This window comes from Ostrinia nubilalis, chromosome 10 (genome assembly GCF_963855985.1).
Source record: "Ostrinia nubilalis chromosome 10, ilOstNubi1.1, whole genome shotgun sequence".
Taxonomy (NCBI): domain Eukaryota; kingdom Metazoa; phylum Arthropoda; class Insecta; order Lepidoptera; family Crambidae; genus Ostrinia; species Ostrinia nubilalis.
This window is the reverse complement of record NC_087097.1, coordinates 4,791,388-4,863,476: the sequence shown is the minus strand read 5'-3', so window position 1 is coordinate 4,863,476 and position 72,089 is coordinate 4,791,388. Positions and strand designations below refer to the sequence as shown.

At 36.8% G+C, this 72,089-nt stretch overlaps 1 long non-coding RNA gene across 1 annotated transcript; it reads left to right on the top strand.

The window, feature by feature from the left end:
* The first annotated feature begins 15,859 nt into the window (after positions 1 to 15,859).
* On the top strand, positions 15,860 to 52,555 carry LOC135075716 (uncharacterized). The gene is made up of 3 exons (XR_010258098.1): positions 15,860 to 16,182; positions 25,912 to 26,003; positions 52,481 to 52,555. It is a non-coding gene; the product is annotated as an uncharacterized LOC135075716 (long non-coding RNA).
* Positions 52,556 to 72,089: the final 19,534 nt, after the last annotated feature.

The following is a 72,089-nucleotide window of genomic DNA, read 5'->3' as shown; positions in this document are numbered from 1 at the left end:
ACATTACAAACAGTGTCGGCACCAGTGGACCGCGCGCAGTTTGTCCAAGCGCACGAATTATACATGGTGTATTAATACGGTGTTCAACTCTACTATTGCTTGTGAAGTTTTAATTCGATAACCCGGCCCCGTCTGCCGCAATAATGTATTTATGGCCGATACCGCGGGCCTAATGAGCCCTCATACAGACCTCTTTATAACCTGCCATACTTTACAGGTTAGTTTTCGGCCGGAAGCCGTAATAGGGTTAAGAAGTAACTGGCTGCAGTGAAGATAGAGTTTGCTCTTTGGGTTTGTGATAAGTAGTGTTTTGCTTTTTTTAACCGACTTCAAAAAAGGAGGAGGTTATATGTTCGGCTGTATGTATGTTTTTTTTTCTATATATGTTCACCGATTACTCCGTGAATTGTGGACCGATTTTCAAAAATCTTTTTTGTTCGATAGGGCCTACACTTCTGAGGTGGTCCCATTGTCACCAAGTCAGGATCTGATGATGGGATCCTAGGGAAATCGAGGGCAACCCTCAAATTTTATAGGCACGTATATCGTTTTTTATTATTGTAATCACAGAGGTATGGGTTTAGAAGACCTTGGCGCGTTTGCTCTAGTTTTTGGTGAGTTTAGGGTTAATAAAGGGCTGTATAGAAATTAGAATTGATTGATAATATCGCCTTATTTGCTGTGGGGTGTCGCGTGTGTTTTTGTAAGTGTATGTATGAAATGCCATTGATTGGTTTTTATCGTGTATGTGTGTTAATTCTTGGTTCGAGACATTGCTAGTCGCAGACACGCCTTTGACATGTTTTAGTAATTATAACTGTATCTTAAAAGTGTCAATATAATATGCCAACTGTTAAAGTATGATAGTTTTATTGTAGGAGTGACATTCATTAGAAAATATTGGTGATTAAATATTAAGAGCTTAACGCTTGCTAATAAAGTACCTTACAGATTTTAAAGAACTTATCTGTCAGATAAAATACAACTTTTGTTTGTTTTTGACATGTGTATGTAATGATTATTAATAATATTGTTATGTTTTAATTTGGAATGATGTATTTTGTTATTATTTAATTTTAATTTTTTGAATGATTAATTTTTGGTTTTATTATTATTATTTTTTCTTCTAATTTCTTTATTTTTTTGTATAGCGCTGCAAAAGGCACCCACTGAAAATCAGTGTCTTGGCAGTCACACTGTCAAGATATTACTGAGTGGGTGACCTTTTTTGGCAACTTAGTTATTATTTTTTTTGTGTATGTCTATGTTGCCTGAATTTGTTGTTGCCAAAATAAAGTTATTTTCTTTCTTCTTTCTTCTAACTTTTGGTTTCACAGCTCTCGTAGAGTTATCTGATGAAGTCACCCGGTAACCAGAACTTTCAGATAGCTATCTAAAACTTTATCAGGAACCGGTCAGCTTTAAATCATCAATGATCGTGTGAAGCCAGATGCAATATAGTGTCCTAGATTGTAGATGCATCTACAAATTAATATACGAGTAACATTACATTAACTTGAACCATTCAAAATTAATGACAAAGCCGTCTTCCAGCCAAACTACCCAATCCGCAGTTCGTCTCGAACTCCTATAATTAATTACATTCATTATCATTATTGTTCCGAAGGCAGTTTTGCTTCGATAATGAATTGTTAGCCCCCATCATTAATTAGTTTATTATAATAAGAAGCGGAACTCCTTTGGTAGATTAATCAAGTTTATCTGCCCGTTGTGTTTAGCGTTTCTCAAGGAATCGCAAAAGTTCCCCGTCTGTCGGGAGTTTGATAGATTGTTTGGGACGATATGATTTCTTTTTAATTTGGGACACTGACCTTTTTAGGCGTTGATGGCCAAATTGTTTTGTTTTGTTTTAAACATTTAGAACATTATTATTTGTCTTTTGTTTCAACGACACTATATTAACCTTATCCAAATCTGCCATTTTTCTGTGGCCCTTGCCAAGTCTATCCTTATACATTCGTTGGTAACCAAGGATTTAAAAACTAGTTAGTGTCTCTTAGATGCATAGTTACCGCAGCTGGTACTGAAAGAAGCCTAAGGCTGGATTGCACCACATTATTTTAACTTTGACAAACGTCAAAAGTCTGTCAAACTGTTAAAGTTAGGTGGAGTTGGTGCAACTCAGCCTTAGTAACGTGTCTTTAACCTTCTCTGTGTGTAAATAATCTACGGTTTTCATCAATATTTTGTAAATATTAGTGTGTAAACGCCCTAATAGCGTGACGCGTCGAGGCGTGAGTCTAATTTTCAAACTTAGCGGTCATGCTACTGAAACTTAATGCCTGCTATATGTCAGATGCTTACAGAAAAGGTAAAAATCAGCCATTAAATTGATATTTAAATGCTTATTAAGCCTTTGTGATTTAGTTGACCCACAAGCATTTTCCTGGGTTTCACCATCTTACTTTAACTTTAACAAACGTCAAAAACTGTTAAACTCCATACAAAAAACACCGGTTATCGTTAAAGTCACGGTCAAAGTTAAGTGGTACCACAAAGTATTACCTTTAAGCAACCCAATTGATCAAATCGCAAATAGCTTGAGCGCCTTATCCAATAAACAGAGTTGTCGATTCCGAAAATAAGCTGTTGGCCTTTTAAAATCCGTTTCCGTCAAGTAAGTTAGACAAAATGGCGATCCATTACACGGGCTGCAGGTTTGTTAATTTTTAGAACGGCTCCAGATATACGGCAGACGATCTAATACGGGGCCCTATTACGTGTCGGGTAAATTAAATTGACCGATACGGGACTATTCCCACCACTCGTTTCCACCACTGCAACTCCTGTGTAGCCAGGATCTACAGCTTGACCGCCAATAAAAACCCAACCAGTGAAGGTCAAGTTTGTCCCGGGGGAAAGTTAAACTGTCATTAGACCCGAGAAGGATTTCGAAGTTAAGATTTAAATTGACCGATAGTTAGTATTGCACCATCTTACTTTAACTTTAGCAAGCGTCAAAAGACTGTCAAACTCCATAAAAACACACCGGTCGTGGTTATAGTTACGGTTAAAGTAGGTGCATGCCTTAAGCTGAGTTGCACCACCTAAATTTAACTGTGACTATAACGATAACCGGTGTATTTTGTATGGAGTTTGACAGATTTCTGACGTTTGTCAAAGTCAAAGTAAGATGGTGCAACTCAGCCTTAGTATTGCTATCATCACTGCTATATCATGTAGTTCACTGCTGATCTTCAGTCTCTTCCAAAGAACGATACTGAACAAGATCTTGGGTAAACAATTTTCTCTGGACCCGATGGTCGTCTGTCTGCTAACAGGGAATCTGCTACTAGTCTCCACTAAATCCATTTAAAAACAATTGGACAAACGCCTGTATTCACAAACATTATTACACATGAACCAATCACAGAGCTATATTCAACGCTGTGCGTTCGATTTGCACTTAAGCAAGCCTCATTTGTGAATACGCGCGTGAAACTCCCATGTTCTATTGTACAGGTTATATTTCAACTCGACAACAAACACGATCTTCTTTTCAGCAGCTTTCTTTTTCAGGTCGTCCGTCCATCAAGCAGATGTATGCTTCGTAGCATAAGAGGCCGGTCTTATTGGTATCACTTATTTTAATACTTTATTTCATCAAAGTTATTATTGTGTTCGATTGGAAGTGGCAAATGTATAATTATTTCTTATTTAATTAACGGTATCACCTACAGTCTAGACCACCTACGACTGTTACACCTTGTTATTTCAAAAACTCATTAGTCATTAGACAGCCAGCTAAACAGCCAGCTAATTAAAATGTTCAATTAAATACTGAAAATAATTACACACTTACTACGACATTGCTATAAAATTAAATGCAATTCTTATTGTCTTGCATGTTTGTACAAATAATGATGGATTGCATCCAATAGGAACCCTTTAGATAATACACGTGTGCAGAATGCAGATGCAATATGAGTTGCAGAATTCAACTAAGACTACAATCGATTTTTAGTTGTCCGATAGTTGTGCCCGATTTTAAATGGTACTTTCATACATGCCCATACTGATCAACTGCCCGACTAAACTATCGGCCGACGAAAAATCGATGGTCTGCGCCTAGGCTAAGGGCTGATTTTTCAATCGTCGGAAAACATAACTGAAGAATAACCTTGTCAGTTTGATATATTTCCCATACAACTGTCAATGTGTCAAACTTATTCTTATGTTAAAAGTTATCCGACGATAGAAAAATCAGCCCTAAGAGGACTTTTTAAGGCCACAAAAGTTTTAAGCTCTAGCATGATTTAAAATATAAGAAAGAAAGAAAAAGAATTTATTCAATGCAAGTAAAAATAAAATAACAAACAGATAATAATATAATAAAACCAAACAACACGGTAAATGCACCAAAATGGCATCTGCTCAATGTAACATTTTCACAAACAGTCTGATGCTGTGAACTCTACTTCGTCAATAATACTACACATTGTAACAGTTGACATGTTAAATTGAAATAAGAAGATAACTAGAATAGAAACACTTTGCTATCGCCTTGATCTCCAGAAAGAGATTACTTTCAGAAGGAGACTAGTCTCTATGACCCAAACCGAAGCCCTTGGGCGTCCGTAATGCACACCCATCAATTATTTACCGGCCGGCAACTTTCGGCCGGTACAAGGCGCCGGATTTAAAGTTGTGACGTCATTTAGCTATTTACGTATAAGTTGTTGCGATTGTAGGAAACTAGATCTGGGAGATTGTCTTGACTATTTTTGTGTTTGCTTCACGTAAGTGGTTTTGCTGTTTGAGACAGATAAAGAATTTTTATTTTTCAACAAATGTTATTATTGGAAACATTCTGATGATCTCACACCTACGTTATGGTTCAGGTGATCATAATATCATCCTTCATATGGTCATTAATGCCCGTTTTCACCATCAATCACTAATTTAAGTAACCCCTTTGATAACAAAATTCCTGTTATGTGTTACCATAGGTAGGGGTCAATTAAAATTAAGAAATTTCTGTTATTTGTCACATAGGGGTCACTTAAAAATAGAAATAGATGGTGAATACGGGCATAAGTTTCCGTTGCAGGAAGACAACTTTTCTAATTCACTGGAGGCAATTGAAGGATTTGGCCTACACTATATACACTGGTGTAAGCATATTTGTATCTTAGGGCCTTTTGCGACATCCATTGAAAGAGTGAGGACCACCCTCTCTATAATCTACTCTACTGGAAATGTTTTTAAGTTACAGGAACGGGACTATTCCCACCTCTCGTTCCCATCACTCCAACTCCTGTCGAGTTAGGATCTACAGCTTGAGTTAGTAACAGTTAAGTCAGAGGAAGCAAAAAAATATTCGCGGATTTTACTCACCAAACCAATTAGGCAATGTGTTTTTATGAGAAAATGTTAAATAATACACATATTGCTACCCTGTTAGTATAAGTAACCGTGTCTACGGAAATTTATGTCAAATGTATAAAAGTCGATTTGGTGATTGCCTCAAGTGGGAATGGAACCTACGAGTCTAAGTTACGGGACTATTCCCACCTCTCGTCCCCACCGCTGTAACTCCTGTGTAGCCAGGATCTACAGCTTGACCGCCATAAAAACCCAACCAATGAAGGTCAAGTTTGTCCCGGGGGAAAGTTAAACTGTCATTGGAAAATTAATCAGAAGAACATAGGAGGAGTTCGAAGTTGAGTTTCGAGTTTTAAGTTAGTTTTCTTCTAGAAAATTTATACTTTGGAATATTTATAAACAACATCAAATACTTTATCTATCTCACTTCAAAGTCTCAGATTATCACGGACGTGATGGAAAACAAACACAAGTCCTACTGTCCGGACCGGACACGTCGCATGACGGCCACTCGTGCCAATTGCATCACGGCACATCAAGCTTGACACTGTACCATCTTACTCAGTTGTAATAGGCTCTATTTTGCGACAGTAATCTACAGACTGATGTGCGACTGCACCTTGAACTCGATCGGTGCAATTACTCTAAGAAAATCACTGTGAGTGAATGGGTTGTGGTTCGTAGCGAATCTTACTTGTATGATAAGATAGGGGGCTGTTTGTTTATACTGATAAATTCTAAAGCTTAGTGTCTCTACCTAAGAAATTTAATCTAAATTTGTTGATTACCTACTTTTGCGCTTTCCATGTTAAAATTAATAGGCAGTAAAATAATATTCATCCATATTCGCTCCGGTTAGCTTGATTTTGAGCAAGCTTTTTGTGTGAATTATTTATTTAAAATATTTTTTTTTACAAAATAGGCATTTACCTATTTATTCGATGGTTGGATAGAAAATAAATACTTCATATTTGAAATAAAAATACGAGACTGCTGGTACTCTACCTGGACTTTAATACTTGTTCTTATCGTGTCGACAACAAACCTACACAGTGTCAGCCCAAAACTCCGCTACAAGAGTGGCGCTGTCAGCAGCATTCATTAAATCCTCCTGCCTGCAGTTGCTCGGGCACTCAGGGCACGACATCATGTGCTTCATACTTTATACTTTAGACTTAAGTCTTTGTGAAACTCAAAAGTTAAATAGATCTTCACAATTTCCTCTAATTTACGAATTTCATTTCTTTCCAATGTAGAGTCATTTCAAAGAATTCAAAATAAACTTCCAGACTATTATTTTTAACTTTAAATCCATTTCCTCATCCACCATAACCCTCACACACGTCTCTACGTCATCACGTTAAAATCTGGCTGATTAATAGAGTTACAGTGGCCACCCTACTGACGAGAGGACACGCGTCATCGGTGATGCGATCTCGCCCTTCGATAACTGATAGCACTTACCTTCACTCGATAAGGAATCGATGCTGGCCGGATATTGTGGAATTCTGAATGTGTTCAGAAGTAGGGTTTGTACCCGGGTAATCCCGGAACCGAAAGAACCGGGAAACCCCGGGTTTTTTCGACAGCTTAAGAACCGGGTTTTAAAAATTCAAAACCCGGTTCTTTCGGTACTTTCGGGTTTTGCATATTTATCTAAAAATCTGTTATAGGTATTAGGCATGAGCAGGCCTGGCTCACTCCGCGCGGTACATCCGATAATTACCTACAGCGAAGCGCCCCGCCGGCGGGTATTATATCAGTCGAGTGTCACTCGCGCGCCCGTCAGGACGCTGGTGCGTTGTAGTATGATTATAATTCTATGATCGAAGTATTATTTAAAAATGGACATAAAGAGAAAGAAATATTGTGCGGCGTTCGGATGTTTAAATTCGAAAAGAAATCTACCGGATTTATATTATTTTTTTTCGCTTCCCAAAGATGCTGAAAGGTATGTTGGCCATGTAGTTAATCAATAATTCTTAGGATAGTATAGGAACCTAACCTACTATGACTACTGCTCAGAATGCGTTCGTTCGTTTCAGCCAAATGACGTCCACTGCTGGACAAAGGCCTCTCCCAAGGTTTTCCATAATGAATGCATACTTACCTACATATACGTACCTCATTACAAATAAGTAGATTAATTATTTTTTCACTAGACAGTAACCCTAACAGCGTAAGAAGAGTTCAGAGGCACGCGATAGAAAGAGACAAAACTTGTAGGTGAATAAAATTGTAGGTACGTAGTGCTGTGCGAGCTGAATTCCACTGTATCGCGTCGTAGCAAGACTCCCATTTATTTAAATCGTCTTGCGGAGTAATCCTTCTGTACCTGTACTATTACCTATTCTGTGGCATGAGTCGTAACAAGAACATTGCGAACGTATAGAGAACCTAAATATATCAGATTAGCTACTAATAAAGATTACCTACTTACTTATTGGTTTTGTATTTTGTTTTTTTTTTATGAGATATGTAAATATTTGAAGCATTTTTCTTACACTTTTTTTAAATCACTGGCATATTTTTGTTTGCGCTTACGCTGCGACAGGTTATAAAGAAGATTGACGAGTATAACTTGCCACTATGCTTGGCGTTCGTAGACTATGAGAAGGTCTTCGATTCGTTCGGGTCTTGGGCAGTGCTTACAGTCTCTTCAGCGGTGCCGTATTGACTATCGGTATATCGAGGTGCTGAAGTGCTTGTACAAAAACGCCACCATGTCGGTCCGAGTACAGGAGCAGAGCACGAGGACGATTCCACTGCAGTGAGGCGTTAGGCAGGGAGATGTTATATCTCCTAAACTGTTCACCACTGCATTGGAAGACGCTTTCAAACTCCTTGAATGGAAAGGATTCGGCATAAACATTAATGGCGAGTACATCACTCACCTTCGGTTTGCCCACGATACTGATTGTGGTCATGGCAGAATCGTTATAAGATCTTGGCACAATGCTCAAAGACCTTAATCGAGTTTCCTAACAGGTAGGCCTGAGGATGAATATGGACAAAACAAAGCTTATGTCCAATGTCCAATGTCCATGTTGCGCCCTACCCAGTTTCGGTTGGGAGCTCAATCCTCGAGATTGTTGACGATCCAGCTAGGTAGGTCCAATTTCGAAAAGGGAGTCAATCGTCGAATCCAACTCGGCTAGGCAGCGTTCGGGAAACTACGCAACATCTTTTCATCCAAAATACCTCAGTGCCTGAGGACGAAAGTCTGGTAACACACATTGGTTGTACCAATGTGTGTTACCAGTGATGATTTATGGCTCGGAAACGTGGCCTCTCACTATAGGCCTTATACAGAAGCTCAAAGTTGCACAGCGTGCTATGGAGAGGGCTATGCTCGGTGTTTCTTTACGAGATCGAATCAGAAATGAGGAGATCCGTAAATGAACTAAAGTAGCGACTTTAGTTCATTTACGGATCTCCTCATTTCTATGTCAGCGGATTCAGCGGACATAGCCCGACGCGGACGCAGAACTGACGGCCGATGGGGCAGGAAGGTCCTGGAATGGAGGCCGCGTACCGGAAAACGCAGCGTGGAACGTCCACCCACAAGGTGGACTGACGACATCATAAAGGTAGCAGGGAAGCGCTGGACGCAGGCCGCTACCAATCGATCAACATGGAAAGCATTGGGGGAGGTTTATGTTCAGCAGTGGACGTCCTATCCTATGGTTTAAAATTAAATGATGATGATGATGATGATATTTTTGTGTGAGAGTTGGCAACACTCCTTCTCCTTTATTTGCTTTGCATCTGACAGTCAATATATAAATAGTCAAATATATCGATAAGTTGGATGAAAAAGACTCGATTGTGGTACCTCAATTGAAAACTAATTATTTTACTTTTTTTTTATTTTTGGGAGTAGAATTTAGTAAAAATAGAAAAATATTGTAAATCATGTTTGTTGATTATTCCTAGTCTATTCAAAGAAGTGTTATTTCAATAAAAAAAACATAATCAAAATATTGTTTTTTTGGAACCGAAAGAACCGAAAAAACCGGGGCTCCCGGTTCTTATGACCGCCAGACCCGAAAAACCCGGTTCCTCAAACCAGAACCGATTCTGCATTCCCTATTCAGAAGGCATAAATCGGTTGAAGTTTTTTCTTAAAAATGGCTTGAAATGCCTGTCTGGAAACAGGTATTCAGTGCGTCTTATTGTGGGTCAATTTTTTTAGACTTTTTAAATCTGAGTTGCACCAACTTACCTTCCTACTTTAACTGTGACTATTAAAATAACCGGTGTTTTTTGTATGGAGTTTGACAGATTTTTGAAGTTAAAGTAAGATGGTGCAACTCTGCCTCAAAGTGTCTCCTGTCTGCAAATTAATTTAAAAAAATGTCCATATTTTGCAAATATTTGTAAACGGACTACTCACTTTTGATTTATCTCTACACCATTGTCAATACTATTAAACATTTTTTAGCTTTTGTAGCGTCACTTGTCTTGGTGTTTCTCCATAATATGTAGTCACGTTGATTTTCCGAAGTTGATTTTCTATTTTTATCCACAACAAGGAAGCTCTTGGCCTGAATTTCACCTGATGGATAGTAGTTTAATTATTATGTTATTATAATGAGTATGATTAAGTATGTATGTATGTAAATCATATTATTAAATGTAGCCTAATCCTTGGATATAATGTTAAATCACTGTGTGCATTTGCTTCCAGTTCGGTTACGATCTAACGGATAGTCTTGAACTTGTTTTGCTGAAAAGAATCATGTTTTACTTGTTTATGCTAGTTTTCAGTTGTGATTAAGGTGCATGTATACACATTTGCGTCCCATCAAGGTAAGCGCATAAGAGCTCCGTAATTAATGGAGTTACACCACGAACGTCATCGAATGCGATTAGAGCGCCTCTGATCTCACTACCTAATAATCGATCTAGACCTTTATGGCTATTATTCTATTTGGTGTCTAATCGATGCTGCCCTGGATACATTACTAAATTAGTTTTGCTTAAGTTTTAAATTAAATGTCATCCTTTCCAATGCATCGTAAAAATAAATGTACTTTTGACGAATTCTGAAGTAGACTTAACCTTTTGAGTTAAGTAAGGAAAAAGTATGATTAAATTGCTAAGGTAAAGTCAATCACTACTAAGTAAACTTATTTAGAAGTTAACTAAGTAGAATTTATCTATTTGCTCTTTGGTTCGTCACAGAAAATCTCCATCGTGCTGGCGATGGAGATTTCACGAATTCCCTGAAAATGATTGAAGAACGATAGCACAGAAATGTAAACAATTTGGTCCGGATGGTTGTAATCTACACTAATAATAGAAAAAGAAAAGATGTTTGATTGTTGGTATTGAATAGGCTTCAAAACTACCGACCCAATTTGAAAAAATCTTTTACCATTGGAATCCTACATTATTTTTGATGAGCATAGGCGATACGAAGTTCGCCGGGTTAGCTAGTAAGGTGATATTTTGCCATAAAAATGTATAATCTGTTAGGCTTTTGGCTGTACTAAAGTATTTTCAAAGCACTTGTGCAAATCTTAAGACCCTTTATGAATACATTTCAGAGGCTTAAAGTATCTTATAATCGAAAGATCTCACTAATATTAATCGGTATATTTAAGATTTGTAATGCTTATTAATTAGTTGTGTAAATTGGTAAAATATCTATTGTCAAAAATAAACCTTTTCGATGACACCCTTTTGCGAGTTTAAAAAATAAACATACCTAATTTCAAATTCAAAATCTTTATTAGTTTGTAGGCTATTTTCAGGATAATTAAACACATCCTAAATACCTATAACTAACCTATTTTTATTTAGTGGTGTTCCTAATGACTTTTTATTTTATCGATAGGGTAGACCGGGGACAATAGTACCATTTTTTGGAAATTGTTCAATATTGAGAAATCTAATGAAATATAACTTATTCTGTTAGTATGCTGTAAAAACTAGACTCCTAAGCTACAAATTTAAGCATGCAGAGTTGAACTATTCTTTCGAATACTTAATGAAAAACGAGTTTGAACTGTACGATGTCTCATGTTACAATTGACCCCTACAACGGGTCAATTGTACCAATAATATATGAGGCTATAAAAGTCGTTATGTTTATCTAATCATCACCTTTATTGGTATTCTGTACTCTTAATCTCCTACAATCATCATTCTTTATTAATTGAGATCGAAAATATTTAGGAACAAGGATGAAAAATCAACACTAAAGTTTAAAAACAAAACAATAACTTTTCTTCCATAAAAACGAAAAAGCTAACTGTTTCTACATAATATGTCATTTATTTGGTTCGGATATTGCTCCTGAAACAACAATAAGCATAATAACAATGATAGAATAATCAAAACTTAAAAATCTATTTTTGTATGAGGGTACAATTGACCCCTGGTACAATTGACCCTGATTTATTTATACCTACTAATGCTTCGCCCTTTTAAAATTTTTTCATAAGCCTGTTCATAAAGGAATAGATCCGTTGATCCGTGATCAGTACTTTTGACTCTACGTCGAGGCATCTAAAACAAAACGTTCAAATACTTAGTTACTTACTGAATTAAGCTAAAATGTATATATTCAGAAGGGTTTTAGAAACCTATATTAAAATATTTTAAGTAGGCATTTAGGTGCTTAGATCACCTTTTTATCGACATCTACCTACTTATTTAATAAAACACATTAACTATTTTTTCAGTAGGTAGGTATGCCTATAATTATAAAAATATAATTGTAAAAATGTAAAATAACCACGTGAATGTTTTATAATAACTTATTTTATTATAAGTATAGGTACTTTAAAACCAATTTAAAATATTAAGTATAAAATAAGGTTCCGGGGGTTAATTGTACCACGGGGTTGATTCTACCGCTACAATTGACCCCATGGAGACTGGTACATTTGTTCCAAGTAGGTAGTCAAGAGAACTTCACCTAAAATTCAGTCATTTTCACAGTGAATGCCAATAATTCGCTGTCGATACAAAGTTTAGAGCCTGGATAAACTATTGACAACAATACTTTGGTAACAAATAGCATATTAGGCAACTTATGGGCTCATATATTTGACATAAAAACTTACTGCGGCTAGGCAAAAAACAAAAATCCTTCCTGTACACCTTCATTTTTCAGCGCAAGCGCCGCCGACTGGTGAGCGGATGGAAACACAAAAAGCGCATATTCTGACGCTATGCACACAATCTAACGTCGCTTGTATGAAGAAATATCGCCGATGGTACTATTGACCCGTGGTACTATTGTACCCGGTCTACCCTACGAAAAATTACACTTAAATGATTACACGTTGCATTTATGATCCTGAATCAATGATCGAGTTCCCATGACTAATAAAATCAAATCGATTTGACTTGATTCGATTTACTCAGATGTTCACTTACGGTTTGTGCGTTAATTTCTAGAATGGCCTAGCCAGTGGGCAAATCAAATCATTGAGTTCAATTTACGATTTCAAGGGCCTAACTAAGAATATTGTCTAAATCAAAGCTTAAGTGTATCTTTTGCAATAGGTACAAAATATCATTATTTAAGTGGAGTGATATTATAATTTCAGGGTTTATAGTTTATTTCTAACTTCTAAAAAGTTACTTATTTCAGGCACGAAGTTCAGTCCTTTTCAACGGTTGATACTTTTGTAAGAAAAGACAATGCCGGAAATTGGCGTCTTTTTTTTTTCGCGCGGCCATCGACCAATCTTTGTTTTTTGATTACAAAATAGTGTAATAAACCAAACTTATCTAGTATGAAAATCATCAAACTTCTAATGCTCGTAACTCAGTTCAGACTGAGTTTAGAGGTATACATGCCATAGTAAGTTTGGTTTATTACACTATTTTGTAATCAAAAAACAAAGTTTGGTCGATGGCCGCGCGAAAAAAAAAAAGACGCCACTTTCCATACAAAATCTGGCATTGCCATTTCGATAATGTGAATCAGGTAACTGAATTTTCATAATTTTATGGTTCAATTTGACGATCTTACCGATTTCTTTGAAGCTGATAAATCTTTCGTTACTATCAATATTTGTACAGCGTATATTAATTTCGTTGAGTATAAAGCAAATGAAACAAAATACTTACGATGAAACATCAGTCAAAGTCAGCGTGAGGTTTCAGCAAAGAGATACATCTTTACGAAAATAAATGAAAAGCTGTGGAAATACTCGTGCCTGTAATGCATCAAATATGATTCAGTTCTACTAGTTTTTGCTCAGTTCTACAAAGTTAAAGAAAACTATTTTTCCAGCAAAGATGGTACATTTTTCCTTGCTGTACGTTATTGGAAGATTTTTTGGAAGTTCTCACAGTGAAGTGTAAGTTTCTATTGTTTTTAGACGAAAATACATTATCTGTTTCTAAATGACAAGCATGCAACTGTGAATGCAAGATTAAGTTGATGCTAGCTCTTGAAAAAAAAAAAGCTGAAGCCCCATGGCTTTTATTCAAAACCTTCGCCTATTGGTGGAAGAATAAATAAATTCCTTATGCCATAAGTGAAGAGTGCAGTTTTAACAGCTAAGATAAAAATGACGGGATCTAGCATTCAAGTTTCTTTGTGTAAAAGTGTACTTTTTACGTTTTCAATGGACATTGGGAACTTTAATATGAGAAAATGCCCCACGGCGGACAAAGATGAAACATATTTTATTTCAAGGCTTTATACTTGTAGGTATATTCACTTAAAGCGCTATGTTGTGATATATGGGAATTCTGAGATATGACGAGTCTAAGTTGAAAATATATTTGTCTAAAATGATTTGATATTTTTATACGTTATGTTGTTTGGCATTGCAGAGTAACCAATAAAAGTAAATAAAATAATATAAATAAATAAAAAATATAAATAAAATAATATAAATAAATAAAATATTATAAATACTTAAATTAATATTAGACAACATCTCATATATTACTCCAACCCAAAATAAGTAGCTAAGGCATTTGTGTTATGGAAATCGGGAACGACGAACCACAACATACCCAAACCAGAGACAATGTGAAAAGATCGTTTTCTATATTGTCCCGGCCGGGAATCGAACCCGGGACCTCAGGATTGGCCCGGCACACCTTGAAAACCGGTGTGTGCGCCTCTCCACCACCGAGGTCGTCAAAAATGTTACCTAAATGTAAAATAAAATAAAATATTAAAACTTCATTTTCTCAATATTCCCATATAAGAGAGAAAAAAAAATGCACGGAAATTCATTGGATATTAGTATGTATCATCTGTGATAGGTTTCGTTTGTGTCCGCTACTTTTCGAAAAGTGGGGCAAAAAGTTCCCAATGTCATTTAAAGCTAACCATCTGAGTCGAGAATAAAAGTCGATGAAAGACACACATAATAATTATCTTTTTACTGGAATAAAATTAAATAATTTTTTTACTTCTAAATAAAAAAAATCCAGTTTTGTTACTAACTATACCCGAAAATGTAACTGAATTACATATTCACGGAACTGAAAATTGTATTTCAGGATTGCGTATTAGAAAATTTCGAGTTTTGGGATGTTTCGTGGAACTTTGGATATCGATAGAACTTTAAAAATTACATTGAGTTCTCCGGAAAAACTTTCAGAAGTTGCATAAAATCAATAAAGTAGTTAAAAAGTTCTCAAAGTATTTTTAAAATACTTTTACAGTAAAATATTCGCTTTCGTATAACTTCTTTTCTAACGTTTCAGCAATATATTCCTGAAGATTCGACTCGATATTCGTGCCTGCAACAATTTACGTGAAAAACTGCGACACGTCAGTCAAATGTAATGGTTTTTGAGTTCAAATGGCCCACTAAGGTGATGCGTCGGAACTGCCGGAACTGCCCGATAATGCATTGTCCAGTTGCACGGACCCCCGAAAATACAGCATGCGAAAAAAGCCATCCTCACTACCTCCCGCTAGCATTAATGTGCCCCCACCGCGCACTAAGCTTCTTTTTTTAATACATAACTTTTTTTCAAGATGCATTTTTACATGTTTCGGCCTAAAACTTTACACACCCAGCAGTACGAACCGACAGACGCGGTAACGCCTCTCGGCGCTCGGACCTCTCGCTCGCACCCGCCGCCAGCCTGCGCCGGACGATAGTGGCGCGAGAGAAACACACGTATCCGTGGCCACTGCTGCGTCTTAAACCAAGATTAAGGCTCTATTCCGCTTTTCCGAACGCAGATTCTTGATTTAAATGCACGGAACGTCAACGCTCGCTCATCTAACATTATTTGGGCCGAGAAATAGTTTCACAAGTTATCACAGGACCGGTAAGTTGCATTAGGAAAAATGTACGGTACCTGAAATGAGGCAAACGCTATACGTCTCACTCTAGCGTCCAGTGCGAAGGCATTCGCGCCACGACAATTGAGTTGAGTTGAATTGAATTGAGTCGGTTAAACCGTAAAAATGGTGCGGGCGGGCATTGCCGCGCGAGAGCGAGACGAACGAAAGGCGGGTTGCCAGAGACCGCTGCCTTCTTCTCCTCGACTTACGCCGAGTCGCGACTAGTGAACGTCAGCGTTCTGACGTGGCCGGCCGCATTTGTGTTCGTTTGCGCTCCGTTTGACAGCTACTGAAAAAAAAAACTCGCGCGTCTTCTGTCAAGCTTGAAACTTTTTGAGTGCGTTCGAAATTTAAACTGTATAAAATAGTGTTGTTTGTTGGATTATTTGTTTGGATAAACTGGATAAGATAATTGCAGTGTAATTGTATCGGCTCGAACTGGCCGTTGAGACGCTATAAAGTGATGAATCAGCGAGCGCCGGCTAATTAACAACGTCACTGCTACGAAAACAAATCTAAACCTCTATCTGCTATTCAGCTTCGGGGATATTGTAAGTATCTTATCAATTAAGTTTAAAAAAAAGTTTTTTGGAAGTTACTTTGTTACTTGTTATACTCTTTTAGTTGCAACATCTGTTATGATTTCGTGGTTCGAATAATTTTGCGTATTTTTTTATTTTAATTTGTTGATTGCTTACTTCTTTTTTTAAATTACGGAAAAAATAAGCTCATGAAGTTATTATTTTGAAATTAATTTCGTAATAATTAAACATAATTTTGTAATTAATTACGTACTTTATTTACGTTAATCTGAACCGGCGAAGTTTCGTTGCCGAAGAATGAGACGGACAATTTCCCGAAGAATTGCCGGTAAAACGTGTTTTACGTGTGCGTTGGAAAAACGTTGAAATAGCTTATTATGTTTTTGATGTGTCGAAGAGGAAAAGTGGCAGTGGGGCGGGGCATACGAGACAACAAACTGCCGATTGGTTCAGACCGAGAGTTGCACTTTTGTAGGTATTTTTTTACTTTTTAACTTGGACGCGCAGAAAAATTTATTTGCCAACTTTTTTTCTTCGTATCGATACATTTCGGCAGCACTATTTTGCTTAATGAAACGCGCGCTATTAATCTGTGTTCAGTTTTTTTAATGGATGGAGTCTTTTTTCGTAGAAAATGAACGAAACAAATTTTAATTAATGGAATATTATTTGTTCGCCTTTGCACGTCATCTATAACTTTTTTACGGATTGTAGAAATGTTTTGGAATTATAAATACGATGAAAGGAAGTTAGTAACTGAAAATTTAAACAAAGGCTAATAAAGTCACCACTAATATCATCATCTAATGTCTAACAAATTAACCGATTCTATAAATGCAAATATGTATAAGGATGTGTTATTATTATTTGATATGTTTTTAATTGTCACAATAATGTGTGTGAATGACTCTCTTCGAATATAAATTATTAAGACAGTAATTATTTGAATTGTAATTAATTTCATATTATAATCGGTAGGTAAAAACGCCGGTGTCATCAATTACTTACATTTCAAAATAAAAATTATTTTATTCTAAGACTATATCGGATACCCTAAATACGGATGTTATTCAATATTCAATCCAATTTCAATTTTCAAGATTATTGAAATATTAAGGAAGTGGTTTCAAACTTCAACGGTTCGTCATATTAGAAGTTTTTTACTCCAACAGTAAAAAATAAATTGTTTTAAATGTATTTAGAAAATAATGTATTAAAAAAATAATACCCTATAAAACTATCATACATTTTACAAGAGTTTAGACTGAATTAGAAATACAAATAATTATGACAAAACCCCTGAAATAAAAATGAAAGTTCGACACCGTCACTAGAGGGCGCTACTTGTCCAACTGTAAACTTCAACCCTACTTGGGGAAGCTTAAATAAAAGTTACTTATCCATCAAAATAAAACGGGAACTATGTAGAATAAAAAAATAGTTTTTCTCAAAAATATTTTTCTTTTTTATAAAAAATTAAAATTCTTTAGGTTAAGAAAATCTCCTTGAGCAACATTTCACGATTTGTTACTACTAATTTTATTAATTTAGTCGGAATAAATAAATAAATAATATAGATTTTAATTTTGAAGCACAATATCAAAATCCTAAACAAGATGTTTTGAAAGCGTCTTGACTACTTAGGCTGGGTTGCACCATCTTACTTTAACTTTGACAAACGTGAAAAATCTGTCAAACTCCATAGAAAAAACACCGGTTATCGTTTTACTTACGGTCAAAGTTAGGTGCTGCAACTCAGCCACATTATCATCCTTAGGGTGGATTCGACCAAACAAGAGTAAATATTAATCTCAGAATAAATCGTCAGTTTTGACATCATACTGAAACTGTCAATGTGCCAGTTATACCAGGAGTTATTCTCGGATAAAAGCTTGGTCGAATTGGGCCTTACAGATATAAAATTATATAGGTAAGTATCAGTTCAGCCCTGATGGTCACTTTGCCCGCTGTATTAAAAATAATAAAACTTTTTAATCATGAAACTAATAATAATCAAACATATAAACTTGTATATTGAAATGGACTATTATCTGGAAAATAATTGCCGTTACGGATTTTAATTTTATTGTTACTTTCTTACTGACGTCATACAAGAAGAATTGACGTAAACATAATTTGATTTGCTATGTGTATGAATCGTGCAAGATTTCACTAAATAACTTTTGATACTTCACTTTTGACTCTAGAAATAATTACAATATCAATCTTATTTCTATGGACTTTGAATACTTTTTCTTTGAAAAAGTTTAAATTTCGAAGTAATTTACAGTCGCCGGCGCATTCGGCTATACTTAGTTCGTTCTTGCAACTCACAAAGGCGAGTAAGCTTTACTTGTGTGTGTACGTGTACACGCACATAACGATAGTGGAATGTCTATCAAAACTTTTGAAAATCGAACAGTTGCGAGCCACCACACATGTAAAGCTCACTTGCCTTCGTGAATTGAAACAACTATACCTATACACATTTATGTTGCAAATTAGAATCTATTACACTACTGTTTATGTTACAATGTGTCTCGTTTTGTTGCCCTTAAGGCACCCATGACCTTTTTTAGGGAGACAACTTGCCACCCTTATGAAACCTTATGGGTTGGGAATAGGAACTATTTTTCCTAGTGGCTGTCAAATCATTCTTCCACAGGTATCTGTTAAACAAAATTATTTTACTGGCTAGACTAAGATTATGAATAGTTGACAGATTTATTTAACGCCATTTCAACCGTCAACCATTTTAAAAACTGCCAAAAGTTTAAAAAAAATATCTTAAATTTCCAATAAATCAATGAAAACCACATCCAAATTGGTTAAGATATATTATTATCAAGACTAGAGAGTAAAAATATTCACCAAATCACGATTCTAATAAACTCATCGATTGCACAATCAATCGCAAGTTTTAATTTATACTACATCATATTTGCTAATGTTTTAATGTCATTAGCAATTAAAGATTAGTTCCTTTCTTCTTTCGGCTTTTTATTCGTTCTGTCGTTTCAGCTGAAAGACGTCCACTGCTGGACAAAGGCCTCCGCCAAGGATTTCCACAAAGACCGGTCCTTTCGGCTTTTACTATAATATTTTAAGGACAGGTGTCATCATACTGAAAATAATTAAAATAAGTTATTTAAGGAGCTTACTGTTAATTATTTCGGTTTACTCTCACAATTATGCTAAAACACAACATGAATATTAGTGAACATTAAACTTAATCATGCAAAGGTTACATTCAATAAGAAAATTTACTCCTGCGCAACGCGCGGATCAAAAAACTTACGAAACTGAGGTATTTTATTTCTACTTTTAGTACGAACGGCATTCTCTACTAGTTAACGACATTATTAAAATGTTTAACTCCATACAAAAACACCTGTTATGGTTATAGTCACGGTTAAAATAAGATGGTACAACTCAGCCTTAAAAATTTCAGACGTTGACACTAAAATCATTTTAAACAATATTTTTCTAATAACAATCACGTAATTTATCAAGGAATTCCATTTAAGAAAGAAACTAAATTAAAAATACTTTGCGAAAATAATTCTAAAGAGTTATCGTTTAGCTTTCCAATAATTAAGTTGCTATCAAATTTTGAAGTCAATTTTCATCCTTCCTGCAAAGTCAACCAACAAACGGGGTCTCCCCTTCACAATTGGTATCCCGCTGATTCGTATGAGGTACTTATACTTATGTATGATTTGCTTGTACAGTCAGTGTCAAACAGGCTCAGTTGCACCACCTAACTTTGACCATAACTATAACGATAACCGGTGGTTTTTGTTTGGAGTTTGACAGATTTTGACGTTTGTCAAAGTTAAATTAAGATGGTGAACCCAGCCTAAGTGGGCAAAAAATTGACAAAACAACCTTATTCCAAATTGTAACAAGACGTGTAGCGAACTTTTTGGCAACTTTGGATGTTTTTAGACGAACTATTTGACGCTGACTGTACAGGCGACGACGCATCTTATGTGATTGTAATAGGAGCTACCTTGCAAAAAAGGGTAATTTGATATGTGAACTGTACGTTTCCATACGCGGTGCAAAGAGGGGGATTCTCTTCCGGTGTATGACTTTTCTATCTAACGATAAAAATTTATACGTTTTGTTGCTAAGCAGAAAATGGAAAATACATTTGGACCAAATAAGTATGTATTATAAATTGAAGAAGACAAGAAAAGTAAAATTTAAAACGGTTCTTAGAAACGTTAGGAATAGGGATGTTTCCTGGGTCAAAAAGCAAGAGTTTTAATTAGTCCGTCAGTTAACTTATCAAAAAATACTCTACACGTATTTTTCACTTTTTCAAACTAATGAAAATTTAAAGAGATAAAGCGCGCCAAAGTTCATAAGAAGAGGCCCGTGACGTCAATGCTTGCATAAAAGTGCCGCACGTTGTGACGTCGTGCGGAACTTCAACGCACCATAACTATGTAATTATTTGTTAGATTGACAAATAAAAATATATGTGTCCAATATTTTTTGATATTAAACATGACGGACCAAATAATTTTTTTTAGGAAACTAGCCTATTCGGGAAAACAACCTCCTTTTTTACAGGAAATTGATATCTATGAATAGCTATAGATAAAGTAGGTAGAGACACTGTGTAGGGTCAGCTAGTTAAAAATAGAGATGCTTGGGTTAAAAACTGTGTGTTATGATATTAAAGTGCAATTCAAATATTTTGAATTTTAGACAAATCACAGACTTCAAACTATCAAAAGATTAGCTTCAGACTTTTATGAAAAGAACCTTAGTCTCATCTAAAGATAAAAATATCAACAGTTATCCTTCACGCTAAAGGACGGGTCAATCGAGTCCCGAACAAAAATTACAAACAGAAGTTCGAATGGTCAATTTATTAATTAAAGCGCATCACGGGTTTGGGGGAGCGTCGCATCTGTCAGTTAATAGAACAGCTGTTTTAGGACAGGAATTTGGATAGGATGGACTGATGACAGCACGTTTATGGCAACATTAGTTGATAAGGGATAAAAGTGGGATAACATTGTAAAAATGGGTGTTTTTAAAATAATTTTGGCAGTGACAGTAATGGAAAATAATGAAAACAGACCTGCAAATATGGTATGTAAAAAATTACAATAGGGAGAAAAATCATAGGATTAACTTTGGGATAGATACAAATTAATATTTTTCATAACTTAACTAGTAATAACTAGGTACACTAATGTTATAAAGAGGAAAGATTAGATAGTTTGTATTAGATAGGTTCCAAAATCCATTAGAATCCAAATTTTTTTCTGATGAACATAGGCGGAACGAAATTCATCGGGTCAGCTAGTATTATCTAACTTCAGACATAAATCAAAATCATAAAATATAGCACTATGTCATAGTCAAAATTTAATCTTTTAAATATTGTAGGTACGAACTATGTCATAGTCAAATCTTCTTAAATAATTCCATCACCACTTATTGTCATGATCATTCTCAATTGCGAATTTGTTCTCATTCGCAAAGTAGTTGTGCTAATGAAGATGTTAGGTATCTTATTCGGCGCAGACGGTGAGTCAACGGCCATTTCTCAAATTGCTAACACGTGGAGCTGAGGTGATGCCACTTTGAGTGGGTGGGTTAGAATTTTTCACTTATAGCTTTGGGTGATACAAGATTTTTAAATATTTATGTTTTTGGGTTAACGTAATTACGACAAAATAATATTCTGGTCGTCTCAAAGAGATGAGTAAAAAGAATGACACATGTAAAGGCTCTATTAGAGCAAATCTTCAAAACTATTTAATTACACTATCATGTACTTAGATAGACGAAATTTTCTGGCAACAGGAACTGAATAATCTTACACCTATTATCTTCAAATTTTTTTTAAAAGCACCCTTTTTCATTTTCAAGCGCATCGTCACCGTTGCTTGTGAGTTTGTGACATCTTACTATGAGTGACAGGGAGGAAAAATTCCGAAAATATCTATAATTAGTATTGCCAGAAGTAGGAAATCTGATCTCCTGCAAGTTTCATTGTGCTAGTTTATTGAGGATCATACACTTCCTGCCTTGCTGTACATTATGTAATTTACTTTCTTATAGGAGCTTTACAAGAACAATGGTCTTCTGGGCTATTTCTATCCGATCACATCACTCCACTAGTCCGTTCATTGCGCTAATTAGAAATGTTCAAGTGAGTCATTTGTATCCCAACTCCTGCGCCTATGAATCAGTCATTTTAATTGTACCATAGTCGTTAACATTCTGTGGGCTGGATTAATTCAGATTGTTCGTACCAAAATGTAATCAAGTATTTGGTAATTATGTTTCAGTATCATTGAGATCACTAAGAGCACTTATTGATATTACCATTTGCCTCTTAAATTTTACAGTCCATTTTACAGTATCGGTAAATTAACTAACAGTTGTTCTTGGTATTTTAAAGTAATTATTTCCCTTTAAGATATTGTTTAAATTTGGAGGTTAATAATATCTTTAACTTGTAATTTAATCTGTAGGAAACCACGGGAAAGAAAGCCAACAATTTCTCGATTTCAAAGCTGAAATCATGTTAAAGTCAGTTATATCTACTTAATCAATTGAATTATTTAAATTTTAGAAGATTAACTTTCATTTATATTAAGAAAGTAATTTTAATTATTTTTTTTCGATTCATAGCGACTGTTTTTAGCTTAAATATCTCCATAAAGCTGTTTTATGTCTCATACCACAATAGAGTTTGGTCCTCAAATTGCGATTAATTTTGTAAGGGCCTTCATTTTCAGTGATCTTATCATTCTTATCATGTAGAACCATTTAGCAGTATCACGTTGCTAGGAAAGCAAAATCTTACTTCCCTTACTTTAGGAAGTAGTTCACCTGTTCCGTTCACTTCGTTCCGTTCCTCAAAGCCAGTGTGAGCGCAGTTTTTTCCTTAGCAAATGTTCGTTCGTTCGTTCGTTTCAGCCAAATGACGTACACTGCTGGACAAAGGCCTCCCCCAAGGTTTTCCACAATAAACGGTCCTGCGCTGCCCGCCTCCAGTTTCTTCCCGCAACCTTTACCAGATCGTCGGTTCACCTAGTAGGAGGCCTGCCAGCAAATGTATTACCGCTTAATTTCTCTCCTCGCACCAAGTGCTTCCTTGTTACTTTTGTTACTTCCATGTTTCATTAGCAATAAAAAATCATCAACAGAAAACCTCGCGGATAGCGACACACCCCCCGTTTTTTATTTTACAGCGTCGTGGAGATGGAAACATTTCGGTTTTACGACAAACAGAACATCGTCTCCGACATCAACTTTTATAACCGTTCAAACAATTAGATCTAATCATATTGTTCTCTTCACACCCAATAGATCCAATACGAGCGAGCGAGACGACGCCACTCGCTCCGCTACGCCCGTCAATGTCTAATTGCTTTTATTATTTTAAGGCATCGTAATCATTATGGCTGCAATAAAAATTGTAATTACTTCTCATTAGTTCAATTAAGAATTTTCTAGATACGGTTTACTTGATATGTTGATTGCAAATCGCTCTGCTCTGAGATGCATTGTGTTAGAAAGCGGCATTTTTATTACTATTACGTTATTAATAATTCCCTTGTCTATGGGTGAAATCCGTTGTCGATAGCCTATAAATTTTATGAGTGTTAGGCACGGCTCATATCAATCAATATTAATGATCATACCGAAATTTGGAACTAATCGATGTATTTTAATTTTTAATGTCCATAAGTTACGAACGAGTGATGCTTAATGTAAGCACAGCAATAAAGAGTTCGGACAAAAGGTCTAGTCTATGGTCTGGGCAACGGACGAACGGGTTTGAATTTGGAATTCGAAAATAAACGTTAGCTGTGTGGTCTGTTTTTTAGCGGTCATTAGTTGATCAATTCTTAGCATTTATTATACAAAATTATATTAATAGGTAGGTACATTGTATAAAATTACTTCGTAACTTGCTAGAGGAATGCTAGTTGATGAAAGTTAAAAGATTTTATTCAGGTCGATTACTTTTGATAGACTGATGTAAGAGTACCTATCCAAAATAATAATTATTACCTATTATTTTAGTTTTTGATTAATAATTTGATAAGTGTTATCTTTATAAATTTTAATTTCATATGTATTACATTTTATTCTCCGTTCTTATTAATGGTCTCATTCCAATACTCGTTATCAACAAATAATTACACGTTTTACATACCGTCATAGAGGTTTATTTTGCAAATTACACTTTTAAACTACTATCGAAAGTTTACTCAGTGCTTGATTGGTTTTTGCAATAAGTTTATTTAAATTATCAGATTTGCCCTGGACCTACTTCTTCAGAACTCTTAGGCTGGGTTGCACCAAATAACTCTGACAAATGTCAAAAATCTATCAAACTCCACACAAAAAACACCGGTTATCGTTATAGTTACGGTTAAAGTTAGGTGGTGCAACTTAGCCTTAAGATAGCTGAAATTTTGTATACCTCCTTACAGTTCACAATACATGACATCATATTAAAGGAGATAGTAGTTGCATAATACGAGCTATTCTTCAACAAAACTTATAAACTCACGTGCTGTCGACTCTACATTAACAGTTCTTGAAATAAAAAAAAAGTAACCACTGGCACTCAAGAATCTAGAATAAGTACCCATTAAAAACATAAATACCGTACATCAATCCTTCACACAGAAAGAAATAAAACAAGACTGTCCACAAAGAAAACGAAAAAATGACACGAGCGAGTAGAAAAAGAAAACCTTCCATTCACACTGGCCGCAAAACGCGAGAAAAGTTGTCCGCGCGCAGAAAAACTTCTCCAAAAAGTTTCCACGCACGTGCCTAACACGTGGTCTTGGTGAAAAATCGCGCAGCCCGCGCATTCCTTACCCCACCCCTGCAGGACTCCTAAGCGGGAAGATACGGGTCCGTACGCGACGCTTTTTGTGAATGGAGCGAGAATAAGGACCGGTATGTGTGTGTGGGTTCGCGTTTGGTGAATAGAGACGATGTTAAAATGTTGCGAATTTAAGAGTAATTTCTTTGGATTCATTCATAACGTTCTTACTTGATAGTTACGAGCTAAAATAACATAAAAATATTAAAACATCTTTAAAATCAAGTCAAGTTTTAAGAAGTGAATATTTAACCTGTTGACTACAAGGAAATACCTGCTTTTAAATCTTTTAATATTAGCTATTTAACCTGTAAATCTTCAGCTAGCATAATTTCGCATCTAATAAAATCAATATAAAATATGAAACTTACCAATTTACGTAATGCAATAAAATTGCATCTCACGATGAAGTATCTTCCTCTCTAAACAATGTTGTTCAGACATGATGCGAGCTGCGTTTACTTTGACCTGACCGCAGACCGAAGAACGCATCTAGTATGACAAATGCTCAATACTATTTGACGTAGCTGATGAAGAGTTAATTTACCTAAGACACCCCGCAGGCAGGCTACAGATTTTTAGTCGGCCGATAGTTTGGTCGGGCGATTTTATATCGGCCGATTTTTCATACAAATTGGAAGGCAACCTATCTATCTGTAAGAACTAAAAGTCTATAAGACTAGTCTGCAGGGTGTCTCATGCCCTATTTCACCATCAATCCCTAATTAAGTGACCCCTATGAAAACGAAATTCCTGTTGTGCTACCATAGGTCACTTAAAAAATAGGGATTGAAGGTGAAACGGGCATAAATCTACTTCGATGACATTACCTTGCTTAACCCTAGGCTTTGTTCCAGTCTGGTGAGGGTCCGGCCCGCCGGCAAGCTGTTTTACCCCTATCTGAAGACGTCCTCCCTCCACAGGGATTTCCTGTTTGCGAGTGGATCCGGTAGGTACTCTTAGTGATACAGCTAGCAGCACATCAAGGTTTACCCTTCCATCTTAAGCAGTTGTGATAAGAGCGATATTGCAATGGTCTGGCGTGCCGCCGGCTGTACATGCTAATGCTTCTGCTGCATAGTAATGCATGCACGGTGCACGTCCAGTCGCAACCGCAGCTTGAGTTTAAGTGAGTTTTAATCAGGTCGGGATTACTTTAATTTTTCGTAGCAGTATAAAAATGTAATGCTTATTTAAGGTTTTAACAAGCATGTTGATGAAAATATAGAGCATGCTGTTTGGAAAGACATAAAAAAGAGAGATGCTAAGAATATCAACGCTTCAAAAATATTTCGCAAAACCACCAGTGCAATAGCACAGATAGAAAAGAAAAATAAGTATGAAGATAAACGAAAAAATTTAGCATGCCTTCTAGCAAATACGTAAATGGTATTCGTAGAAATATAAGCTTTGAAGTCTTACACCAATTAACAAGTAAACAACGCAAAAATAACTCTTCATTTTGTATATTACTATTGTATATTACTACATACTAGTACATAGCAAAGTCGCTTTCCGCGGCGCTATCTGTCCCTATGTATATTTATATCTTTAAAACTACGCAATAGATTTTGATACGGTTTTTTTAATAGATATAGTGATTCAAGAGGAAGGTTTATATGTATATTTAGCATCCGTGCGAAGCCGGGGCCGGTCGCTAGTTGTCAATAAACAAAACGACGAGACAGCTCAGTTCCGTGGTCAAATGTGTAGACGAGGTCTGAAGCACACTTCTGATAGTTGGGTCAAATGGAATGGATTTGAGCCCAAGGCAGAAGTAACAGAAAGTCTGAAAAAAGAGACCGATTCTATAAAGTGAAATGAAGTAAAGACTAAATGATGTCTTTAAGGTTGGCTTGAATATCCGACTTATGGTTGAAACAAGTAAAGTTATTTTTACTATATGTAATAATCGATGCCCTTAAAATTCAGGAATGCAGCATCATCCAAACTCTTTTACTTCTTTCCTCGTAAATCATACCACATAATTACAAATACTTCTTTCTTGTTCCCCTGAAAGCCAAAATGATACTAATTATCACACAAGATTAAAAAACTCATTCGTCCGTTTTAAGAAAACCAACTAACAGATGCTTTAGGTAATAACAACGTCAATGCATAAATTATGAGTAAGTAATACATAATAACAGCTTTCGTTGAGCGCATCTGTAAAGTACTTTATCTTTGGATCTCCCGTTATAGAGTTGGGCTTAAGGCCCTATAAAAACTATTAAAACTGATGTTTATTTGTTTATGGGCGAGTGATTACGGCGCTATGTTTATTGAAAAAACCCACAATCGATGCGCCACGTGATATCGATTTAGGTTCGACTAAAATATCGCGGCGATTGATCGATTGCGCGATCTGATTTTGTCTTGAAGAATGCTTTGAAAATGATGAAATGAGCTTTTAGTTACTAAAAAAAACGCCAACGTAGAGTGACCAATAAAGTTTTTGTATTGAGATTTACACTTCTATATTTTATTCCGTAATGAGCTGCTATTAGTATTAATCAAAATATTGATATAAATAAAATTCCACCCCACTAACTCAAAGGCAAACATTTAAAACGATTGCCAATAAGCTCATGTTAACTACTGTGCGTGTAATTACGCAAAAAATACACACACATTTCATATCATCCGGCAGTTTATTTTGACACGAGAAGAAAACGACCCACAAGACCGCAGTGTTAACTTGCCACTGCGAAAGGCTCATTACTTCTTAACATTATTGAGTCTCTTAACCCGTTCGCTACCTGTGCGTCTAGTCCCGCCCGCGCGTCCCGCATCGGTCGATTAGATCGCTCCAAAACTGCCCATAAATTCAACCCTAAAACAACCTCTCTGTTTAGTTTGGAAGCTCCCATCCCAGTAATTATACAATAATTCATACTTTAATAAATACTAATAAATCGTTCCAGCACTCCAGCATTATCCGGCATTATTACACGATGTAATTACAGCCAATAAATTACCAAATAATACATCAATCAGATGTGTTATAATTTTGAATTTTTTTTATCATCTTTTATTGGTGAACGGGCAATTTTATTAAAATTATAATGCGGAGAGCGGCTCAAATTGGGGTGGCTCGAGGCAAAACTTGCCTTTAATTATATAGGTAATGGTTAATGATATATTCTTATAATAAGCTACCTGATGCTGTTGGTGGGCATAAATCAAATATTTCATTAAAATTCAAGCTGGTTTACAACCCTTTATTTGGTTCGTTATTAGGAGGATCGCGGCGATTCGCGAGGTATCGTTTATGTTCGTATGTAATAGCGTTTTGCATGACATTGATGGATGTAGTATCTAAGCTGTGCATAATTTTGTGTGGTTTTCGCGAAATTAGGGTGCTTGTAAATTAAATATTTTTGTGATTACAGCTTTGGGAGCGCGTTATAGCCGCGTTTAACTTTAAATTATCGATGCGTTCATTGAAGCTTTTTTCATTTTGATTATCTGTTGTGAGAACTTGATTGACCACGACACCTTAAGGACGATATGAAGGCATATAAAATGAATATCATATGTAATTTTATTACGGGAAATATTTTACAATCCTTGAGTATTCTACAATCCATTTTTTATCCACAAGGTATCATACACTGTCTCTATGTCCAGTGTTAACGATTTAATTTCTCGAGTTTGACAAAATGAATCGATCCTTTTTAACTACTTAAAGATACGGTATGATAGTACGTATTTCTATGGTAAACCAAATGAACGCAGATTAAGCCAAGAGCAGGGGTAGTAAAATATAAATGGTCCTGAAATTATGACTCGATATTTATTTGAAAAGAACAATTAAATTAATCATATTATCTTAATAATGTATTGAAAATAAACTAGGAATAACTAACTAGCTTGCTATAAAACAAGTCCAAAGCTAATTGCAATCATATTTATATGCGATAATTATACAAGAAACGCTCAGATAATAATTTCTTTTAAATCATACAATTAAATGTTCATCTTTGAAAAGCCACGCATCGCCTGGAGTCATCGCAGGGCTGTCACTTCATCGTTTTATAAAATTAATGAAAATAAGTCTAAACAAAATCACCCTTTTATTTCTAGGTGAGTGATTTATTTCAAATGACTATTATACGTAAAAGACAAAATGTTAGTACCTACTTAAAAATGTTAGTTTTATACTATTTTTTTTTGCGATTATTTATTTGGCAAGTGTACATGGTTGGCTTATTATTGTGCGATCTACTGTGTATTGTTTCTTAATTTTTTAAAATCTATATTTCTCTACACTAGGTATAATCTACGTTCCTTTTTGTAGAAAAACTTCTATTAAAATTAGGATAGATCTCATTAAATTTTAAGTTGACATCCTTAGCAGTAATATGCGACCACACAAGAAAAAACATTTCGATAAAGCAATAATTATACGTTGTGGTGACGTTTACACAGTAATGTCGTTATGTATTAAGAAGATTCAATTAATGCAGCCACAAAAAATTACAGATCAAGAACTAACAAATCAAAGCCATAAATTACGATTGACAAGTAGTATTTTAAATAATACTTCATGTATCTATTTTAGTCTAACATTTTCAGTGTCTTTTGCAAGATATTTTCACATGTCCTCGTGTCTGTTTGTCTATTCAAACTTGGGTAATAAAACCTAATAATTCAAGTTGACCATTCCCCTAAATTTTGATTGACCTGCAACGTCTTTAAATATTGTTTGTCCAATACTTTTAAAAATCTTATCATTATTGCTATTCCTAATGTGGCTTCAACACATACAACTTCGAGAAATAGATATTTTGTCATCTCTACAAATCTTATTGTATGTTCTACATACTCGCTAACCCGCTGGTTAAGCTAGCTCTTTTATACAGGTCAAAAAAATCCTAAAATGATTAAAAATACTTAGAGTCAATCATCATACAGTATACCACGGAAGTGACCACTCCATACACAATGGGTAAACCGTCCAGTAATTGTGCAGGGAATAAGTAGTCGTATCCCTCTACATTTAATAGTCAAGATTGTTTTTACCAATTGGTTAATGATGCCAACATTATAATGAGGAAATCGTGATTGCGATGGCTCCTACGTATACTGGCGTAAGTGAAAAAAGTAAATTTTACAGGAGAGCCATTTTAGTGGCCAGAACCATATTTTTGGGTCATATCTTCTGACCTACTAAAACGAATTTAATGAAATTTCACATTTAGCCTTAACATGTAATGCTTTTGCTACTGCTGTTATCAATTTTTATATTTTTCTTATATATTTTGAGATTTTACGCATTGCCCTTTTACGTCGGCATATTTCTATAATTTCATGTATATTGTTCAACGTAAAGAGACTTAAATGACAACGTAAATATAATATTTTAAGCGATTACTCTCTTTATTTATGCATGTAATTATTTTAATTGTTATTATGTGCTATATCAATAATAAATCAGTTAGAAAAAGTCGTTTAATGTACCGTTTTACGTTTTAACGCAAATACGCCCATATACTGTGCTCGAGATTTAGTTAGGTCTTTTAACATAATGTGTCATATTTAAAAAAAATATAAATAACTTGAAAAAATCGAATTGCCTAAGGCGGGAATTGAACCCACGATGCCTTAGGCAGTTCGATTTTTTCAAGTTATTTAATATTTTCAAATTAGTTTGAGATGCGACTCTTAACGCTAAAAATTAAATAACTATATAATATGTCATAATTTATAAATAAAACAATTTGCTAAATATTTTCATGGCTTTATTTAAGATTTGGATTATAAAAAATATATGTTTATGTAAGCAACTACTCGTATAGATTGACGAATCGTATGATTGGGCTTTATACGTGGCGTAGTTTTGCACATACGCCTATTTGCCTAAAATTTTACTTTGTATCTAATGGAAAAAAAATTTTTTTTTCTTACTGATGTTATAGATTAGAGCAAAGTGAAATCATTGCTTAAATAATTGGAAAAAGGCGTAAGCGGCAGTTTCGCCCTTATACGTAGGAGCCATCGAATTTGGTAATCAAGAGGTCTATTTTGTTGAGATGAAGGTCAATTTAAAGATCGATGGTTGCCAATCTTTACTTCTGCGGCTGCTGGTTTGAATCCCACTGGGGCCAATTTTATTGTGATAATCACAGCATTTTACTTTTTTCTTATTCCAAACGACAATGATTGTTCCTGATAAGAACAAAAGACTTTTCAAAGTTAAAATACTAGTAATAACAAAATTTATTTTACATTTCATAGATAGGACATAACTTATTACAGCGCAACTTCGATCAGACAAGGATAATCTTAGCTATTGGCTGATTACGCTGTAGTCACTTCTGTTAAGCTCAAAAATAATATTATGTAGTGCACTATCTGTTCTGTCTCATTAGGTACTAATTGGAGATAGAATGTAAAACTATTTAACAAGTTTATAAACAATTGAGACCTTTTGGAAAAATCAGACTCAAGGTGGAATTTAATATACGACCCGTCAGAAGCCCCACGACACAACACTCTTTAAAAGTCTGTAACCGAATCCGTTCTGATGCGTCACGCACGACATAACACACCAAACAAATAGAAATCCGCCTTTATTCGCATTTCGTGCAACACAGAGGTGACATGTCACCTGTTTAGATCTGCGCAGTTTCATTTCATCACAATGCCTCATTAAGTGTTTACAACTCGATAGGGTTAATTACTAATTAATTGCTCATTTGTGACGTCCGATAATGACTGAATTAGGAAATAATAGGATTCTCCATTCGCGGTTGTTTTAAGTGGGAAATAATTATGAAATTAAGATTTATCTCTTAATTGGTAATGTCCAAGGTCGGAGTTTTCGGAATTTTGATGTCATTAAATATTATTTAACTGTTAGGTATTTCGTTTAGGAGTAGCTAGGTAACTATTGTTTCTGATCGCTATACCTATGGCAAGTTTCAAATAAATAGGATCAAATAAAAATTAAGTCTTCACCGTCTATTGTGTGGGTTTTGTAAAATCTGAGGTCATAATAATAGTACAACCCTAGTGTTAGACACCCTAGTCTTTTATAGGCAGGTTTTTATAAAAACCATCTGTCTTTACCTTGGCTTATTCATTTAAAACTAAAATAATTGGAACACAATATTTTCTCGCCTGTCCGAGCCCAGCCTTGCAAACAATGGCGGCAACCCGATCGGCCATAAAACCAAAACTCGGTACCAATCGTAAAATGGTAGCAACTTATAATTTCAACGAAAAAACAAACAGACGATTCATAATTAAAATCGCTAATGACTAAGACCATTAAGTTAATCATTTTAATTAGAAGTGGTCGGTCTCATTTTGCGTTTTATTTTGTTTTTCTCCGGCGCTGGTTACGACGGAGTCTTGCAATTGCGTGCGTTACTTTACTGTTTCTGTTCGTTGACTAAAGGATTTTGTTTATCAATGTGTCAAATGTAATTGACACGATAAAATAACAGAATAACAGAACTCCAGAATGCAATCTTATAAGTATGGTGCCAAAAAGTAAATTGCCGTACATACAAAAACGACTGATCAGGAATGGGAAAGATAAGGCGGTAATTGAGATGTCGCTTAATTATTAAGAATGCTTAAGTGACTTCTTGCGCGCAGTTCATAAATAAACTAAGAGATAAATTAAGGGTTAAATTAACTTGGCTTGGAATATTTTTGCAAATGTTAGTTTAATTATATTTGGCATTAAAATACTTGAATCTATAAAGGGAATATTTTTATGCAGGCTATTTTTCAGAAAACTACCAAGTGGGATATTACCGAGTACTAAAAATATTGCAGTACAATAAAGGCACATTAAGCTAATTTTCTGTAAAAGTAAAAAGAGCGAATTTGCAACAAAAATGTGCTTGTCTTTTGTATTGTTGACTGTTAATAGTACCTAGTTATACTACAGTTTGTTCAGAATACTCTAGGCTTGGATCGACCTGGTTTTCCGATAAGAAACATGATCTCAAGCTGTAGGTTCGTTAGCTTCATGATCGAGGCATGCCAGACATCTACAAGCTCATAACATCTGACATCACTGTAACAGTCTACAAAATCATTTTTTATGCAGAAGAAGGCACGTATCCAACCGTAATCGCATCTGATGTCAAGTGAGATGCAGCCTAGGATACATATTTGCCCTGTAAGTGCCTATTCAGTCTCGCCTTGAAAAGGCCCGGATTATAATATTGAAACTGCCACACTCAGAAACAGACTTAAACTAATTATCTCCAGCTAAAATTATTGCATCGCATTCACAGCGCTGCATTATAATTTGGGAATAAATTAACTTTTTTTAGTATCTCAAAGGCAAATAATTACAATTTCACCGAATTAAGAACCCCTTCATTCACTTCGAGTCCTATTTTCGTCGGTTGAGCGATGGCCGTGGAGTCACGAAGCGAGTTGATGCGGTATTTGTAGGTAATAATATATTTGTTGCAATTCAAGAAGGCGAGTGAGCTTTACATTTGTGGTGGGCTTATGTGCATGTATGTACACGTACACACACAAGTAAAGCTCACTCGCCATCGTGAGTTGCAACAACTATACAATAAATGATTGGAAAATGCAAAACACTTTTTAATGACTTAATTTGTACGTATCAGGTGTTGGTGACATCTACCAATTCATCTTTAATTACGATGATATTTGATATTAAATTTTGATGATTTTGATAATATTATGATGTTTCTTTGCATGATGACGCTATTATGACCAATGACACATTGCATTGAAAATTTCAAACCATTAATCTGGCCAAAATACTCTTATTCCTATCAAAATATTTGCATCTCTACATTAATCACATTGCATTCAGTTGTGTCATTTTTAAATAAAGTAGGTTCTGCCAATTTTCTTGTGAGTTTCAGACTTGAAAATATTTATCGCATTACAACATTATTCTGCACCGTAAAAAGATCCAATAAAAAAAATTGCTTGGCCGATCTAAGGGTTAAAAACTTTAAAACTGTCACATCCATTCTTCGCCCATCCGCGCGCATCGAAGGATCCAGACGGACATTTGAATAGGGTCTCATTATCTCTAATTATATACCGATTCTTAGACAGAAGGGCGCTAACTCCGCTCGACGCAGCCTTGTAGGCCGGTGGAGTTAACCCTTTGCTCGAACATGATTGCATGATATTTGTAATTACGACGTATTGATTACAAAAGCGATTAAATGTGAATGTGGTGAGGAATTGTGTTTTATTCTTGTTTGAAAATGAACATTTCTATTATTTGCAACATACTCAAGGATCTTTTATTCTGCAATTATGTAGATATAATTAATTCATGAAAAATGGCAATTACTGTAGCTTTAATTACTACTGTCAACTTATTTTTTATTACCTTTTCATTGATTAAAAAAATCAATTTAGGTTTTAGTAACATGCATCCGCTCTGTCTACAGTACATTTAATTTCAGCAAAGGTCTGGGCATTTGTTTTATTTCATTTGCCAAGAAGGTACCTACTGCCTAAATGTCAACACGCACCGAAAGCCCAGTGCTATCTATGGTCCTGCTTTTGACGTGCAATGATAACGCAAACTATTTCAACTCCCGCAAATTGTGTCGACAATAAAAGATAAATAACCCACCGTCACCTAAAAGGCATTAAAAACTTGAACCGAGCATTAACTATCCTTTTACGAACGATCTGAATAGAGAATCTTTTCACCGCCACTTATTAGGGTAAAAAGGGGGAAGCGAGGTAAAAAGTGTAATTATGTTGATTATTTAGGTCGTAATGTGCCGACTATCCCCCTCCCCCCACGTCATTAATCGCCGCCCGCTCTCCCTCCTCCTTTATTATTTCGTTTCAATTATTTTTGTGATTATCTTTTTATGGCGGAGCATTAAAAGTCGAAAAAATAACAGTGGACATTAAGCGTAATTAGAATTGGTATTACGAGATGTCACCGCTGGCCTTTTTGATCTGTCCGGGGTTGGTTTTGGCGTTTCATTTTCGGCGTTTTTTGGGTTAATGATAATTATGTTTGTGTTACAGAATTTTGACTTCGAACAGACGCTGCTACGTACAGTTAGCGTCAAATAGTTCGTGACATCCTAAGTAGCCAAAAAGATCGCAACACGTCAAAATCAAAAAATCAAAATCAAAAATATTTATTCAGTTTAGACCACAAGTGGCACTTATGTCTTTGTTACAATTGGAAAAGGTTGTGTTATCAACTTTTTGGTCACTTTGGGTGTCACGGTATATGCCCCGCACGCTTCGAACTTGAATGCTATAGCATGAGAACACCTCAATTTATTGTTATTTTTGTAATATTAGCAAGCATACTTTTCCATTACTTTCCCTCGATAACACGATACAAAAGAGTTATTAAGTCCCGAAACAAAATAATTAAATTGCAAGTTAATTAAAATTTGCGAACTATTTAAGTATTATTTACTGTACAATCCAATACACTTGGAACTATTAACATGCTCGTTCGGAAATTTTGATTAAAAGTTTTATAAACATATTTTACGTAAATTTAAATTGTTGGATCTCGCAATTCAAATTGAATAAACATTATAGTATCTTAATTATTGAAAGTAATTTTAGCACGTTGACTGTAAAAAATATATAAATATCGCAATGTAAATTGACGTCACAATTTGTCCTTAGTTTGTGACACACTCGCAGTCAAAGGGTTAATCAATATTAAAATAAAAAGTATATCTCAAAATTATTTTTGGCTTTTTATATGTGTACAAAGACAGAACCCAATAGGGTAAAAAACATGTCACAAAACTGTTTACAAAACATGATCATCAATAGCTAGGACCTCCCATCCTTTGAGACATATGCATGACTTATTAAATCCTTTATTTAAGCGCCGTATTAATTTCTATGGCAACGGAAACATAAAAACACATAATTACACGTAATACTAAGTTGACGCGTGACCATTCACAATAGGAGCTGGATTTGCCAACCCTTTGATCAAGTTACTAATGAATAGTAAACTTTATCACGCTAGTATTACCTTTATAAGTACACCCATAGAGTCTATATTCGCCGGTCAAGTATAGTTAATATACATTATTATTAAGAATTTTATGGATGAGCAATTTTTATGATTGTATTGAAACGAATAGTAGCTTATATTAGTAGGGAAAGGTTGAAATCTTTTGTGTGTATTTATAGTCACGATTCGTGAAATCTTTTTTGTTCTTGCCAAAGTGCTTTAATGGTTAACGATGAATGATTATTTCGAAAAGGGCTTAAAAAGATTTAACAGTTAAATGATTGTGAGTCGTACACATCCCTTGTGTGTGAAATAAACCTAACAGCCTAATGTAGAGTTAATTTCTAGAAACAGATCAAGTTAATAACTATGTTTCTCGCTACTATTATAGTATTAAAAAAAATAAAAAAATATCAGCGAATATCATAAAAGATACCGGCTATGTTCATCAAGGGTAATGTATGGTTCTAAGGTAAAATATTTTTTCAAATATGACTCTACCGGTATTATCCAGTGAGAAAACAGACTATGTTTGTATGGCCCTTGTGTTTCCTCTTAATACAGGGTGACTTTGTTAACAGTATCCACATTTTTTATTAAGCTCTATAGAACAATTTAACAATAAAACTTTATCTTAATTATTTTTAATCGTGGTATTTTTCGCAAAAAAAACATTGAAAATCTTTTTCACGGGTGTCCATATCTTAAGTTTTAAAGATTAAGGCTTATTTTCGGACGCCATTATGTCTATTAAGCTTTGCAATTACTTGTACATAATGTACGTATTTTTCTACGAACGAAGTAAATTCGCTTCTAAAAATTGGGACACTGATTACAAAATCAACCTGTATAAGTTATATAGAAAAAACTTTCATACACCTGCGGCAGAAAAACTGACGACCGAAACCGGCGTAAAACTACTCGATAGTGGCTACTATCACATACATCCAGGATAGTGCACGCACACCGCGCCGCGTCATCAATGAAAGTCATTGATCGTCAATCGTCATCGCTGTGTGCGTGCGATGATCGCCATTACTACTCGCGGTTTCAATTTTGCAGGTGTTTCTGTTTTTGTTTGGGTTTTGCTGGATGGATGTGGGTATTTTAAAGTTTGAGTTTTTTGGGCTTTGAAACGGTGCATTAAAGGTAAAATCTAGTGTTTTACCCATAGCAAGTTGGTGTAATTGATGTTATTAAAAAAAATACCATATTGTAGCTTTTGTATTGTACAAAAAGGCGATGACTTCAGCAAAAGAAAGCGCTAATTTTGCAAGTATTAAGCAGCTTTATGACCTAAAGATAACAGGCTGTAGAAACGCTTTAAATTGCTCTTTTATAAGACTACAAAGAAACCTAACGCTCTACGCTGCACACCTTGCGAAAATTGGTTACGGTGATATTTAGTAAAAGCAGGCCTGTTCATCTCCGCGAGTTTACATCGAAAACAAAACACGCACGATGGCCCACCTAGAGGATACTATTCGACAAGGCCTCACATACGAGCGAATATTGACTCACGCACGCGTATTCTTGTGTATGATGGAAGAAAATAAAGAAAATTGTGTACTAAATACTGTGCAGTATTTAACTGCCTAAATAATAATAAAAACACAGAATGTACTTTTTTAAGTTGCCTCAAGACACTGAGAGGTAAATAAGTAGTCAATATTATTCATGATAATTCATGCTAAATCATGTATTTCCTCCGCCATTTTCCGCAGTTTGGCACCTCACGTCACATCATTTTACCTAAGTCAGCCCTATAGCTTCGGCGCAGTGCCGATCACTGACGTTTGTCAACAAAATGGTGCTTGACTCTTGAGACAGGCTAAATTACACCATATTGTTAATGACATTGAGCATACATTTTTTTAAATACCTTCGCGAAGTAAAACTTCTGTACGTAGTACTTATTATTATTCTGTGGTAAAAGTCACAACTAAAATACACTTTATCAATTTATAATCGCAGCCTTTAACAATATAAAATCAGATGTCCAGATGTAAATACATACAGATATTGTCCCAAAACCGATAACAATAAACACCCCATTCATATCGATGACGTTACAATAACAATTGATTGCAAATATTGCGTGCAGAATGCCCTTAATAGTCATCATATTTGCGTACGTAGTTTTACGCGAATTACCCGGCACGCACTATCCGGCGTCAATGGACATTGATTTCGGCCGAAACACGTCACACCTGGCCAGTTGGCAGTAGTTCTGTACCTCTAACTTGAACAACTTTCGTCTTCGAATCGTTTGCGTATTCGATAAAATTCGATACTTAGCCTTCGAATTCAACGAAAACGTGACAATTTTTATTGTTAAAATTAGTTTCTCACTGAGTTCACTTTTCGTCACTTTCAGAGGGGCTCTATTTAAGTTTTCATACTAAATCTTTTGATGGCGATTCGAATGCGCAAACGATTCGAAGTCGAAAGTTTTTCGTGCTAGAGCACTGGATGGTAGCGTAAAGTAACTAAATCTTCGCAATACTTATTATTACAATAGTTCCTATGTAACTAAAACAATGGCTATATTACGAATTCGTATTACGCCCACTGCATTCAACCCTAACTGTGCCCGCCAAAAACTATCGCAACTTGTAGTATTTAAACCGCGGCATCAATGAACGCATTGATTCCGTACAGTCGCCGCCAGTTGTGACGGAGTCATCGCACATTCATTAAACGAAAGCGAGTATCATCATCAGCACCCAAATATTCCATTATCAATGGGTGTACAGTCAGTGGGAAAAGGTTTACGGATTGTTCGTCATTGGGACGGTCAATGATGATTTTCTTTTGTTTGTTGGTTAACAACTGAAATGTTATGGTGTTGAGGAATAAAATATTCTGCCTTAAAATCTCTAGAATCCGACAATGATGTGATGATGATTGCTGTTTTTCTTTAAGTATTTTTTATGTATTCTTTAACAATTAAAAATCTTCATGAATCCACAATGAGCTAAAAATATTGTTTAATTCGCATTTATAATATTAGTAGGATTCACAACAGTCAATAACTTAAATTAGGCAGTAGGACTTATCGGACACATTATTACACAGAATTGGATCGGAATTATTTTCTCTTAAAGACTACCTACATTCACATAAACAAATGTAATAGCCAAACATTCTTAGCATCTTATACAGTGTTAACAGGTGCTACTTTGTAATAACTAAGTACTCTTGCTCTATCTTCTTAACATTGAGTTTCAAATACAATTATTAATTTTCTCCATGCACGTCATATCAACCCTACCAATCCCTTAAATCCACATTGACTTCTGTCGCTGTCTGTACCCGCGTGTGGAGCGCCACACGACACGGGCCGATTCAACCGGCGAAAATATTGTTAACCCGGTAACGCCCGCAAATGACGGTACATTATTAACGCGCCTGGAATTCGGGATCGACTGCACACCGCGACGTAGGTATGGTGTAACCGTCTGGTTACCGTCTCGACTCGACTCAACTCGGGCTGTTAAGGGTTAAGGAATAAACAGTAGAAGGTTGAATCACGTGACAAGACTGTCTTGAGTCGTAAAACTTTTATGATATGAAATATCTCCCCTAATACATCTACTTAAGATGCTTGCTTGACGTGCTGTCGTTCGTATATTATAATCGTCTGGTTACCGTCTCGACTTGGGTGTAAAGGGTTAAGGAATAAACGTAGAAGATTGAGTCATGTGACAAAAAGTCTTGAATCAATAAGTAACTGGGTTTCTTGCGCTGCTTCTTCTCAGCACTGGTCCATATCATTGTCCCGAAGCATTGGGAGGGTTGGGACGTGTAAAATAGGTACTCTTTGAGAGCCTAATGCCCGTTTTCACCATCAATCCCTAATTTTTAAGTGACAAATAACAGGAATTTTGCTGTCATGGGGGTCACTTAAAAATTAGGGATTGATGGTGAAAACGGGCATAAGTATCTAATCTAATACAGATAATGAATTGGTGTTTTTTATGAGTTTTAATTGTGGAACTTGTATGAAAAGGTTGGTAGACGTAGACACGTTGTATCCAACTGGTTAGTCTCGATTTAACTGAGAGAGTGAAGGGTTAAGAAATAAACTATGGAAAGTCGAGTCACGTGACAGTCTTGAATCGTGGAATTATGAAAGGGTTGGTATCAAGGCCGACGACATCTGACCAGGTGGTTGGTAACTATGGTCAGGTTGCCGTCCTTGGTGCCAGATTGTATTGAGCCGTGTTTAGTGCAGCTTGCATTTGACAGAGGGGTCACTTGTCGCGTTTTTAGGTGCAACACCTGCCTAATAAAATACTGTCGCCTGGGAAAGTAATAAAAGTAAGATAATATGCAACTTCTTTGCTCTTTTGCATCCATTCCCGTTACGTGGGCTCTCTGTATCATGCGGCGTCAATTATGAAAAAATAGTAGTTCTACGTTAAGCAAGGGATCATGTAGTGTGTTAAGTATCGAACTAAAAATAAAGTCAAAGCCTGCCACTGAGAAAGGTTTCGGAGTTCAACTACTTGCGAATTGAACATGATAAGAGTTCAACTTAGTGGTCCATAAGGATCTATCATAAACTAGTCAGTACAGTCCAACTTACTAACTAGTCAAGGACTATTCATTGGTGTCATTTCCCAGCAAAACAGTCTGACATGCTGTAAAACTGTACAGGTTTAAAGCGTAGAGTTTCGCGAATCCGCGTTAGGTGCGATTCAGCATTATGGTACAGAAGGATCTAGCATGATCTAGTCTGAAAATAGTTAAACAGACCATAAGCAGTTGTCATACATGTCATTTTCCAACAAAACCAACTGCTGTCGACCGTACACCAGAGGGCTTAGTGTGAGTTTACATCAAACGTCGTCACTAGCGAGCGCGTTAAAAATATATGAAGATTTTGTTCATTGTTTGATTTTAGTTTTAGTGTAGAGGGAAGGCGCTGGACGCAGGCCGCTACCAACCGGGCAACATGGAAAGCATTGGGGGAGGCCTATGTTCAGCAGTGGGCGTTCTATGGCTGAGATGATGATGATGATGATGATGATTTTAGTTCTTAAAAGTTTCCGCTAGGGGCGCTGTAAAATCCGTCGTACATTTAATGTCACTTTTTATCGAATGCGTTTGACGTAAACTCGCACTACGCCCCCTGTTTTAAAGCGTAGTAGTTTCCCGCCATAGGTGCGATCCCGGGCGCGTCCCTCGCCGGAGTGAGGCCGAACTGTCTCTATTATTATATTTAGCTTGCCGACGAGAGCGAAACCGATTTCAATAATTGTTATCTGCAGGTAATTGACCGATATTTGTAAATGCGCGCGGGTAATTCGCGGGCAGTGCCGTGGGAATTTCGGGGGTGTGAAAGCCTAATGTTGACGGTTTTGGCTGCCGATGGCATTTTCGAGTCAGAATCTGTTTGGCTACTTTTTAGCACTGTAAGCTTCCAGCTTTTTTGAGTGTGTGAAATATGAGGATACCTATACTAATCCTGAAAAATCTGGGTAAAAGTTAGCTAGAGCAAAAATGCAGACATCAACTTTTCAAAAATTTTTGACATATCAACGTAATATCTCAGTTAAAGTGACGGGACATATCCCACTACACTTTCCCACCATTGAAACTCCTGTAACTATAGCCAGGATCTACGGCTTGGCCTCCAATGAAACCCAACCAGTGAAAGTTGAGTAGTAGTTTGATACGAGTATAATATGCATAAAGCGAAGCTATCTTCTTAAGACAGCTAAGATGAAGGGATCTGCTACCTTGAATCCGACTGTGAGGCCAACAAGTTGGACGAATTCTGCAAAACTCCGAAAAACAAAATCGCATCACCAACATTCCAACTCCACACCAACTAGTGTGGTTCGTCCAATTGGATTGTAACAAACAATAATCACCGCATCAGAATAGTCGCGGTTAAAACGAGCAAGAGAAATTTCTCTTTGTCATTATTCCCTACCAGAATAAAACTAGCGTTGACACAAGTTCTTTGAACTAGGTAGTAATAGCGAAACAAAAGTTTATTGCTCAAACATCACAGGCACACAATCGTAATGGTCAAGGAAACTCTGGAGTGTAAAATCATAGATATGCTAGTGCAGATGGCTCTATGTCCATTTAGTACCTACTAATGAACATGTTTAATAAAAAAATGCTTGTTAAAGGCTAAGCAAACTACTGCAAACCATTTACAATAATATGAATATGATTCATTTTCAGTCCACTAGAGTCAAATCACGTTAATTAATTGAATTCAGTGATTTTCTTTGAAAGAAGTAATTATTATCTTGAATGCTATTAGGGACGAAGAGGCAAGGGACATAAAAAGCTTTATGATGCCTTTTAATTTTATCGTGCATTTTATTTACTCGTAGTGCCAATTTTTGTCCCCAATTTAAAAATAATTAACTACTCGTTGTACTACTACATTGTACTACTACATTGTACTACTACTACTCTACAGCATGCTTGTATTTTCATTGAGATTCGACACTACTAAATGTGACTGATACACCATTGTGTTATTACGTGTTGTTTTCACCAGTATGTACGAAGTGCATCTTCTGTACTTGCTTAACGTTTGCGAAAATGCCCTATAATGTGTGATTTAATGACACACACCGAATAATGAAATTACCTACTTTATTGCTTGTAATTCTTGGCGTATATGTCGCCAGAGGAATAATGGCATGCGTTAATCTTTATTTCTTTATAGACCATAGCCAGGGTGAATAGTAGGTGGACTCTACGTATGCAGATAATAGTACTAAAGCTGACTTGCACCATCTTACTTTAATTTTAACAAATGTCAAAAATCTGTCACACTACATACAAAAAGCACCGGTTTTGTTATTGTTATGGCTTCAATAAGGTGGTGCAACTCAACCCAAAACTTTCCAAGCAAGAGACTATTTTGTTATCAATGAACCTGAAGAGTTTGTTTGGTTGAACGCGCTAATCACTAAAAAACTACTGGTTCGATTTGAAAACATCTTTTTGTACTGGATAGCCAATTAATCGAAAAAAGCTATAGGCTATATTTTATATTATCACGCTATGACCGATAAGAGCAGATCTATGAAAAATGTTCCGAAAGCAGGAAAAATTATTCAAACGATTTTCATGCGTAGTCGCGGGCACCTTGGTGGACCGACGATCTGGTGAAGGTTGCGGGAGGTGCAGGACCGGTTTTTGTGGAAATCCTTGGGCATTTGTCCAGCAGCGGACGTCATTCGGCTGAAAAAAAAAACGCGGGCAGAGCTTAGATCGTTTCCTCCACGAAGACGCGCCCCACCAATTTCTGGTCGAGGGAAGCGCGGGGTACGGGGAGTTTGATCTGAGCAATCCGAGAGTCATTATTGTAGTGTTCGTGTACACACATGGATAATTTAGCGTGTACCAATAACACTCAAACATTATCGGAAGAATGGTGGGGCGCGTCTTCGTGGATGAAACAATCTATAGTGTAGTGTATTTCTGTAAGTAGAAAATATAAACATATGAGTATAACATACATGTCTTCGCGCCTGCCTTCACATTGTTTACGTCATACACGCAACAAAACGCTTCCTCCGGAGGGCCCTCGTCTCCACTCCCGGCCCTCTCACTCCGGGTGTCTCGATTACTTGTTGTAATCCTGCATTGTTAATTCTTTGTGAAAATGAGGTCTAAAATGTTTTTCTTTTTGAGAGGTTTTGCAACGTTACCTCGGCAACAGAATATTGTAAAGTAAAAGTAGCGCCTGTCTATCTAGTTCAAAATGGATGGATATTTGTAGATACATTTTTACTATAGTCGTCCAAAAAAGAAAATTTGATTCAATTTTGTTACTATCACTCTACATCGATATTACTTGTGAAGTTAGTATCTTTTACCTGCTTGGTATAACCTCCAAGTTCACAAGTAAGCACTAACTAAATGCAATTTTAACATAAAAGGAGACCGTAATTATTATGTTTTTTCTTTCATATTTATGAATATCCTTCCTTCTACAGTCGGGTAACCTATTTAATTATGAGGTTTCGCATCCAGTACGCAAAAGTAAACAAAGCCAAAATGACATGTTTCATTCCGTGAAATTGAATAGGAATTCCAAAACTCGCACGCTCCCAAAATGAATAATCAACCCTCGGAATCAGAAATCAGGCGTCACTGGCCGAAAAAAAGCAAAAAAAAAACAATAATTATAAAGCGCGCGTAATTCTAATTTCGAATTCAAATTAAAGCCGCTTAATGCACGGGAGCGACCCGTTAAAAAAGAGTTGACGAGTGGCTCGCAGAGGGTGGTAATTTTTCATTAATTTAAGTTCACCATTCCCTGTTTTGTTTGCTTTTAATCGCATTTCTAATTAATCCCGTCGAGAATAACGTGACAACTGTCGGCTATGGCCGCCATTTTTTTCCCCGAGTATAGCAGATGTCGGCCGATTTCCATTTGTTTCTGAGATTAATGATTCGGTGCGATTGTGAATTTTTCCGGTCGGCTTTTGTTGTTTTAGAAGCAATTTGTCCGCTTACTTTTGTAGAGAGGCAGTCGTTAAAGCCTCACGAATGATATTCGAATAGGAAAAACATAAAACAAAGGGTTCTGCCTCGACTCGGACTCGGTTGAACGCCGGCTGAAATTTGCGAAAATAATTCGATTGAAAGCGAATGAATGCGTGTTATTTTATCGGCCCCACGTAAATAAAATGAGATAAAACCAAAGAATTGAATAACTTTGAAGAAAAAAAACCTAGATAGAGTTTTTCTATTGAATTGAAAATATCTGTACGCAGAATCCAATTAGCCCAGATAATACTCACTTATCAAACCAATTATGTAACTGGTTAAATCAAATTAGTCCTAAGATGACGGTAAACCTAACTGCAGCGTCCCCTGCAATTTGTAATCGAATTTTCGTCTAGTGCAGGCCAAATTAACCTCTCCAATTGCAAATTCATTCGCAACGATACTGTAAAGTAGCCAGGTCGATTCGTCCTGGGTCTGAGCCACGGCTCGGTGCGTGGCGGATATGAGACCCTCTAACGCATTTGACTCACCCCTTTCACCCGGCCTCACACCAAGTCAAGCTACTACCATAGTTGGAATTCACGATTGTCATCTGAATTTACTTCTGAAGACATAATTAAAATTATGTTATACGTCCGTTTTTTTTAATAATAAGTTTCCTCGTGTGGAAATCTTTGGAAGAGGCATTTGTCCAGCAGTGGACGTCTATCGGCTGAAACGAACGAACGAAGTTTCCTCGACAGGGGTCGACATCGTTATGTATGAGGTGACAATTCACCCGAAAAAATATTAAAAAAAAATCAATGAACGTAGTACAATAATCGTCTTCGCGACATAATATTGGCAATAATCTTTCATCCACCATATTGCAGCGTTGTGACACCGTTTGATGTCGACTCACCCCTCCCTATCACCTCAGCCTCACTCATACCAGATTAGCAACTGATAACACTACATTATGTTGTTTGCTTTCAGAATTGTCCTACTTAAACCTTAAAGGGCTGATTTGATTTTTCAATCGTCAGATATCTTTTAACTGAAGAATAAACATGTCATTTTAATATTTTTTTCATACTGAAACTGTCAGTGTGCCAAACTTAAGCTTCAATTAAAAGTTATCAGACGATTGAAAAATCTTCTCTAAAATGTAAATCCGCTTAGTTTTGTGTAACGACGCACCTAATAGGATGTGCTGTGTTTTATTTGTTACGTTTACATCGTGACTCTACTCTGTGACTTCAACCAATTTTCTGTTTCACGTTACACTTTAGCTTCGCACCTTTTGTGTGCCATTCAGGTTTTTCTATTCTTGTCTAAAGAAATTAAAAAATCCTCTTTCTTCTTAATAATCAATGCCTTATATGGGTCGATAAATAGCACTTTTGCATGCAATTTAAATATTTATTACAATATTTACAAGCTGATTTCTTCATCATCAATGCATCTTGCTTGACATAATTATATGCGATAGATATCATAAGCCCTATAAAATGATCTATGTTTATGAGAAGTTGAAAAAAGTTTTTTATTAAAGTCTGTTTTAGATTCTTAGTTGGTTAACATGAGATCATGTTTATGTAAAATATTTTGTCAATTAGTATCTCTAGCAAAAAGTTTGAATTTAAACTCTTTACTTTCTTCTACTGCTACATATTTCTATTTTCTATTTCTAAAAGGGTGCAGTCATTTGGAAAATGAAAGTACGTGAAAATACGCATTTCCTAAACCCTATAATGGTGCAACGACGAACGCCCTTTGACAAGCTACGCAAAGGCAACAGGGATTAGCGTTTCGTAGTTCATACCATTGAGATTATTTTATCATCTGTTGTCATTAAATCTAAAACATTCTCAACAACATCTCCTTCCGAGTCGGTTAAAAAACTTAGCTAAAAAACTTCTACTTTTTTAAAGTTTGATGAAAATCACAAAACACGCTTCTTGTATTATAATTATATTTCACTGTTGTGTTGTAATAGCGGGAATGGAATTTATTCCTATGGCATTCTTTTGGGTTAGAAACTAGACTAGTTATCTCCGTCTATTAATGAATTTTGCTAATGACATAAAACTGATAATACACAATGACATCTAATTAAAAAAAAAAGAACCACCCTCCCCCAATTAAGTCAAACTGAATCAAGCTCTCCCAATAACAGAAACACTATTCGAAATGATACTGTACTGTAATCTATCTAGATTCGTCCGCCGTCTAAGGCGGGTGCGTGCGGCGGATATGAGAGCCTCTAACGCATTAGACTCGCCCCTTTCCCCCTGCCACCCCGGCCCACTGGGCGAAGCAAGTCAACGGGTCAGATAGCATGCACTGGGGCTTAAAAATCTTAGAGCTTTTAGGTTATTTTGGGCAGTTTTAGAGCTTTATTTGGATCTTTTGAATTTATATCGTAGATAGATAGAAGCGTTACTTGGAGATAAAGTGTTTTCTTAAGTTAGGTTTAGTGATTTAGATAATAATATTTTGAAACTGCCTGTTAGAGGAGATATTTTGTAACGGATTAGGGTTATTCAGTGTGCTTTAACGAAGATGGTATGAATTCTGCAGCACTTGACTCAAAATAATTAAAATTATGTATTATAATTACCTGTGGTATAAAATGTCTGATATCTGTAATAAAATGCACGTCAAGTTTATCCTTGTGCCTTTGTTCTAACATTAAAATCAATTTATTATTATGTAATTAATAGCTTAGCCTTTAAGTACTTAACTGACGGTCATAAATGATCTGATCATGGTGTTTAATAGGATATTGCTAATTCATTGCAAATGCAGGACTCGACCTTTGACCCCATTGAGCTAATCTGCGCCTCAGCTTATTTGGCTGTTGTAAATTAGCTCTAGTAGATCCATAAGATCTACTATCAGTCTGCAAGCTTGATTATAAGACCCAAATGTTCTTCTAAAGATCTTTTAGATGTTGTTGTAGCTCTTTTAGAACATCTGTGTTAACCTATACAGATTTTGCTTGAAGTGTAGAGTCGAAAAAAATAATAGTATACATTGAGTACCTATGTATGTACTTATTCATAGATAGTTCTGGAACTCGCCTGATAGACGAGCTGTAAAAATTATTTCGCTGATGGATTGGCGAACTCCTCTGAGTGACAATAGGTTACCTTTTGTTTCAGCTATATTTCTAGTTCCATGGCTAGTGGCTTAGTAGACTTTTTGTGGGTAGTCTAATTTTAAAAATGTCAATGGTCCAGTAGTTAGAGAGCTAGAGTCTCTCAAATCAGAGGTTCGGGCTTCAATTCCCATGTAGGTCATAGAATAAAAGAGCTTTAATGCAGTTGGGAACAAGGGCTTAAGACGGAACAGTTGAGGCTATATTGAAACATATTAGATGCATCTTGAAATACAAAAGAAAAAAAATACGGCTGTGATGTTTCAACCTTCCTAAGTTTATACAACTTCAACATTTTTTGTCTACTTTTTGACTTTGCCCGTCATTGGGCCATATTAACTATTACAAAGTACTTTTTTATTAATAACTTAATCCATTATAGCCAACATCTTAACCAGCCAACTCGCCTAACCCGCAGTGCACTAGGGTAATTCCAGGATACATGCCCCAGTGGGATAGGTGCCGCGATTTTAAGTACACTATGTTACAAGCAACTTAGCATAAAGTTATAGTATGTATAATAGAAAGGGACCTCCCCGTACCACTTTTCGCCTCGCAAACCATCAAAGAGTGCGTTCGTTTAGCCAGTGAGAGCAAAAATCTTCCGCGGCCAAACCTTAGCGAGCGTCGAAATAAAATTGGTAAGTATCTTTTAATGGATATTTTTTTTATCAGCTGTAAAATGAAGCAGATTTTTATATAATTTGATAGACTATCTTACAAATTAGACGGGATAGCTATGTTTAATTCGATTTTTAGTGTTATTATATCTTTTATTAAAAAAGGCACCTATCCTATGCTAAAAGGATAGTTGCCTAATTTTTTTTGGGTATAGATGCCCTTAGAGCCATGTCCCATGCTCCTAGGGGCATCTATCCTAACCTGCTCTTTTTGTCACAAGTAGCAAGTAAGAAGAAAAAAAGAATGTAGTACGGCTAACCTTAGGAAAGTAATAAATACCCTATTTATTACTTTCCTAAGGTTAGCCCTTCTGATCGAATTACCTCTTTTCCCGACTTCGGGTGGATGTACTATGTACTATTTTTAATAAAAAATATTACATTTCATATTTAATTCATTTAATAACAAACAATCTTAAATAATAATACTTGGCTTGTTTGATTTCAAAAAGCATTTGATCCTTAGAATTCAAAAACTGTATTAACGAGTCATCTATCCCTGCATCAGGCATCTATCCTTTGAAGCAATCATACAGTGAGTCTTCTATCCCCCACATTAGGCGTCTATCCCACTTTTTAGAGGTCAATTAAAATGCTATTTACTCAGAATCGGTATAACTTAAACTAAAATAATTATAGTAATATCATAGACGAAAGACCATAGTTTACAGATACTAAGATCAAATTGTTGATAAAAACTTACTGACTGAGTTACAGAGCTGTTTCAAAAAGTGGGGCATCTATCCTGGACTTACCCTAAGAGTCTGGCGTCTGTAAATTTTCGCAGGCGATCTGTGGCCGGTCTTTGTGCTATTAATTTGTAATGTCCCCCTGCCTAGATGCATCGGCGCACGAGGGCCGAGCCCCGAAGACTGGTCTCGGGTTTGCTTGATGGAGTGGGATAGTGTTACTGGATTTTCGCCGGTTTAGACGTTGCAACTAAGATGAATGTTGACGTTAAATGAATTTGGCCGTGCGAGGGTTAATGTTCTCGGGATGAAATCGGAGGTGGAGTTTAGTTTTTGAGATTGGTTATGTGATCAGTGTTTGACATACATGCTTATATTGTTTTTTTTTATATCTAGTAATCTTTGAAAGGCAATTGGGATATTCAAATTGCCTGGACGATTGTACCTGTTAAGAACATTGGTTCTGGGATTTTTTTAAATTTTTCATTTGACTTATTTTTATCGCAAGCCTAGCCTTCTATTTAATTTTATTTAAATAGGTGTGTTAACTTATTCGCTGTACAGTCTTCATAGTAGGTACCAGCTCTGCTAAGTTTGTAGTTAGTATCTTTATTATCAATTCCTGTTACATCTGATATCGGAGCAAACAGGTTTTTGTACACCTAAAAGTAAGAAAGAATCGAAGAATCCCATCAAAACAATCGCCGAACGATTTTTGGTCAAAATCTTCAGACCTATCTCCGCTTCGGCACCTCACGTTGAGCCTTACCCGATCTTCAATGGGGGCCCGCGTTTCCGATAGGATTAAGCCAGACTTACTGCTCGGTCAGAAACACGGCGCGACGCAGTGCCCCCCTCACCCTGCCCCACCCCCTCCCACGCCCGGCGCATTAGGAGCAATCATATTCGACGGCTGCTAGGTTTTGGCATCCGTTCTGTTGCTTAGGCTCGCCTAGGCTATTTGCGGAACAATGATTGGTGGTGTCTTAGTTTGTAACGTCGATAAAGACGAGTTTCCCTTGAAGTAGTAAAGCCCGGATCTAACCCCAGGGTGTAAAGTTCAAAATGCACACGGGCGAGCGCCCGTAATGGAGTTCGCCGAATATTATATGTGGATTGGATGAATCCACATCATATAATTCAACGAATCTGGGCTGTAACATGGTTCTAAGTTAAGGATGTTTGTTTAGCCTTTGTAACAAATCTCTCTGTTTTGAAATCATTCTAACTTATATATTTTGTGAAATATTCATACATACCGATGAGTAAAGAGTTTATGCAAACGCTATAAGAAAAGTGAAAGAAGCAAGGCGCGATAATCTCAGTCAATTTAGTACGTGCTCTACATTTTGTCTCCACATTATTCGTTACTCAACACATTTTTTTTAGTTTTACCTCTTCTTCTTCATTCTAGATAGATATCACGGTAATTAGCATAGCATCCATCAAAAAAGGTTATTCTTCTTTGTCAAATTCTTTGTAGGTACCAGAGTATCTATCTTGTTACAGATAACAACATACATTTGACACGATAATAACACGAGTTCCCAGGACAATGACTACTTGAAAATTTATCTTGTATAAACTTAAACTGTCTCTGTAACTTAGTTAGAGCAGTCGCATTAATACTTCATAGAACTAGCTGCATTAAACAGAATGGTAGCCCATAAATAAATTAATCCAAATATTACTAAGCCAACAAGATTCGATAAAAGTGGAAGCGCTACCGATTCTTGCGTAGTTCGCGATCAGTTCGCAGAATCGCTATTTCTAATACCTTTGGCTATTCCCATATATTATCGTTGGATCAAACATCAAATTATGCTATTCGCTGAGGAAATTATTAATCGTCCGGATGTCGGCCGAAAGCGCTGCGATTTAAAGTTTTGGTTGTTTTTTTCTTTAAGAAAATTAAGCATTTTCAATGACTGTGTAAAATTCAATATGAAATATTACATTTTTAGTATCTATTTGCTTAATGCTTTTTTTCACCCAGCAACTGCCACATAACTTCTTGAGATTGTTAGTCCGTTGAACAGAAAGGCGTCTTACTCTACGTTTTTAGGGTTCCGTAGTCCTGACAAAGAACCCTTATTCGAGAATCCGATTAGTTTACTTTTCATCGGTTCTTTCTTACCTATTTTTAAATTATGTCTATTACTTAGTCTCATGTTGAAACCTCATTCTGAATCTTTTTGCCGGTTCAAATCTGCAAGCTTCTGTATAAATTGGAATCAATACACAATGTATTTTCTCATTGATCACAGTGGTGTGGGTCCCAATAGATCTAGAACCTCTTGAAAGACCACATTCTTAACGCTGGACCCCAGAAGCAAAAGAAACAAAAGAAAAAGACAATTGACTGTCATTTAACGCATTTCAGTGCAAAATTAGCTAACAAAACAAAACACGGTAAAGACAACAGGTAAACCCAACCGTAGCGCTCAATATCAAATTTGTTTGAGGCGAGCTCCGCGCGGGCTCTACTCGTAGGGTTGGTGCTAAATGTTTATCTTTTTTGCCTCTCGCTTTGTCGGATTACGAATTAATTTGGAATGAGATTGAGACTGCATAATTTAGTGGGCGTTACGAATGTTAACTGATACGCTTTAAGGATTCATAGAGCGAGTTTAAAATTAATCGTTTTAACCCTTATTGGGTTAATATTTTTTAAAAACTAAAATGAGCTTGGCAACAAACGCAGCAGTTAATTCTACAGTAAGAGTGTTACTATTTTGTTATTATGTCTGTTCTTTTTCATTGTTTCTTGTCTTAGATTCATTTCGGGTTTACATTTTTACTTACACCTACTTGAACTTTATGAAACAGCTTTTTCACCTTCTGCCTTTACTTTAAGCGCCAGTACTTAAATCAAGTTTAAAAATGCTTTGTCTAAAACTTCAGCGTCACCGATCATCCAGTAAGATTGAGATACTGCAGCAGAAGCACAAATAATGCAGCAGAAAGACAGGTTCAAAAGTACCAAAATGTATTTTTTGCCTAAACATAATTATTCCTGCAGGATAACACTTGCCAGCCCTGTCCGCCGTCGGCAAAGAAGGCGGAATTTTCCCCCAGTCTGCGTTCTTGACCTATTTGTAGCGACGCGTTGGGGTAGGTCCCACTTTCGCATCTTTTGCGGTGGGCCCTTTGCCTTCTGTTTGAATCGAGTATTACGCTCTTGAGTTCAACAAAATTCCTTTGAGGTTTATAGGATAGTGCTAGGGTCTGGACCAAGTGTTGCCCCGAATCAACCCATAGTGCATTTTGTTCCTCAGACCTATACTAATGTGTAAACCGAAGCGCACTGAAATCTATCCCTGGAGTTAAGAGAAAAAAAGAGTTTTGTTTTGAATTATTTACATACAAAATATCATCGATGTATACGTAATGTTTCTTTCCATAAGCTCCATTTTTATGTAGACTTTCTGTTTGTTGCAGACGAGTCGGGATGCGAGGCTGACATGCTGGAGGGCGCGGAGGCGGGCCGGCACTCGCCGCCCCGGCCGCAGCGAGAGCCCATCAACCTCAAGAATGAGGTGAGTCTCAGGTCTGAGTCGGGATGCGAGACGGATGCTGAAGGAACGGAGGCGGGCCGGCACTCGCCGCCCCGGCCGCAGCGAGAGCCCATCAACCTCAAGAATGAGGTGAGTCTCAGGTCTGAGTCGGGATGCGAGGCCGGATGCGGGATGGCTGGAGTCGGGCTTGTACTTGCCGCCCCGGCCGCAACGAGAGCCCATCAACCTCAAGAATGAGGTGAGTCTCAGGTCTGAGTCGGGATGCAAGACGGATGCTGGAGGGCGCGGAGGCGGGCCGGCACTCGCCGCCCCGGCCGCAGCGAGAGCCCATCAACCTCAAGAATGAGGTGAGTCTCAGGTCTGAGTCGGGATGCGAGACGGATGCTAGAAGAACGGAGGCGGGCCGGCACTCGCCGCCCCGGCCGCAGCGAGAGCCCATCAACCTCAAGAATGAGGTGAGTCTCAGGTCTGAGTCGGGATGCGAGACGGATGCTGGAGGAACGGAGGCGGGCCGGCACTCGCCGCCCCGGCCGCAGCGAGAGCCCATCAACCTCAAGAATGAGGTGAGTCTCAGGTCTGAGTCGGGATGTGAGGCCGGATGCTGAAGGGCCGGAGGCGGGCCGGCACTCGCCGCCCCGGCCGCAGCGAGAGTCCATCAACCTCAAGAATGAGGTGAGTCTCAGGTCTGAGTCGGGATGCGAGACGGATGCTGGAGGAACGGAGGCGGGCCGGCACTCGCCGCCCCGGCCGCAGCGAGAGCCCATCAACCTCAAGAATGAGGTGAGTCTCAGGTCTGAGTCGGGATGCGAGACGGATGCTGAAGGAACGGAGGCGGGCCGGCACTCGCCGCCCCGGCCGCAGCGAGAGCCCATCAACCTCAAGAATGAGGTGAGTCTCAGGTCTGAGTCGGGATGCGAGGCCGGATGCGGGATGGCTGGAGTCGGGCTTGTACTTGCCGCCCCGGCCGCAACGAGAGCCCATCAACCTCAAGAATGAGGTGAGTCTCAGGTCTGAGTCGGGATGCAAGACGGATGCTGGAGGGCGCGGAGGCGGGCCGGCACTCACCGCTCCGGCCGCAGCGAGAGCCCATCAACCTCAAGAATGAGGTGAGTCTCAGGTCTGAGTCGGGATGCGAGACTGGATGCTGGAGGGCCGGAGGCGGGCCGGCACTCGCCGCCCCGGCCGCAGCGAGAGCCCATCAACCTCAAGAATGAGGTGAGTCTCAGGTCTGAGTCGGGATGCGAGACTGGATGCTGGAGGGCCGGAGGCGGGACGGCACCCACCTTGGAAAATTTTCATTTTTCCCAGTTATAAATTGTGCAGGTACGTTAGGTATTGTATTATCAGACCCTTATTGATTAAAACAAAATAATAATATTGTTGATTATACGGCTCAGGTTCAACGAAAACACTACTCGTATGTAGGGATGGAGTAAACAAGTGAACAAAAAACTTTTAGCTTTAATTTCCGGGAAAAATACTTTTGATATTAAATGTTCGGAACAATGATCTTAGTTCTTTATTTTTTGTTCTGACGAATTAAGCTTAACATTGTTTAAAATATACAGTCGCCAGCACAACAAATACCTACGTGTTTTTCCAAAATCGTACCTATTGAAACTAAATTACGGCACCTTTTTAAATTCAAACTGCAGTCTTTCGTATACTGTCCTGTATTTAAAACAAAGGAGTTTTTGACCTAATAATATAGTGGTTACGTCATCCCACCCGCCCGCAGAGGGTCCATCATAAAGAATGAGGTGAGAAGACTTACAAAGACAAAAGAACCTTCTAAGACGTGGCACAAAGTGATTTTGTTTAGTTATAATTTCATTTGTGAACTTCTTATAAATATTTTTCTAACTATAAGGAAGAAGCTCTTGGCTTGCATCTCGCCTGATGGTGAATCATAACTCTAAACAATCATCCCCTCATTCAAGTGTTTACTATTGAGGGTGAGTAAATCAATGACTCATGACGTCACTTCATGAGTGGAGCTGAAAATTTGTAAAAGCCGAAGCGTTAAGACCCGTGTCTTTCTATTTTAGTTTAAGCCGAAGGGTACTTATTTTTAAACCTACGCTACATTCTAGTCATCTCTAAAACAGAAAGTAAATTGTTCCGAAAATATGCGAGAAAATAAAAGAAGCTAGTAACGTTTTAGTGGCTATGCAGTCTTGAGAAATCATGATCTCAAGAAAAGGTCCAACTCTTACGATACGAAAGCATTGAATATAACGAATTTTATCAAGAATTTGTTGAGTCTCATTTGTCCTGATTTATAACCCGCCAACTATAGTGATTTCTGGCTTAAATAATATTCCAGATTTTCTCCGAAATCCATAGTAAATAATGTTTAAGACGATATCTAATGATAGCATTTGTCAAGCCAAAATATTATTAATTTACAGATGAGATTAGTCTGTCTCTAGTTACTATTTATTGCACATAATGCGAGTTTATAGTATCAAATTATATCGAATTTAAATGTTAGCTCTTAATTTAGCGTTTTAAAGTTTAACCCTTCAACGCGGGAATGCTCTAGAGGGCCCTCAAGATACCACGGGCATAGAGAATTTAAATAACAAAAACGAGGACAAAGTTAAGTGCGAATGAGCGCGCTCGATGTCAAGTGTTGGCCGTAGAGTTAGAGGCAAAAGGACGAGCGGCTCAAAAGGCCCTCGCTCCGCCGAAAGACTAAACATTCGCCGCTTCGTTAGAGCTCCGCGAAAAAACGCGAAACGATTCGGTGCCGACCAATCGCCGGGGCACCGCCGCAACCTACTTGCCTCAGAATCTATAGTATCGATTAGTGAACGCTTTTTTTACCCACACGCACTCACACACCGCCGCTGCGGGGGCCAGCCTTTTTAACAATCTTTTTTTCGACCACCCCTCTCCCCCAAAACCGCCATGTCCATTGCGCGGATGCAAAGACCACCTCGCGCACCCCACCCCTCATATAGCAGCATTGAAAATGGAATTTCCATGAGTGATGGAGTGTCAAACGGAAAGTGCAAAAAGGAGAAAAAGTACATTATGTTAATTATTGAACGCGTGGTCCGTCGTCCGAGTTTAAATTGAATGTCATGTCGTACGTGTCGTGGAAACGTGCGCTTTTATTCTGTTCTATTCCGCTCGGTTGTTGGGAGTTTGCTTTTTTCGTGTGTACGAAATTAAACATGTGCCTTGTTAATCGAGCTGGCCTAATTAAAGTTTCATAAAACGATCCTCACGTTTGAATTGCTGAAATTTCCCTAATCTTTCGAAATATTATTAGGGTATTAGGAAAACAATTTTCCCGCCCGCAAGGTTAGGGTTAACGACTTGTTTCACTTTCTTTGAAAGCTTGTCGGAGTCCGACGCTGAGAATTTGAGCTCTATATTAGAGAACGTAAGGACCTTGACACAATTCGTTTACAAAGAGGATGGCTCGACCGAACCGAGTTGCAAATAAACCAAGACTTAGAAAAGAATAAAATAAGAGTTCGGATTGGCTTTAGTGCCGGGGTCTGGATATGCTGCGATGGATCGGTGACGTCAGGAGTTACTTGCCGTTATAGTTGTGACGTCATCAAAGACGTCTTAGATGTTTAGAATTAAGGAGATTGTTGTGATAATATAATATCAAGTTAAAGAAATCTGTTAAGGAGATAGAGATCTTAAGAAAATACTAAACATCTTAAAAAATAAACTTTCAGTATTAGTTTTGCATGCATCTTCAAAAAGAGAAAGCGTTAACCCAATGAAAAATCTATTCAACATTTAATAAAATCAGAGCGACAACATGCAGAGAAAAGCGCTCACAAAGCACTTATTCAAACTGGACAACGCGACCGGCCATCCCGACAGTCGCATTGCTAATGGGAATCCCGAAAAAATATCGGTGGGAAACTAGTTAAAAAAAACCAAGCACAATTTGAATGAAAATTGGGTGGGGGCGGGTGGCGCGGCGGCCGATCGCCTATTATTATTATTATTACTCGCATTATATCTGCATTTTTTCGACGCACACACGCGCGTTCGCCATTTTTATTTTCTTGCTTTTTTCTTTTTTGGGCGGCGCGGCGGACACGTACTCGCGTATTCGGCCAGCAACACGGTAGCGGATCGAACTATGCGATGTCTACAAGTGGAAGCATTCAAATTGCCTCTCATCAAATATTGACTGCGTGTAGTTTTTTTCATTAACTAGGCGGTTTTTTTGTAAGCCGCCGCTCGTATGCGATTGCCTGGATAGTTATACGTCTCCTTTTGACGTTCAGGCGATCTTGATTATTAATTAGCGGTTAGTGGGATGCGTTCGGGTTTTGCAAATGTTTATGGGTTTTCTGTTTATACGAATATCTGGTTTAACGTAATCTGTAAAATATTTTTTTAGTACAACGATGTTTGCTTTAATGATGCTGGAATGATGAATCGCCCAGTACCTAAATGAAGGGTTAGCTAAGTGGTTTCATATTAAAAAAAAACATATGAAATAAGTAAATAATCCCTAGCAGCACTGATTGTGAATGCAGCTCAATATAATTTGGTCGTTTTGTATAGGTTGTCCTAAAATTCAAGTGTCAGATAAGAGCAACTTCACCCCTTCAGTGTCAATTTGTCAACAGCATTGTCAAACCCCCGTCTGGATCAACATAGACTAGTCTGCGGTCTTCTAATTGACTTTTACATTAGCCTGTAATGTTTGCACCGCCAACATTCTAAACCCATGAGCGCACCGGGTCAATTTCGATGGTAATCGCAACCACCATGGTGTGAGGTGTTAACAGTCACTCGGGCATAATGTCGCTGCACTGCAAATTTATTATCATTAAAAAATGCAAAAAATCATAATTAAAGGGGTGGCGGCGGGGTGCATCCCATTTTTTATTTTAATTGGCTTGTAAATTACGGAGTTATAGCGCACTCTGCTCTGTGGCTTTCCGCGTGAAGTTTGCATTTGATTAGGCCCGGGGTAGGTGTGATTTGGCCATTGTAAATTGTATACTTTTTTGTAGGTAGGTTTTGTTTGCAACAGTAGTTTTACAGTACGAAAAGTATACACTACAATTTACTTGAAGATCGTTTCACATTTTTAGAAAAGTAAGTAAGTGAATAGACAGGCAATTACAGGGCAGATATTATGTTCCATCCTAGACTGCATCTCACTTGACACCAGGTACAATTCTAAAACTACAACCTACTTGTAAGTTTATTCCACGCTGATCTCTTGATCTAATAACCCCTGATTAACGGGAATAATTAGTTATTTAGTTAGAATATCAAACGTGCATTAGGCTTGAAATCTTAAAAAAAAAGGTAGATGTCCAACTGGTACCTATACCGTTACAAATGCCCAGTTATTTTCTCGGAAAATTAGCTTTAGTTTTGGAATTGAGAGACTCATTTGAAATGATTGTGCAGTCATGACTTGCAACGATAATTATATTAGTGAAAGCAACTAATTACTGTAAGCTTGCTAATTACCAAACATTTGCCTTCTTAGCGCGACACGCGTGAGATATTAATACATTTCCTGGTAAAATTAGGCAGTGTGTATCGTTATTAGTATTACGAACTGCGGAAACGGTATGGAATTGGTATTACCTCTAATTTACAGTAAATGTTTAGGCTGATGGAGACTGCATAAGCTAGGAAATTCATAAAACATAAATATTTATTAGTTAATTAAATCCTGAAAAAATCAAAATGTTTACAGTCGACTTAACGTCAATTTAACGAATATGTTTTGTGGAATTTGCACTTTTTATCCTTAACCGATTGAGTCCCAGACGGCATTAATTAATGTCATAACAATTGATTATCTATTGTGTCTAGATTCGCGGAGCTTGAAGGATTAATATACAGTTTAAAATCAGTCGAAGAAACACTACAATAAAGGTCAAAAATCGGCGACATTGTGCGAACTTACATAACATAACAATGAAGCGGAGATCTGGAACATTCTTGCAAAGTTATGTTGCAGGCGTTATTCCTTTGTTTTAATATTTGGCGCGCTTTTCAATTATTTTTCGAACGTTTTCCCGCGCATTTCGATACAATAACTGTAATTAGCGTCGATTTATTTCTCTTCAACATTCCGTTATGCGAAAATCTTAAATGAACAAACAAATGCTGTTTGGTCAGATGAATTCCGAATTAATAAATGCAGTTCTTAATTATTAACGTAGGAAGAATACTAACATTGGGAAGCAAAAGGAGAAAAAAGTAATCGTTTCTCCCAGATTATATTGGACTCAGATTTAATAAGGACAGAGATGGAAACATAAAAAGTCGGGTGGTGTGAAAAGGATGGCAGTGTTTTGTTAGTTTTTTTTGGGGATCACTCTTGCGGTTGTTGTGAGCTGATCGTGCTAGTGTGTAAAAAATCTTTGAGTTAAAAGTTAAAACTTTGATCAACATTTATTTGTTGGTCTAGTAATGTACGAGAAAGTAATATTACGCAAAACCAATGCCAATTAGAAACTGTTTCATATAATATCGTAATTGATAGAATCTCTTTTAGTACTAATTATTAGCATCTACTGTAAGTGCCTAAACATACTTTTGAAACAGAAAAAATGAACAATCCTTTTCAACACTCCGCGAACCAACAGTAAACAAACTTATTATCTTTCTCAAACCAAACAGTATCGCAACTTTAAAACTGACTCTAACATCATGAAACAAGGTTTAAAATCGTTTACGTTAAATTTAACAGCTGTGAATGGGGGCGCCTCCAAGCTAGGGTTGGCGCAAATATTTTACGCCGGCAGGGTTGTCCGTGAAGGCGGACATGATTGATCAAAGTCGTTTGTCAGTCTCGCGTCGCGACTGTTGCTAGCCCTGCGATTAGCACATGATTCTGGCCGTCTAATTCGGAATCAGGTTTTGATAATGGAATGCCGTTGTTTTAAATTTAAAAAAGTGAGCTAAATCCTGGTGACATAGAAAGTGATATAGAATATTTATTGTAAAATTATTCAAATTTCGAACACCATTGCTTTCAATTTGAATTTGAAGGTTCAAAATATATCATTGTAAAACGAGGATTTGTTTTTTATGTGATTTTAAACTTTTTACTCATTTATTAAAAGGAGTTTTAATTACTGTTTGTGTCACACTCGGTTTCAAGACCGTGAAATGTGAAAAAGTTAATAAAATATGTAGAGCTACATAATTTGATTTGATTCATTACCGAACTAACTAAACAGTGTTCATTTAATTACTGCAAATTCTTGAATGTTGGTATATTTCTCAAAATTAATGTTCGTTATTAATGATTATTTAGAGATATTGCGGTTTTAATTAGCCTCGTGTGTGACAGGAAACAACTTTCGCAATAGTGTTTAAGTTTATTATTTATTATTAGAGTACACTTACGAGAAATTAAACGAGATTTGAAATTAAAATTATCGAATTCCTGCAGATTTTCAGTTAGAACTGGTTTATTTGCTGGTTAGAACTTAAAGCTCCTGGGTTCAATTCTCCATTGGTCAATATAAAACAGATCTTGTCCAAATTGGTTTAAGTATCTAACAGTCTGATGTTAAGACTAAACATTTTGATTTTGATTTTGAAAATTGCTTTTATTACAAAAAAAAATAATAAGATGCCACAGTTATGCTTTATGCCATCATCTATACTAGTTTCTACGCCTGTAAACAATCGAAATATTAAATCAACCGACTGAAGTAATACAATATATTGTCATGGACAATATTGACTACCTGTCAATCGAGACATAAACCGGCACAACAATACTATTTACGATATATCAAAACAGAAAATCCAATTATCCACCGATGAATATTTACTATAGGGTAGGGGCAATAGTATAAATAAAATAATAGACCGATTGGATGCGGTCTTGGTCCCCGAGTTACGATGCAAAACGCGCGATCGTATGCACACCGACGACCCGCTTTATGCGTTTGCACTTAATAATGACCAAGAAAAAAGTCCTATAGCAATAAACATTCAAAAAGGGAGATGTACAGACATTACCCGCGAATTAAAATGCGGAATCACGTACATTAAAGCTTGTCCCGATCTTTTTTTCAATACACTTATAAATGCGGACAGCGGAGTGCGTGGAGTGGTTAGTCGATTACCTTTTTTGCGATTTAATTGTTTTTCCATCTGTTTGTTGAGCACCGCCAGCTAAAACACTTGATTCGTTTTTTTATGTAAGCAATTAAAATTAAAACGGTTTTGAAATTGCGCACCGTTTTGTTACTGGCACCGCCTAAAATTAATTAGGCGTACTCGTGAAATCAGCTGGTTTTGAATAAAACGTGTGAGCTGATAAATTGGAACAATTAAATCTGGTGATCTGTAGTTTGAATTTCGAACGGATTAGTTCACAGCGGCAACGGTGCCGGAGCCCTGGGAATCAATTGTGACTTTGAATTGGCGGATTCTTTTTTTAACTGTGAAAAAACAACCGATCGTTACAAATCATTGCAGATATTCACAAAACAGTATTCGGTTTTAAAAAAATATAATATATTTTTTGTGTAAATAAATACTCCACATGTTTTTGTTCTCAATCGTTAGGTTGCAACGTTAAAATTAATGGAACCCTGTCTAATTCAAAAAATTGTCGGCAAATGTTGGCATTTCAAATTCACGTACGTAAATACATTCGGGGCTTAATGAAAATACCTACCTGGCTTTCATGGACCTAATTGAATACAATTTTTCCGTGAATAATAATTATAGATGATTGCCTCACAGATAGTCTGTATTTATTAGATGTTCTGAAATACAGTGTGATAAATAGATGAAACTAGACCTATTTTTATCGACAAAAAAGAGGTCAAAAATTTTTTGAGATTTTTTTAAAAAAAATTATAGAAATTTTTTTCTTCCAATTACTTGTTATAAAGAAAACGTAATAACTTTTAAACTAAGCGGTATATCTTGATAAAATAAAAACAGTAATAATGCAAAATAACAAGCAATACTAAAATAATACATAAAATACACAAAAAATGCCAACAAATAATAAAAAATGATACTTTTTAAAAAAAAATCTGCTTAAAAATTCGTGTTTTTTTGGTTATTTGATAAATTTCTCCAAAAAATGCCCATATAACCGGTGGTTTTTATTACTTTCTATTATTCTCTATCGTATTATCTTTGATCGGGAGAGCTACCAAGATCGGAAATAGGATCGCATCTCGTGCGTTACAATCCTTTATTGGGAATAGCAGTTTTGTAAAACTTGTGTTAAGGCGAGGCAAAGACAGATTATAGTGCAGCAGCCGTTATAACAACCTTAAATATTTTAGTGGCAATAAATGACTTTTTACTTTACGTAACTCGAGTATTATTTTGTGTCTTACGCCCGTATTCATAAACATTACTATGAGGTCTCACAGTGTGACACACGAACCAATCACAGTGCTCTATTCAACGCTGTGCGTTCCATTTGCTGCTTCACATAAGCAAACATCGTTTGAGAATACGGGCGTTACACTCGTAACAAGTACTTACTGCAATACTCGAGCTGTTCCTACTATACTGGCCTACGGTCATCTGTCAAAAGTAAGAGGTTATAAATTATGGCTAATTAATATGGCTGCTAGCGCCATTTCTAATTACCGCATTTGACTCTAATTACTAGAGATGGGCCGACTAGTCGCCGACTAGTCGGGAAAGCCGACTATTCGGCATCATTTGTAGTCGGCCGACTAGTGACGACTATTCGGCAAAATATGCCGATTAAATCGGCGCATTACAAAATTAAATATGTGAATGAAATAAACTGATAATCACCAAGATAATTATGAGGTAGAACAAGGGCGTTTATTTAAACCACTTTTAACTGCAAAAAAACATTAAAAAGTGGTTTCACCTGATTTAAAATTTTGGTAATCAGTCTAAATTCATACAAAGTTACTTAAGATTACTTAAAATTACCAGAAAATCATCAAAAACGTGTAAAGTTTATGTAATTTGTCCAATGTCCATATAAAATTATTATGACACTTTTATTTTGGGGAAAAAATGCATGGAATTGCATACCTATCCCATGGGAAAGTAGTAGATTATGTGGGGCTCCTCTCATCGGAAGGATGAGGAATAGTGTGAAGAACTATGGGAATCCGGACAAAGCCATCAACTATCACAGTCCGTCCCGCCAATTGCCCACCTGTATGGCGAGCCCTGCCTATCCGACGGTGGTGGTAGTCCGTGCTATTCAGGCGGGGTACCCCCACGCCCCCAGCTCGCTGATCATCACCGTGGAGGGTGGAGAGAAATCAGTGGGCCATTTTTCCCATACATTTTGATATCGATAGGTAAGTAAGAATAATATCACGGCGCGCATCCTAGCCCAGCAGGAGGCGATCATATTGTCACCTCCGCCGTCGAAAATTATGACATCTACCTTAGGTACTGTTAGGTGATTGTAATGTTGCTTTTTATTTTTTCTCATATTAAAGAAATCTCATTTCTCAAGTAGTTATATTTATCTCTTTAGAAATCTGGATATTCATATTTCTTTGAGAAAATCTAGATATTATTCTTCGGACAAGTAGGTATTAGAATGATCGGCATTGCCGATTAGTCGGCCGACTAATCGGCAATTTGAAAACCGATTAGTCGGCTAGTCGGTTAGTCGGCAAAGACCATAGTCGGCCCATCACTACTAATTACCAAGTGAACGTATTGTTCATTTCTCAGTTTTGCGTTTGAGTAGAGTAGGTAATTGTTTTAGTTCTTTATTCAGCATCACAATTTTTTTTAAACTCATTTAGTGTCCAGAATATAGGTTATACATTATAACTCAAGAGAAAACATTTTTGTGAGTATTATCTTATACTTGAGTGACAATAAAGAAACAGTGACACTTAAAGAGACAAAGATGAGTAGTTAAAAGAAATTAATTAAAAAGCCTGTAAGAAATGACGTGTCCATTGTGTATTTTTCGTTATATTGCAGTCCGAGAGCAGACCAGATTTTTCTTTAATAACTTACTTTTGGAATAATTTCAGTTTATTTTAGTACAAATTAATGAAGAGAAGTCTTTGAAAATAATGTATTTTTTACCATTTAAGCATTTGATCAATCTTGCCCATGCCAAAAAAAATGCTTCAAATGCACACAATTGTCGAATATTTAAGAAAGTCTTTACTAAATCACATATTACAAAAGAAAACAATTGCATAGACTTATCATTATCATTCACAAAGCAGAAAAGATAAAGCTGTAATAACTCTTAAACGACAAAAAACGAAACCAACATTAATTTCTTTATAAAAGCCCCTGTACACGATTTGTCAATAGATGTAATGAAAACCTGTGTCCAAAGACATTTTCAAACGGCGCCATTACTCAATTATTATTCTTAACGTGTTGTAATATGGTTGTTATTGAATCGCCGCAAAAGCTATCTCATCCTAGTATCCCATTTCATAACTGGACAAAAGGGACAATAAGTATCACCTAGGCACCCAACAAAAACCTATTAACTGTATAAGTAATGCACAACTTAGATTGAGTGGATATCTGAAAAGGCTGTGCAGACGAGCGGTTATGTTATGATTAAATTAAGAAAATGATATTAATTTCGTGATTAAAAAAAATGGTAATCTGATGGTGTATTGTTTGGCAAAAGTTCATCGATGTTTGTCTTAGATTAATGACGAATTTTAATTTGTAATTTGAACTTTTAACAAAAAATTTAAAATATTTGGTTGACTATTTCGTTGATGTCGTTTGCTCGCGCGATAGTAATTTACTTTTTATAGTAAATCGATTGATGCGGGTTAAGGGTTTAACGCTCCTCAACGGTTAAAATAACAAATCTACACAGATTTGAAATGTACAATATCGGAAATCACATCAATCAGAAACGACTTCCATACGTCTTGGGATCCAGGATGCTTAGTCAACATTCTTATTGAGAATTGAAAAAGTTTTAAAACTTAAAGACTGAATAAATAAATAAATACAGCAATAGCAGTTTATTTAGTTGTTATTGATTAATACTTGTTTATTAAACTTATAATTAGATTTTTACATAATAAAAAACGCCGCGTTCCGCCTGCCCGTCTGCCGCAACCCTCTGTGCCCATCCTCTGAAAATGGAGCGACCGATAAAAAAGGTAACGAATTATAAAAAAGCGGAGGCACACAATCGCGAGCGCGGACGTGTGGGTGGTGGGCGAAATGAAATGAAATAATGAAAAAAATGGGCAAAAAGCAGTACAAACATGCATTGTCCTCTCCCACCCCCTTAATGAGTGGGCTGCGCGCGTGTGTCGAAGTGCCTGATTATCACCTGATTCCATCTCTGCCTACGCAAATTGCGATCTGTGACAATTGAAAATCGAACAGATGGTTAGACGATACGCTAATCGAGGAATTAGTATCGAGCATTCGATCGCTAAAAGTTTCGAGTAATAACGCGCTCGGCGTCCAAACTTTTCAGCCAGTGTCAAAGTAACTTTAGTACGATTTTGAACTCGAAGACAATAAATTCTTCAAATCGCCGAGAAAAGTGGACAGTGATACTGGCCGTTGAATTTGAATTTAGAAGCGTCCGTATTCTATAAAATCGATTCCGCGACACGCGAGACGGGGATCACCTCAATTTTCGAACACATTAACCATCAAAAACAGCGTCCGAAATTAATTTGTTTATGCGAAACAAAGGTGGGTGCCGGCTGCATGCACCCGTGCCTCGCCCACCTCCCGAAAAAAAAGGAAAAAATACGAAAAAAGGGGGGTGCGCCCCCACCCTCCCGCGCGATCGGCATCGGACTTCTTTTTTTAATCGCGTCGCGTTCGCCGTTCTCGTTTTTGGTAAGCACACACTGCGCGGTGCCTATTTTCCAATTTAGATTGCTTTGTATTACCGGTTGAGCGATGCGCAATAGTTTTTGAGGCTCGTGACACGTGAGAGCCGGAAATTAAATTCTGTGTAAAATAAAAGGCGAGGGTTTTCTGACGTGCCTACGACAGAGGACGCAATGACCCGGCGTCCTGCAGGATTCCACTCGATAAGATTTTACTCCGAAAGCCCGCAAACTAACGCATGACGATGCTTCAAAGCTAAGGGTGAGTTCACTGTAAAAGCTAGCTGTCGCTATATTATAATCGCTGCGCTTGTGATAAGGTACAGCTTAGTTGCAATACATAATCTAATAATTTATTTTTAAGGATTTATTTATTTCATTAAATTACAGTTACTTACTAATTTCTACTTATTAATTAGTTTAGTATTATTAATATTAAATACTTTAAAGTAATGCAATTTGATGTCGCAGTGGTTCATTATCCGACTGATGTCTTCGAAATACCGCTGATCGGATTTTGTCTAATATAAAAAAAAACACAAACAAAGATACTTCATGGGACATCTCTATACGACGACGAAGAATCCCTCTACAACGGCCCTTAGCTCATATAAAAGCCGAAAGCTCCGCTCCCACTTAGCAATAAACAACTTTACCAATCTTATTCAATTTTGTATGAATATACTTTAAGACCGCGTGGAGTGGAGATAATGCACCGATAAATCTCTATCTATGTTTCTATACAAAATATAAAAAATACGCATTTAAACACTGAAATGAACAAATTAGCGCTAATAACACAGAGAAAACTTAGGCTTTACTAAGATCGATTATTTCGAAGTCAACCTTAAACACCTATACGACTACAAAACTTAACCTGGACTTGAAACGGTCATTTGTAACATCGCTACTTTGTCCGATACGATCTGTTTCGAAATGATTTCTTTGTGGCACTCTCTAATTACCGTAATAAGTGTGCATTTTAATTACTAGGGTGCAAGCGAGGCCCGCGGCTTAGACCGCATAAACTTAGTCGCGGCATTATTTTATTTTGTCCAATAATTAATACTTGTGCCGCGTCGTCTGTAATTAAAGAAATAAAAACAAAATACGCAACGCAGATGGACATCAATTATGAATAAATTACTGGCTTTCCAAAGTAGATAGCGAGTATCTAGCTACTGGATCAATAATATAATAATTATACGAGTACTTACTTATAATTTTTTACAAGGAATACAGTGGAAAGTATGTGAATAGTGTGGTAATTTGATATGAATATTATTATTTGAGATCCTGGCAGGTTAACTCTATTAAATTTTAAAATTGACAAAAACTAATAAACTTTTTTTACAAATAAATGTCATAAAACAACCTGCCAGTATTTGATGTGAAAATGGTTAGATACTTACCGTTTTTAAAAATTAACTTACGTTCCAATTTTGAAACTGATAATGTAAAAAAAAAAAAAACTTTTTTAAAAACAAGCTTTATCCTGAAATGCAGTTGTACTAAAACGAAAAAAATAATTGTATGCTTGGTTCAAAGAATTTCAAAAGCTTGTATCGCGCATGGAATTTATTCCTCTTTTTTTCTGTTTGCGCTACAAGCTTTCGAAATTCTTTGAACCAAGCATACAATTATTTTTTTCGTTTTAGTACAACTGCATTTCAGGATAAAGCTTGTTTTTAAAAAAGTTTTTTTTTATTATAATTTTATTTTACACTTTTTAGTTGTATCTCAATCTCTGGGTCATTATTTAGCACCAAAGTGCTCGAGAAGTCGAATCCAACGAACCCAAACTCGATAAGATTCCGCCGTTTCGTTTAGGAGTTCCTATGGCCACCTCCTGACTCCATCATCAGGACCCTGGACATCATCTAGCACTAAGCTGCTCGAAAAGAAAAATCCAACGAACCCAAACTCGATGAGTTTCTGCCGTTTCGTTTAGGAGTTCCTATGGCCACCTCCTGACTCCACCATCAGTACCCTGGACATCATCTAGCACTAAGCTGCTCGAAAAGAAAGATCCAACAAACCCAAACTCGATGAGTTTCTGCCGTTTCGTTTAGGAGTTCCTATGGCCACCTCCCTAATCCATCATCAGGACCCTGGACATCATCTAGCACTAAACTGCTCAAAAAGACAAATCCAACGAACCCAAACTCGATGCGATTCCGCCGTTTCGTTTAGAAGTTCCTATGGCCACCTCCTGACTCCATCATCAGATCAGCTCAATGGTACCATAACATTGCATTGTCATCGTACTTACATAAGTATACCAAATTTCAGCTTAATCGGTTGAGGAGAACTGGTCTTAAATTCAGTTGCAAGATTTGTCCCACACATACTAACAAGTGAAGTCAATATAAAGCTTGTAAAAAGAAAGTTTTCTTCTTTTTTACGCAACACAAAACCGGAATATAAACAAAATCGAAACGGCACAATTTAGGCAACCTTTAGTAGATCGCTAGAAAGCTATTTCTTCCAGACAAACCAAGGGGAAGACAATAATGATCAGCGATCACCACCATTTGCAATACGAACAAAAATATGCAATCAAGATGAATCTGCTTTAACAAACGGTTTACATCCCAATTTCCTTTCGCTTAGATAACGCGCAATAAAATTAAATACAATTAACAAGCCGGCCGAAGGAGTCAATAACTCAAGTATCAAAATCCTTATAATTAGACCCATAAATATTGTGGGACGATTATTAACCGGGCGGTAATCACAGGAGCCCGGCGATGGGAATTTGAACCAAATTAAACTATAATAAGACGAAGGATTTTGAACAAAACGAAAACAAGAGATGGGTGATGTGAGGCGCTAACTCCTTTAATATTTTTTTACTAGCTTTCCGCCCGCGGCTTCGGTATAGATGACAAAATTATTGTAAGGCCTGTATTACGAAAAGAAGCTCGAGTTTGAGATTGAAATTATTCTCTTCATGTCTCCGACTAACCCGCCAACACAAAAGTCGACGACTCATGTCGGCGGGTTTGCTAGCAAACGTACACGTAATTAGGTAAAAATGCGCTCTAAAACTTGACCATAACTCATGCTGAACTAAAAAATAAAAGCTCCGCTAGTTCCCGTCCGCAACCCGATCCCGTAATGATCTAATTACAATGATTAATGAACACATTTGTATTCCAGAACGCACTTTCGCTGAAACTCTACATCAAAGTGGTTTCTAGCCGCCTAAGGGAAAAACAACTAAGAGGGGATGCTTGGTTTTAGACCGACGCCGTTTCATTCCTAATTCGCAGATATTTAGTGTGAAAAATTGTTAAGTGCGTTATGAATGCGTGCAGAGGGGAATCCTTTGTGTTATCTTAGCAGTTCGAAAAAGTGTATTTATAGAAATGAAATTCAAGTTGATAGCGATTTCCATGGTACGGCGGTTTCTTAAAGTTCGTCTAAATGTATAATACTTACCTATGCCTTCAATAATAATTATACTTTTCCTGTAAGCATAATGAGTAAGCGCGTTCGTAAGCTCTTCAAATAAATATAGGTCTATTGAGTAAGAAGTACGCACGAGGTTACAGAAAATGTGTAGATTTTTATTAGTTTTAGTATTAGTTTTTTGTTTAATAAAAGTTTAAAAAAAAATATTTTGTCACCACAAATTACCTATAAAGGTAGGTACGTTAAAATTTCCTTAACAAGACTAAGAATCTATTTTTATACCTAAACAAAAGGTCACTAACTCACTCATCACGAAATCTCAGAAATTATAAGTGCTCCTAGCACTCAAATTTTGCGTTTCTATTTAGAACGTAGGTGCTCACTGCTCACTAAGACGGGATTTTGCAAAATTCAACACCTAAGGGGGTAAAACGGAGTCCACGCGTACGAAGTCGTGGGCGGCCGCTAGTTTTCCTATAATACTTAAAAGCAAAGTTAATGCATCTGCAATTACTTACTATTTGGCCGCAACTGAAAGAAATTCTCCCCAGTCCTGCGTCCGCGACCCGATCCCTTAATGACCTAATTACAGTGATTAATTAGCTCATTTGTATTCCAGCAATTGCACTCTTCTTCAGTCGTTCGAGAGCATTCATAAGGACCGAGTATGCCGTCTGGACAGTTAAATGATTATTTTATAAAATGGTTATGCAGTACTTCTTAGCACTGGCCCGTTTATTGTCCCAAAGTAGTGGTAGGGTTAGAGTAATAGTGAAGCATGTAAAAGCGCTTTTTAAAAGCCTATTTGCAGAAATTAAATTACTTTTAATATGTTAAAATGTTCTGTAGATTGTTGTTGCTAGTTTCTTCAACCGTCAAATACTGGTCGCCTTATACCTAAGTTTCTTTTCTTTCTGAGTTTCTTGCGCTGCTTCTTCTCAGCACTGGCCTATTTATTGTCCTGAAGCAGTGGTAAGTTAATGCTGGGACGTGTAAAAGTGCTTAAAAGCGTTCTTGCTTAAATAAATGTTTTATGAGTTTTAAGTGTACTGTCTTATAATAATTTTTTATGCATTTCTGATTGCAATAATGTACACGTATTATCATATCACTAGGTTATTTTTTTGTGTGTCCATTTGGTATTTGAACTCGGGAAATTGAAGATTAGAAGTCTACTAGAGTAGACCACAAAAGCTGTACATTGTATTTGTGAAAGATATTCCAAGCCATGTACAAATAGCTTTATTCTGCACGATTTCTATTGTACGATAGTAGAGACCTTTGTTTCAAATGTTACTTCCAATTAATTTCGCAGATCTTACCTCAAGCATTGGATAATTACAATTAATGTAGTTATTATTAATAGTAGTAAATAGACACTAAAACCTTACAATTGTAATCTTAGAAAAATATTAAAATCAAGGCGTAAAGCGTATCCTTCTGTATAAACCTACCATGAAACTTGTTTGTGTTATTTGCCGAGAGATGTCACTGCTCTTTAAGGGACGAAAAGCTGTACCGCGGTGTCCAGATTTTTTTCCCTGGCTTTATATACCTGGAGTATTTTGACATCTGTTAACCTTTGAGAACCTTTGACAACTATTGTGAACCATTGACAACCTGTGTCAAGCAATAAATTGTCACCTACATATTGACGTCTTATTTATACCTAGATAAGAGTCCCTTAAGTGCGCCGAGAGTATCCGTGGTTTATTCATGGTCCTGTCGAGTCGGATATCATCAGGAAGCTGATGTCCATTGGGCACTGGTAACGGTGCAGGTGCCGCGATTACACTTCGTGCATTTTTGGAGGGGGGTGACGTCCTGGACAGTGGATTGCTGTCGCAAACAGGACAGGTGAAGAAGCTGGGTCAGCTAGGAGCTGCTGACACCAGTTTGACAGTACCAGCTGTGGTGCTGTCAGGGCAACCAATTGGTTGAGGAACATCAGATGATGATGGTGGTGCTGCGCTGAGGTGGCGCCATCTGGTGGAGACACGCTCGGAGCCCTAGGGAGTCGTGTTGGAGCCCTAAGGAGGAAGTCTCGGAGCCCTAAGGGGTTCGTGTCGGAGCCCGAAGAAGTTCGTGTTCCGTTCGGCGCCGTCTATTGTGATAGTGTGTGAGTGAGACGGATAACAATTGTAAGTACTCTTTTGACATTTTTATTTGTGAAGAAAATTGAAGAATTTTGGACTTTATTTACACTAGAAATTTAACTTGGAAAATTTAAACTGTTTATACCTATTAACTTAGAAAAATTTTAGAAATAGTTTTAGGACTTAGAATAATTTTGAAAAAGCGGTTGCTACGGGGAACCTATGCCCGATTTCTGTCAGAATCATTAATTTTCTCAAACACTTAGAAATTTTCGGAATTTTTAGCATTTTTTTTTGGATATTTGTTTACATGTCAGTTGAACTGTCATTTATGATGGAACGGTTAGAGAACTGTCAATTTGATCTTGCGTCAAGGATAAAAAAAGCTAAGACGAATTTCCAAAAAAGTCTGAAAGATCGTTTGACCAAGGAGTATTTAGAAGGAAAGTTGGAACTACTTGAAGGTTTGTGGAGTGAATTTCTGTTGGGTCATAAGGAGTTGTTGCGCACTACGAAACCTAAATTATTATCCGAGTCGACCTATATGCAAAACGATACTTATGACAAAACAGAAGATTGCTATATTGATTATAAATGTAAATTAAAAGGAGCTTTATCTGATTTCGTTATAATCACAGGTATTTCCAACACCGATTCTAACCAGCCCACTCTACAGGCGCCTAATGTCAAACTACCAAAAGTAAATATTCCGATCTTCTCAGGAAAGTACTCGGAATGGAACACGTTCCGAGACTTATTCCAGTCCTTAATTCATTCAAACAAAACTTTAGGAAACGTACAAAAATTACTTTATTTGAAAGGGTATTTACAAGGTGAGGCCGAGCAACTTTTATGTAACATTCCGATTACTGATAGTAATTACGAGCATTGTTGGGGTTTGTTAGACGAGAGGTATAACAACAAACGATACATCTGTCATCATATTTTGAAGAGACTGCTAAGCCAGAAAAATGTAACTTGTGAGTCGGCTAGTGGTTTAAAAGGTTTGATGGACACCACAAATGATTGTTTGTCGGCTCTGTCTAATATTGGCATAGATACGAGTACCTGGGACGTGCTGGTAATTCACATAGTAACGCTGAAGTTGGACCCTGAATCAAAAAGGCAATGGGAATTTAGCATCGCGGATAATAACTCTACCGAATTACCTTCTTATGATCAATTCGAACGGTTCCTTAACAATCGTTACCGCGCCCTTGAGTTT